The sequence below is a fragment of the Vitis vinifera genome, chromosome 6, assembly GCF_030704535.1.
Source record: "Vitis vinifera cultivar Pinot Noir 40024 chromosome 6, ASM3070453v1".
Classification (NCBI taxonomy): Eukaryota; Viridiplantae; Streptophyta; class Magnoliopsida; order Vitales; family Vitaceae; genus Vitis; species Vitis vinifera.
In genome coordinates, this window is record NC_081810.1 from 19567970 (window position 1) to 19640058 (window position 72089).

The 72089-nt window shown below is 36.6% G+C and overlaps 3 protein-coding genes across 6 annotated transcripts; 2 read left to right on the forward strand and 1 right to left on the reverse strand.

Moving 5' to 3' along the window:
- The first annotated feature begins 5037 nt into the window (after positions 1-5037).
- LOC100267161 (nonsense-mediated mRNA decay factor SMG7) lies at positions 5038-13567 on the forward strand. Of its 3 annotated transcripts, none has more exons than XM_010653215.3 (8): positions 5038-5335; positions 7153-7257; positions 7387-7992; positions 8098-8220; positions 10088-10320; positions 10408-12377; positions 12463-12637; positions 12978-13567. In XM_010653215.3, exons 2-6 carry the CDS (start codon positions 7189-7191, stop codon positions 12353-12355), a joined length of 2979 nt encoding a protein of 992 aa, XP_010651517.1. In that variant the 5' UTR covers positions 5038-5335; positions 7153-7188; the 3' UTR covers positions 12356-12377; positions 12463-12637; positions 12978-13567. The 3 variants fall into 3 exon arrangements, with proteins under 3 accessions (XP_010651517.1, XP_010651518.1, XP_002276189.1); XM_010653216.3 differs by having other exon boundaries at positions 12478-12637; XM_002276153.5 differs by having other exon boundaries at positions 12496-12637.
- Positions 13568-28311: 14744 nt separating this feature from the next.
- On the forward strand, positions 28312-32006 carry LOC100244850 (non-specific phospholipase C2). Its single transcript, XM_002276127.5, has 3 exons — positions 28312-29580; positions 31187-31366; positions 31514-32006. The coding sequence occupies exons 1-3, from the start codon at positions 28500-28502 to the stop codon at positions 31801-31803; spliced, it is 1551 nt and encodes a 516-aa protein (XP_002276163.1). The 5' UTR covers positions 28312-28499; the 3' UTR covers positions 31804-32006.
- Positions 32007-32898: 892 nt separating this feature from the next.
- On the reverse strand, positions 32899-40768 carry LOC100250010 (hydroxyproline O-arabinosyltransferase PLENTY). 2 transcript variants are annotated; one of them, XM_002280221.5, is made up of 9 exons: positions 40677-40768; positions 39711-40326; positions 38495-38562; positions 38198-38399; positions 37833-37930; positions 37647-37716; positions 37474-37545; positions 37140-37253; positions 32899-33351 (listed from the first exon to the last, which is right to left on the reverse strand). In XM_002280221.5, exons 2-9 carry the CDS (start codon positions 40125-40127, stop codon positions 33289-33291), a joined length of 1104 nt encoding a protein of 367 aa, XP_002280257.1. In that variant the 5' UTR covers positions 40128-40326; positions 40677-40768; the 3' UTR covers positions 32899-33288. The 2 variants fall into 2 exon arrangements, with proteins under 2 accessions (XP_002280257.1, XP_010651516.1); XM_010653214.3 differs by having other exon boundaries at positions 40442-40742.
- Positions 40769-72089: the final 31321 nt, after the last annotated feature.

Consider the following 72089-nt stretch of genomic DNA (forward strand, 5'->3'; position numbering starts at 1 on the left):
TGGAGGATCATAGTTGTAGACCCCCATTTGGGGCATGTTCTTTTCTCTCATTTTTTGCAGCTCACTTGCCAGTTGGAGGGCTCTTACAAAGCCAAGTGCTGCCTCCTGGTTGGTTGCTATGGAATCAGCTTAGTGGAGTTGATGGACGAATGGGAAAGCAACACGAATAGGAGGATATGCTGGGGATCTGCAGGTCGTTATTGGGTAACAGGCGAGCTACAGGTGGGTGGTGCTTTTGGTTGCTGTTTTCTGGCAGAGAGGAGGACGGCTAGAGGGGGGAGTTTTCCTTGCCTGTTTTCAGAGAGTCTTGAGCTTGAGAGGGGGAGGATTGGTTTAGCTTCAGGGGTTTTCATGAGGCTTCAGGGAGAGGATTCGTGGAGCTAGGAGCAGCTAACTGTGAGAGGTAGTGGGGCTTTTTTTCTTGGAGGAGCTTCAGAGAGAGAAAACGAGGGAAAGATTTTTGAGGGAACTTCAGAGAGGGTTTTGGAGGGAGAAAAGGAAGAAAAGGAACCAGGAGGATAGGGATTTGAGGAGGCTGCTGGTGAGAGAGTTACGGAGAGGTAAGCTTACCGGTTTAGTCGACATTGGAGGAGGACTTGAGGCGTTTACAGCTGAACAGAGCTTTACCGGAAAAGGGTTCTCGCAGGTATGAATGCAGCTGATTTCTTGTTTGGTTTGGATTCTTATTACTCCTCTGCATTTCTTGTTGATATCTGGATGTTTGTTGGTTTGTTTGGGGTGGATAATGAAGGCCACTTATTGCTTGTTGAAATATAATCCTGCAGTCATGTTTACCAACATTAATTTTAGTATTGCTTTGCTTCTATTGTGAAAATGTTCATAGTTGCATTTTGAGATGGTCTTTCTCACCTAATCAGAAAGCTCACTGATGACCCATGAAGTGAAGCCTCTGAAAATCACTCTTACTCGTCTTCTTTTGTGTTCTATTCTCTCTGGATTCTTCTTTTTTGTGGCCACTATTTGTTTCTATGCCTTGCTCAATGCAATGGCTGCAAAAGGGTATATCCAGGTCTGGCTGCGCACTCCCACAGAGATCTATTATGGTTGAAAGGAACGTATTGGGCTTTGAGGGTTATTTTGCAGAGGTTGTTTTGGTTGAAGAAGCAAACAAGCAGAAGACATCCAGAGAGGAGACTTGTTTGAGCCGAGAAGGAAGAAGAACACTAGACATGAAAAATTGCGGGCAGTTGGATAAGAGATCAGTTGGAAAATGTCCGGACGCATGGAGCTCCAAGATGCTTGGCACATTCTTTCTGGAGACTTAGGATGACACAGTGGAGTCAGAGCTAGTGCATGTTTTGTTCCCATGCTCGCATACAATTGTTTCATCTCCTCAGATTTATGATAAGTCTGCGCACACAAAAGCACTTTCAATAGTTTATGCTTGCACTTCCATGTTGGGTGTGATGATTGGTGTATATAAGGCAGAAACCAGTAATTTGATGATGTCAGTGCTTAAATCATGGATGGATTAGTCCTCTACCATCTTAGAGCATCCGATGTAATCTGAAGATTCCGATGATTGGAGCATCAGAATGGAGGTTTTTAAAGTGTTTGAATCAGCTCGTCCAGAATTTCTCAAGTCTCATAGAAACAGAGTTTAAGGTTGTAGTGGGACCATTGTGGCAGACATTTGTGTTATCATTAAGAGTGTATGAACTGTCACTAGTTGGAGGTGCAGATGATCCTTATGAGGAAGGTATTACTCTGAGGATAAAGGTGTAGGTATCCCTGAAGAAGCTCAATCTCGTGTTTTCACTCCCCTCATGCAGTTGGGTCCATCCATTTCTAGAATACATGGGTGCACAGGTATCGGGTTAAGCATAAGCAAGTGTTTGAGGCTCAAGATGTAAATGGAGTTCGATCACAGCCGTGGTTGCTTGGATCGATGGGGGAGCATAGTCTGATGCTGCATGGAGTTACTGGGTATGCTGAACCTGGTAGGATCATGGCTGTTGTGGGTCCATCTGGCTTCGGAAAGTCTACTCTTTTGGATTCATTAGTAGGTAGACTCTCAAGAAATGTCATCATGGTAGGAAGTGTTCGTATTAAAGGGTAAAGGAGGTTGCATGGTGGTATTGCTTACGTGACCCAACATGATGTACTTATGGAAATTGTGGCAGTCAAAGAAAACCTGACTTACTCAACCCATCTGAGATTCCCTACTATCATGACTAAAGAAAAGGTCAATGGCATTGTAGAGGAGACAATCCTGGAAATGGGACTTCAAAATTGTGCTAATGGTTTTTTTGGCTAGCCATGAGTTTATACAAAGGCTACTGGTAAGCTAGCACTACTTCAACATGCAACAGAAGGGGAGCCCTCCATACGTGCTGCTTCTGAGTCCAAGAATAATGAAAAGATAGAAGCAGAGGAAGCTAAAATTTCAGAGGGTAGTCAAGCTGAATTTGATGAGGCAATTGACATCACGTTATGAGATGATGAAACTCCAGATTTGAACCAACTAGAAGAGCACTCAATGGAAGCAAGAAACCGATGATTTAGCCACGGCTGAATTGCAGAAGGAGCAAGTTTCAGAGACCGAGAAGCCCACGTCCTGAGATTTTGGTTCCCCACTTAGGGTGGAAGGATGATACTCTCTTGGCCATTGGTTGGGGAACATCTGTGAAGATTGCTTCAATAAGAGCAAACTGGTCCAATTGAACCAGTGGGACTCACAGGAATGTTTCCAAGTCCAGTATGAACCAGGTGGATATTGTGGCATCACTTCAAACCAGCTATTTCACTTCAGAAGTTGCTCCTTTTGGTGATTCTTTGGTTGTTCTAGCCTATATTCTTGGAGAAGAAGATGGAGAGAAGGAATTTAGCTGCCCTCGAACGCAAGCCGCCGGCGGCGAAACGCCTCCACCATCACCACCTCACTGCCAACTCAGTCCAGCTAGGTATCAAACTCGGCTGCGGCATCCACTTCATTGCCGACTCAGTCCAGCTGGGTACCAAATTCAGCTGCAATGTCTATTCCTCAATGCCTTGCGTGGCGTCGTCGATGGGCTTCATCACATTACCTACTACATTGAGTAGAACCAAGCTCAGTTGGCGGTAATTGCACAGGAAGTTGATCCAATTGAGTTTGCTGTTTGGCTACTAGTTTTGTGCCAGAAAATGGAGGTCTTTTACGCAATTGTTAAGGGCAATGTCTCATCTGGTGCAGTTCCAAAGCATGATCAATCGTGGCAGGAGATGCTGTTGCCTACAGGAGGCCCTCATTTCCCTGTTGTTCAGCCTCTCCCTTCACAACCCTGTTCTTCTCCTTAACATTGAGGCACCAAGCCATGATGATGCTGAAAAACTTGGACTTGCTGTTCCTGCTGCTGTCAAAGAGTTTCCTACTCTAGATTCATCCGTCTTAGGCAGCTTGTCGAATTTGGTAGAGATTGCAGACGGATGTTCACCCTTTGCCTCCTGAAGGGACCTTATTCCATTAACCATTTCAAGTATAAAATCAAATGGAAACAAGAGAGGACTACTTCTCCACAATCTCAAGGTACCCAGAAGAGAATTTCTGGCTCGTCCGTGAACAGTACATCAGCTGAATCAGTTTTGGAGATTCTTCGCCAATCAAGGAAACAAGTAAAAGGCAGACCTTCAAAAAAAAGGAAGGAGGCCAGGTGTTGACACAAAGAAGAGGTGTGCCTAAGAAGGATCAGGGAATACCAGACAAACAGTATGTAGCAGACTTGAAGTCAGCGCGGCCTCCATCAAATTTTCTGAAAAGATCTCTAACCCCATCTTCTTCCACTTATGTATGGACTGGACGTCCATCTTTTGCATGGCCAACTTAGGGCCACGTGTCATCCTCCCTAATTCCTTCCTTTTGACTTTAAAAATAAATTTCCTAAATCCCATTTTCAAATAGCTTTAACTTTTCAAATTTTCCCATCCTTAGCATTTTTCTTAGGTTCCAAAAATCCGTTTTTTTTTTAATAAAATGAATTGTCATTTTCTCTTTGGCAAGCCTTTTCATCTTTTCCATACTTCTCTTGATTTTAAAATGTTTTGAAATAAGTGTGGATCAAATCCCGTAATTCTAAATAATAGATATTCATGGGATTAATTCATACAAAAATGAATTGGGCTTTGGTGGGGGCCCTACATCAAATAATCTTCTTTAAAATAAAAATGAATTTGAATGAGATATCATGCATGCTATTGGTGTTTCTTTATCTGGTTTGATGATATGAGTGATATACCTTATGCTCATTACTATGCACTAATCACATTTTGTGATAGCTCGTTGCCGTTTGCTGATCAGGTACGCATCCACTTTCACTTTCGGTTATCTTCTATTGCATATTCTGATACTCATATGTGCATAATTGATTCGAGTATCCCTTGATTTTCTCATTGATTACCATGTTAGCTTCATCTCATTAGTAGAGACCCGACTTTAGGGACTTAGAGGGGTGCTACGGTCCATGCCGTACCTTCCCAATAAGTAACCTGACCCCCGAGCCCATTTTTGGTTTTTCACAGACCACCTTTTCCAAATAAGGAGTCACACTTAGGGTTTTTCTTTCTTATTTTGTTTACCCTTTAAAAATAAAACAAAAATAAGTGGCGATTCCAAGTCATTTTCAAATAATCAATAAAAATCATTTTTTTCAAATAATAAATCGAGCTCGCCATCGAGTGGGAAACGCATTGAGCCGAAATGCGGGGTCCACAATAGTATAATAATTATTTCATAACTTACTAATTTTATTTTATTTCAAATTTAGTATTAAAATAAAATTTTAATGGACTATTTAATTACATTAAAAAAATTGGATAATAATATAATTCTTTTCAAGGAAAATAAAATAATATAATATAATATATGATAAATATGATAGGCATCGTGGTTCTCAAGGCTGCAAAGGCATGTGAGCGTGGAGGGGCGCACCTTTAATCACGTGAGGAGCGCATGGAAGTTACTGGAATGGACATCGTGGCCCCACATCACCCCCGTTCCCCAATTGGACCGTGTTGGCCACTCAAAAGGAAAGCGCGTGGGACACAAGCACAGGGTTTGTTTGTTTGTTTAAAAAATAAAAAGATGATAAAACGCTGCGTTTCAGTCGCCGGCTGGTCATGGCTCATGACCCAGAAAACACATTGAATTCTATTCTAATTTCTAAATTCTAATTCTACCAAACCCCACTCTTTTTCTTCTCTCTTCTCTTTCTCCTCAATCCGCTCAATATCTCCATGGACCTTCACGCACCCACATCAACAAACCCTACAACTCCTCTTTCTCCTCATCAATTTCGTGTTTCACTTGGCGTTTTTAGCATCAGCTGATATCCGAATTAAGGTAGATCTGATTCCAGGATTTTCTTTCGATTTTTTTTTTTGTTTTTTCTTAAATAGCCGATTGATCTGGTTGGGTCGACGATTAGGGTTTATTTTGTTGACTCACGGATCTACTAGTGTTCTCTTTTTGTCGAGTTTGTTCTTGAAAACCCTTTTTGATTTTTATCTGTGATTGTGTATAAAGATGGGATGATTTTTGTAAATTGGAAAGGTAAAAGGTAAGAGCATGCGTGTGTGATTTTGTATTGCTGATAGAATATATTGGTATTTTTTGTCCTCTTTATGTAAAAAAGTTTCGGGCATCTTAAAAAATTTCTAGGGTTTTTGAGTTTTGGTCTTGGTGTGCATGAAATGGAGTGTTTTCCGATTTTTGAATTTTTTTTTTTTGAATTAATTTGGGAAGCTTGTCGTGCAAGTCATGTTTGAAGTGCATTTAAAAAGAAGATTGACTTAGGGTAAGGTTGGGGCAACCCATGTTTTGTGGAATCGAGGGTTCTTTTGAATTTGATATGAGCAATTTTAAGATTCTTGGATCGGTGGAGACAAGGTTTTTGGTCTTTTGGGTCTACAAGTTCCTGTAATTGATGATTGGGTATCTTTTCTGAGGCCGAAAAACATGATCTTTTTAACTTTGGGTTGATTAGGTTTTAGATTGATCTTTTGTTTTCAGGTTATCCAAATAGGTTGGATGTTTTTTTTCCCTTTAATTTGGAATATAATTTTTTATTTTTTATTTTTTATTTTTATACCATGTTTGGATTCTAATTCCAGCCAAAAGGTTGGGGAGTTCAGATTATTTGATTGTATTTTATATTATTTTGCATGATATGATTTCTAGAATTCAAAACAATCAATTCATTTAGGGTTTTAGTTGTTAGTTTGCGCAATTTCTTGCTGCTTGTTTTTCATTTTTTTTTTTAATGATGTGTGTTCTAATGCTTTCTGGTATTAAAATTAGTCAATATTTATTCAGAGGATTATTAAAATTTGAGGCTAATGGGGGGAGACATCTTTGCTATTAACCCATTAGATCAAATGAATGTTAAGCTTCCTATGCAGATTATCGCTAATTTGGAAGTTGGCAACCTCAGCAGTGATTACTCATGATAACACAGTTATTGTGTGTATCGAATTGGTTTACAATAATGTGGATTAGGCAGGATTTTGATTAACAATTGATTGTTAAGGAGCAGGTCAATGTGAAAACTACTTGGTGTAAATATACCTGATTGTGCCTAGGTCTGGGACACTGCAGAATACGGAAAGTTAGAAAAGTCTTACATGGAAGCTGCTGTTTAAAGAGAATTGAATTCCTCATAACATATGATGTCGATCTTTTATTTGGCTTAGTATTTTTAGCTGCCAAAGAAGTCAGTTATCGTGTGGGCCACTGCATATTTTAATATAAGTTTGTGAATTGTTCCCTCATATTTTCTGAAATTAATTATCATTGCTTCAACAATAGAAAAGGTATCCATGGGAACATTTTGTGGCTCTTGGTTTAAGGATGTGGTAGAAGGATCTAGTCATGCAAGCACTGTTTGCTGGTGGGGTGGCTGAAATGTCCATGTGATTCAGTACTGGTGAACAGAGAGAGAGATAAATAATTTCTTGACTTTTTCTGGTTGTATTGAATGGACTCTTGTGTATGATTGATTTTTCTGGAACGAAGTAGCTTGCAGTTTATCTTTTTGCTTCAGTTTCTTAGAAGTTCTCTCTTTTATCCCCTGCCCACCCTGCCTCTGTAATTTCTTTTACTGAATTAAAAGATTTTTATCGAGTCACTGAGTTGTTGATATTCATACAAAATTTCTGCAGATTTTGAAGTGGTTTTCATCACATATTTGATGGCTGATGATTGTACAAATGGATAAAATGTCTGCTCCTTCATCACGGGAGCTTGCTCAACGTCTTTATGACAAGGTATCTAATTTTTTCTTGCAAAGTTTGAGCACCTTTGCATTCCTCTTTCTTCTGTTTATGTACACAAATCCCATGGACGCCTGTCTAAAAATTTTGGTCCATGGTATGTTGACATTGACCTTTCTGCAGAATATTGAGTTGGAGAATAGACGTCGGAAGTCGGCCCAGGCAAGAATTCCCTCAGATCCTAATGCCTGGCAACTAATGCGAGAGAATTATGAAGCCATAATTCTCGAGGATCATGCTTTTTCTGAACAGCATAATATTGAATATGCTCTCTGGCAGTTGCATTACCGGCGGATTGAGGAACTAAGGGCGCACTTCAGTGCTGCTTTAGCTTCTTCAGGCTCAGCCACATCTCAGAGTGCAAAAGGCCCACTGCGTCCTGATCGAGTTGCAAAAATACGTCTGCAATTTAAAAACTTCCTTTCTGAAGCAACTGGATTTTACCATGAACTAATTTTAAAAATCAGAGCTAAGTATGGGCTTCCTCTGGGAAATTTCTCTGAGGATTCAGAGAATCAAATTGTTATGGAGAAAGATGTAAAGAAATCTACGGAGATGAAGAAAGGGTTGATATCATGTCATCGTTGTTTGATATACCTGGGTGATCTTGCTCGTTACAAAGGACTATATGGAGAGGGTGACTCCAAAACTCGTGATTATGCAGCAGCTTCCAGTTACTATCTGCAAGCTGCATCTCTCTGGCCGTCAAGTGGGAACCCTCATCATCAGGTTTTACTTTCAAATTCTGCTCTTAGGGACCTCATTTATACTCATTTTCCTCTACATCCTTTTCTCCTTGGTTTGGTTTATTTCACTATTTTTTTTTTCTTTCAGCTGGCAATATTGGCTTCCTATTCTGGTGATGAGTTGGTGGCTGTGTACCGGTACTTTCGGAGTTTGGCTGTAGATAGTCCCTTTTCAACTGCAAGGGATAACTTGATTGTTGCATTTGAGAAGGTATTGCTTCATCTGTGTTTCTCTGTGTGCTATGCTGTTTTTGTTAAAATATTTGGGCTGTTTACTTTTATGTTCTGGAAAGATTAATGAATCCATATTCGTCCTATCCTATTAAAATTTTGTTTTATGCGTTTCTCTTCCATCTTCTATGGACTAAGCAGTCTGCCAAAAGCAGCAACAGTCATATGTTCTTCTTAAATAAGGTTCTGATTTATTGCACAAATTGATTTTGCTTGTTTATGGTAGTTTTTTACTTTTCCTTTTCTTTTTTCCCTGAACATGTTTGATTCTCTCTGTATCCTGCCCTGTGTGTGCATGTGTGAATGTGTGAATGTGTCAAACACATGTCATGTGCGTAATGTGAAGCATGCATGTCTCTGCATGTCACATGTGTATGTGTCGCATGTGTGATTGTATGGGTGTGCATGCTTTGTTGATCTGCGTTGAATAGTCTAACACCTTAATAATATCTGGATGACAACTTATTTTATTTTAGTAGAAAATTCATGTACCATCTAGATGGTAAATTAGACCACCGTGTACAATTTGTTGGGGTTGATTTTGATTCTCTCTCTTGATCAAACTAACCTTCAGAGGAGCCCCCAAATGCCACACTTCCCTTTCATGGGTGGAGCATAAAACCATCCAGAAATGAAGCTTTACTGAAGGTTTTAATAGAAAAGCAACTATTTTTAGCCAATGTAGGTGATTGCACTGCATCATTCCAACACCTCTATACCAACCTTCCATGGTCCTCTCATTCCCGTAAGTAGCAATACTGACTTCCAGTAACAACTTTCCACACCATAATCTCATCCCAGTTGATTGGACTTTTCAGAGACTAGATTACGTAGACTAGGAATTGCAATAGCATGCTGATTCTGAAGTTTGACTCATGGCACTCAAAGCTTGGCCCTTATTAGGACAGATTGTGGTAATGGTGGTGGTCAAAAGAGTTGTATGGTATATATTGTAGAAGAGCATTGTAAGAATATGAATGGATGGTTATTATTTCAAACTTAATGAAGGGGATAAATGGTATTTTAAGATTTAGCGAGGGAATCTTCCCCTAGCAGTTATCTCCTTGAAGCTTGGCTGAAGTGGCAAGGCTTAGGAGGGAGTTTCTAGGCTCAATTTCGTGGGTTGGGTTAGATTTGCAGCCAATCTGATTCAAACCTAAATTAATAAACACTTAGCCTGAAATACAACCTGATCTCTAACCAAGGTGCTCAACTCAAATCTAATCCAATCTCTTTTTTTTCCAAGTTGGGGTTAAGTTCAGATTAGGCTTTTGAGTTCATCAGTTTAGACTTGGGTTGGGTAGGTTGTTCAGTTTGTATGGTGAAATTCAGATTACATTAGTTGAACCCATCTATAATGACTTTTTTTTAACTGAATTCTTTTATATATTGATACTAAAATTAAGATAATAAATGAAACTTCATTTTGAGATAATAACAGGAAAGAAAAATAGATCTAATCTTAGAAAAATGAAATAATGCATAAAATAATTAAATTTGACAATTTTTTCCTTTAAAGTTATTTGCAATCATATAGAATGAATATGATTATTCATTCTATAATGTATCAAATCTAGTTAAGTTTAGGCTTGGGTTGCTTAAACCCTTGGTTCAATCCCAACCTAAATCAAGTTTAGGTTGAGAAAACTCAACCCAAGCTCAATCCAAGTATTAACAATATTTGTGCAAACCCACCTAAGCATCTGGTCGGATTTTGGTTTGGTTGGTCCAACCCATCAAAGTTGCTCCTCCTGAGTTTATGTAACAGGAGAGAAATGAGGAAAAAGAAAAAACAAAAAAGAGGAAAAGCTTCACCTATTGTTTACCTACTCTGCTTTTTGTAACAGAATCGTCAGAATTTCTCTCAGCTGCTTGGGGATGCTAAAGCTTCTGCTGTTAAGGAGTCACCTGTGCGGATGACTGCCAAAGGTAGAGGGAAAGGGGAGGCAAAACTTCCATCAAAAGATTCCAACATGGAAACCAGTATTGTCAAGGGGACAGCATCCAGTATCCATGAGACATATAAGACCTTCTGCATTCGATTTGTTCGTCTAAATGGAATCCTTTTCACCCGTACAAGGTATTTTGTCCTGAACACTACTGATTCATTGTTACCATCAATCAAGCTTTATGAAGTAACCACTTATATATGACTTCCTTTTCCCAGTTTGGAAACATTTGCAGAGGTTCTCTCCTTGGTCAGCAGTTCTCTGAATGAGCTTCTTTCTTCTGGACTGGAAGAAGAGATGAATTTTGGTAAAGATGCTGTAGAGAATGGTCTTGTCATTGTTAGGCTAATCTCCATTCTCATATTCACGGTTCACAATGTGAATAGGGAGACTGAAGGTCAGACTTATGCAGAAATCTTACAGCGTACGGTTCTGCTCCAAAATGCATTTACTGCAGTTTTTGAGTTTATGGGTCACATACTAAAGAGATGTGTGCAGATCTGTGATTCTTCATCAAGCTACCTTTTACCTGGCATTCTGGTTTTTGTGGAGTGGTTGGCCTGTTGTCCGGATGTTGCAGTGGGCAATGATGTCGAAGAGAAACAAGGAACTGTTAGATTGGTGTTTTGGAACCATTGTATATCCTTTCTGAATAAGCTGTTGTTGGATGGGCTGGTGTCCATAGATGATGATGAAGATGAGACTTGTTTTTCTAACATGAGCAGGTATGAAGAAGGGGAAACTGAAAACCGACTTGCATTGTGGGAGGATTTTGAGCTGAGAGGATTCTTACCCCTTGTTCCTGCACAAACCATTTTGGATTTTTCAAGGAAGCATTCATATGGAAGTGATGGCAATAAAGAGAGAAAAGCACGTGTTAAAAGGATTCTTGCAGCAGGAAAGGCCCTAGCGAACGTGGTTAAGGTTGATCAGAAAACAGTCTGTTTTGATTCGAAGGTAAAGAAGTTTGTCATTGGTGTTGAGCCTCAAGTATCAGATGATTTGACATTTTCCCCATATTTAGGCATGCCAAAATCTAATGGTGTGGCACTAGAATTTCCGGCAGACAAAACAATGAATTTGGGAATTATGCAGCCAAAGGCACCAAATGTGGAAGGGGAAGAAGAGGATGAGGTGATTGTTTTCAAGCCAACAGTGAATGAGAAGCGAACTGATGTGATTGGTCTAACCCAGAGCCCTCACCAAGGCCTGGAGCCTGACCAAAATGCTTCTGCACGTGAATTGCAATTTTATGGTGGTTCTGTTTCTGCCCCTCTCAACAATCTTCACCAGCTTACTGCTTTAGATGCAAGTTCACAGCCACTTGTATCTGTTGCTAATATTGTTCCCCAGCATCTGCAACAACTTCTGCCACGTGCTTCAAATTGGTTTGTGGAAGAGGGAGCTTCTGTTGCGAATGGTTTGAGAAGTTTGAGTTTTTTGGAGAATGGACACCAAATGAAACCTGGGATACAAGAAGATGCAATTGTTTCTTATCCTGCTTCACTTCCCCTTCCTATCCAACCATATGCCAATCTTGATGCTCATGGCATGTTTTATGGTCGGACAAAACCCCTAGAATCAATCATACCATCCAAGATTGGCTCTATTGCATCTGCTGGACTTAATGCTGATTGTTTGATTGTAAAGACATCATCAGATTTACCTGCAAGTTCGAGGAAAACCCCAGTGAGCCGACCTGCTAGGCACCTTGGACCTCCACCTGGTTTTAGCTCAGTTCCTTCTAAACAAGTAAATGAGCCCACATCTGGCTCAGATTCAATGACTGAGAATCCACTAATGGATGACTATAGCTGGTTGGATGAATATCAGTTACCATCATCAATGAAAGGCAAAGGGCTTAACAGTTCCATCAATTATCCACCTAATGCAAGCCCTCAACTTGTTAGTAACAGCAATACCTTGGCAGGGACGATTACTTTTCCCTTCCCTGGAAAACAAGTTCCAACAGCACAGATCCAAGTGGAAAAACAGAAAGCATGGCAAGATCTCCAACCTCGTGAGCATCTAAAACTACACCATGAACAGCAGCTGCAGCAACCACAACAACAACAGCAACAACTCCTGAAAGAATATCAGCAATTTACTCCACTGCCAGATCAATATCAGGGACAGTCTGTGTGGCCAGGTCGTTATTTCGTGTGAGATCATTTTGAGAGCACAGATGGTAAGATCATGGTTTTTTTTTGCATTGCATCTGAATTTATAATTGGTATTATGTGTTTCTAATTGATTATTAACTCTTCTTGGAGGTTCCTCTGATCTAGCATTTGTCTGTTCTTGAGGTCCTTGAGCATGGTTCTCGTGATCGTCCTGCATTTTGTTGGTACCAAATTTGGAACTCCAACGTTGCAGCCTTGTCAATGTTGTTAAGTCTTTGTTGGAGGATGGTGTGTTGGCATCTTGCAGGCGTGTGCTACTAAAAAAGTGAGTATCCACTCTTAAAAGTTTTTCTAGATTATTTAAGAATCCAATAACCAGCACCTCTTGTTCAACCCTGTGCCTTCTTTTTCTCCTACTAGTGTATGTGCTGGCACATTCTAGGCGGTAGTCTATGCTTCTATAATAGTGTTATTTACAACCAGAAAGGATGGATATATCAAGTATTAAGTTATTTGATCCTAGACATTCTGTAAAATCTTACAATGATTTGCTCAATTATTGAGGTTTATGGCCTATAAAAAAATTGAGTTATTTTATATAAACATCTACGACAAACTAGTTATGAATATAGAAGCAGGAACTAAGATTCTCTTCTTTTATACAGATTGCACCGAGCTCCCCAGCCCAGAGGAAGAGAAATTGTGAAACAACTTTATGATGTGAAGTTCAGAGTAAATCCCTTGTCTGGTCACTTGGGATGGAGATATACCGTGTTAGTAAAGATCATCCACAGTTCTTGAGGCTTGTGTTTCAAGAAGTTTGAGTGGAATACAGATGGTGTACTCACTAGTCTACTAAACTATGAAAACATTCTAGATGTCAGATGTGATGTTATCGATATCGTCATTGCTGTTACCATCATCAACTGGCTGATGATACACATATCATGCTACCTAACCAGTTTTCTGTTGGAGGCTTTGGAGCTCAAGTCAGGAAGTTGCTGGGTAGGAGCCTGGGTATCAGAAGCTAAATTAATTCTAGGATCATAATGAAGCATAAAAGAGCAGTATATTAAGTTGAATTGTTATGTCTATGGTTTTGTGTCTGGATTAAGACTCTGTCTATGATACTATTATATGCCTTGCTAAGTATGATGGATGATAAAATGCAAAAACTGGTTTTTCTGTGTTGAGAACCGACTCGGAACCTCCTTCAATGAAATAATGTCTATGGGTTGTACCCTCTGTTGAAATATGTATTCTATGTGAAATTGAGGTTGGGGAACTGCTTCCTTCATGCCCACTGCCTCATTACCTACTGTGATTGTGATTGTTATTTTGGTTTGGTAAACTCTTGCTGCCTCTTTCTTATTATTTTTCTTTTGTTTTGTTTTATAGAATCCCCTGCTGTAGGGCCAAAATCATAGGCCAAATTCATGTTCATTACAAACATATGATAGTTCATTTCATTCTATGAGGCGGGAATGGCTGTTGGCATTAATTTTCAATAAATACTTTTTCTATATCTTGCATATAATTCACTTTACAAAACTTGCCCATCTAGAAATGAAGAGTAGCTAGTAGAGTTTAACGATGTTGAATAAAAATGATGGGAGTCTTCGGACTGCATGGTTACCATTCGGATAGAGAAGGGAGGAAAAGGAAAGCGGAGGAGAGTGAAAAGAATGAAAGGGAAATGGAGGATATTAGGATTACCTCATGAATTGGTGTTTGTAATATAAGAAGATAGTGTTATCAACCCATCAAGATTACCTCTCTAATCTTTAAGTTACAAATCCTCTTACTATATAATCAATTGACATATTCTAGCTCATAAGAAGCAGGTGTCAATTTCCACTTAAAGAATCACTGCGGTTATAGATATCATGATCACATGTCTTTTGATTCATCGAAGGGAATGTGTCGTCTCAACCCCATGAGATATAGTGCTTCTATTGAAAATACCTATTGCTACCAACCTCCAACAACAGTAATCTAATTTGATGTGTAATCATACACACTAATGCATTCATAGTGGGAATTTCATCCTGACAACCAAAACAAGTCATCCATCTAATTAGGAGGTAACACATTATAGTTTCTAGTGGATTGTCTAAATCCATGAATTAATTGTAAACTTCTTACATCTTGCAAAGAACTCATCACTTGTATTTTCTATACAACTTCTAGTACATCGAAGTCATATACAATACAAGTGTTATGAGTTTAAATGACCAAATTAATATCAATGCAAAAACGGATAGCAAATGGAATATCAAGTCTAACTATGTTAAATTATATCTTACTTTTAAATATTCTATCCTAGTAGTTTCAACTATAGAGAAGGTTGAATGAAGGAGAGTGTACTTGACTCTGACATCTGCTGCAAGGATAAATGTGCTAGTTGTGGGAGATATTACCCTAGTTTTAGAGAATAATAGTCATCTAGAACTCAAAGATTGTCTTTATGTGCCTAAGCCTAGAAAAAACTTGATTTCGATTTCTAGATTAAATAAATGAAATTATTCAATTTATTTGAATAAAAGTGTTTTTTATTAGAAAAAATGATTTATTTATTTGCTCAAGTCCATCGCTTGACAATCTCTTTTATATTACTCTTGCTTATATTTTGCCTTATGTTGAAAGTCATCATTTCTTACTGAAGAGGAAAATATATAACACTAATTAGACATACTTATGACATCTACACCTAGATCATATTAATATAAATATGATCCAAAGACTGATTAAGTTTGTAACAATGCACTCACTAGTTTTAGAAGACCTTCTAGTCTATGAATCTTGTATAAAATGTAAAATAATGAAGAGACTCTTTATTATTAAAAGGGTTATTTATTAATAAAGGGGTTAGAGTCAAAGAATGTCTAAAATTAGTGCATACTACTGTGTGTAGGCTTTTTAATTATTAAGGATTACTCTAGGTATGGTTATATTTACCTTATGCATATGAAATATAATATTTTGGATAAATTCAAGGAATTTAAGACAAAATTGGAAAACTAGTTAGGTAAATGGCTCAAGGTACTTCGATCTAATCAAGGTAGAGTGTACATGTCATGTGAGTTTGATTATTTCCTAAAAGAGGAGTGTCCCCTAGAACTCTATAATATAAGGGAATAGCATAAAGAAGAAATCGAACTCTTATGGACATGTTGAGATGCATGATGAGTTTTTCAACACTCCCTACATCCTTTTGGAATATGCTTTGGAAACTATAAGGTATCTTCTTAACCTAGTTCCATCTAAATTGGTACCCTTGACTCCTATGGAGTTGTGGATAGGTTGTAAACTTGATTTACACCATGTTTACATATGATGGCATCTAACATATGTGATGAAGCCAAAGGTATATAAGTTGGAACTAAGGTTAGGAGTTTACAAGTTTGTTAGGTATCCAAAAGGAATTAAGGGTTGTTACTTTTATAATCAAGTCAACCAAAAAGTATTTGCCAATATAATGCCAAATTTTTGGAAGATTACTATATGATATATAATAAGTCTAGGAGTGAGGTTGATTTGAGTGCACCAAATGGGACTTCCACATTAGCACATAAAATTATAGGTCCAATACCAATTATTCTCATTTCTAGTGCACTAGTACCTCATTGTAGTAGGAGGTTTATTATACAACCAAATTGAGACATGTATTTGGGAGAATCTTTCAAGGGTATTCTAGAGGAACATGAGATTAATCCCATATATTATGATGAAGTAATGAACAATGTAGATGCACATCTTTGATAAAAAGCTATAGATGCAAAGTTTGAATCTATGTATTCTAATTAAGTATGGCAACTTGTAGAAGCACCTAAAGGGATAAAATCCATAGGATGCAAATGGGTCTACAAGAGGAAGAGAGAAGTAGATGGAAAGATTAAGACTTATAAGGCTAGACCTGTAGTAAAAGGTTTTTTAGGATAGAACCCTTAAAAGCATGACATGATGTAATAAATTTGGAATACATTATTCATATAATGATATTCTAGGCTCACTTTTATCTATATTTAATTCATGAATTATATTTTATAAGCATTTTGGCCTAGCATCTCTTATATTATATATGACTTGGGAGCATTAGGAGTTGCATGGAAGATCCAAGTCATGGGTTTTTTGCAAGTAGATAAATTATTCATAGCTAATACGTGGACTTATGCAATCCATTTGAGATTGTAGTGTACCATTTCCTAATTGGAGGGATGATTGGTCTTAGCTATTAGGATGAAGATCCTATCGTGAGTACATTAGTGTGTACGATCACATTAAACATGACTTATAATGAGTCATGATATAAAACTATCAAGTAGTCATGACTTTACTAAACTATTATATTGTATTTTCTCTCAGCCTTGAGAAAATATTGAGATTTTGTAGAAGTTAGTGATGACTTTAACTTATGAGTGAGATTGTAAGCTAATCATATATTCCTTATGGATTGGATCATTGCTTGTGGAAGTCGATAACAATAGGTATTCTTAATAAAAACACTATGATATCTCACGAACTTTAAGATAGTGTGTCCCCTTGGGTGATCCTAAGAACATGTGATCATGAAATCTATGGGCTCACAGTAATTCCCTTATTGGAATTTGTCATTTGCTCTTAGTGAGTTAGAGTATGTCATTTGATCACATAATAAGAAGATTTGTAACTTAAGGATGGTAAAAGTAGTCTTAAAAGGTTAGTTACTTTCACTTTATTAGACTACGAACGATCAGTTCATGGGGAGATTGTATATAATGGATAGTGAAAGGAAAAACCCGAATCTTTTTGTTTTCTAAGCCCAAATCAAGTTAGGAACATGGAAAACTATCCTAGGATTTTTAAAATCCCATGCATAGTGGAAAATTTGCATTTTTAAACATAAAATGAACTTAAAAAGTGCTAACAAGAAACATACCTCAAATTCAGATGTTCACGAATCAAATCTGCGTTGTGAAGATGAAGAACAAATTGAAAGAAGTCTCGTAAACTTAAAGTCTTTAGCCCGATGACTCGAACCTTGACCTTGACACAATTTCGATAAGGATGGAAGAGAGGGTGGAGGTTATAACTCTTTTTCTAGACGTGGAAGATGACTCACTAGAAAAGCTATGGAAACCCTAACCCATAATGGGGCATTTATAAGGTTTTCCACTAAGCTTCAGTGACTTGAGCCCACTAAGGGCTTAAGTCACTTAATCTAGCCCAAAACAGGTTATAATTGATTAATTAGCCCAATCTAGAGACCTTGTTCACTTACCCCTATTCAACCTTGCATAATTACCAAAACGTCCTTATGCAAAAAAATGAACCTAGAGCCAATCTGACCCTTATAACTCATGTCAACAAAGTATATGAGCTTATAGCGGAGACCATCGGGACTCATAAGAGTACTGACTCATTTAGAATCTTATTCTGAAGTTGATTCAACATCCTACTATAGAGAATCAATTGAATTCTAGTATCCTATGTAAATAATAACAAAACACCATGTGCTCGAGTCCATGACCTGCTATCTATTGCGTTTAGTCTCTCCATGAATGGGTATCCATAGTCTAACAAGGTAAAAGTTACCAACCTTTTAAGACTACCTTTACTATCGTTGAGTTACAAATCCTCTTAAACTGACATATCTTAGCTCTCAAAGAGCTAATGTCAAGTTCCACTTAAGGAACTACTATGACTATAGTTTTCATGAATATACCTCCATAGGATTACCCAAGAGGATACACTATCTCAATCCCATGACATATCATGGTGCTTATATTGAGAATACTTATTGCTACTAGCTTCCATCAATAGTGACTCAATTCATAAGAATATATGATCAACTTACGATCTTACTCATAAGTTAAAACTACTGCTAACTTTAACATAAACTCAATATTTTCTTAAGGTTAAGAGATAACACAATGAAACAACTTGGTAAAGCCATGACTACTTGATAGCCTTGAGTCATGACTCATCATAACCAGTTCAATGTGTAACTATGCACACTAGTGTACTCACCATGGGAAACCTATCTCAATAGTTAAGACCAATTATCCTTCCAGTTAAGAGGTGATACACTATACCTTCTAATGGGTTGCCTAAGCTTATGAATTGACAATCAATAAATCATTTATTTGGAAGGAACCCATGGCTTGGATCTTTCATGAACTACTAATGCAAAATATGGAGGCATGAGTGCTTACAAGATATAATGCATGGAAATAAGACAGATAAAAGTGAAATGGAACTATATTAAACAAATAAAATCCAAGAATTTATTCCATCATGTCATGTTTTTAAGGGCTTTATTCTAACACATAGTATGTCATGGACCCAGACACTTGGTATCTCATTGTAATATACATAGATGTTGGAGTGCAGTTGACTTTGTATAATGAGATGTTAATCTAACTTCAGAATTAGATTTTGAGGGAATCAATACTGTCCTATGTTCTAGTGGTCCCTACTTGAACTCATATTCCTTGATAACACAATTTATGAGGGTTGGATGAGTTTTTAGTTTACTTATATGCATAAAGGCGTTTTGGTAATTACTCAAGGTTGCATATGGATAAGTAAGCGACATCTCTAATTAAGTTAATTGATTAATTGGAACCCTATTGGGTTAATTAATCAATTAACAACCTTTTTAGGTTAGATTAAGTGACCTAAGCCTATGGTGGATTCAAGTCAATTAAGCTAGGGAGGAAGCCTATAAATACCGATTTAGGGGTTAAGTTTTTAACTTTTGCTACTTTCCTTCTGTAGTTCAAAGAGAGAATCCTAGCCTCCAGTCCTAAAAACTTCAACATCTCAATGCCTAGACTCAAGAAAGAGTCATAAGGTAGAAGCTTACTGCGTTTATGAGATCTACTACAACTTTGGAGTATTCTACATCGACTAGAATCAATCCGAGAACATCCAAATTGTAGGTATGTAACATTTTTGTCTAGATTTATGATTTTTTTAGTATTTTTTTTTATTGTTTTTGAATACCAAGTTTTTCGTTGCAATAGACCTAGAAAAGCCTAATATAGATTTTCATGCACCCCAATGATCAAGGGCACGAAAACAGAGTAATTCGGGGTTCTCCAACAAGGTTATGGCCAGAAGCTTGGTTTTGACTATAAGGAGACCTTCTCATTGGCAGTCATGCTCAATTCCATTAGAATACTTCCATCCATTACAACATATCTTGACTATGAGATATGACAAATGGATGTTAATATTACATTCTTAAATGGTAATCTTAACGAGAGCATCTACATGATGGAACCAAATGTAATCATTGCAAAAAACCAAGAGCATATGATATGCAAGTTGCATAAATCTATTTATAGATTAAGATAAACATCTTGCTCATGAAATAAATGTTTTTACTGGAAACCTTGGATTTCTCCATTTCCTTACCCTGAATCGTATAAATGCATACAAAACTATCATAGGCCTCTAGATCTTATGCAATGGAAGCAAAAAATCAAAATTTTAACATTCTAGGATAAAAAAGAAAGCCCTTAGAGAACTTTACTTATGATTTGAATGTTTCCAAATCAATTCCTCTATGTGAAGATGAAGAACAATGAATCTGGAAGTCTCGTCCACCCAAGGTCTTCTGCTCGATGACTCGAATCACAATCTTGACACTTCAAAGTGTGAGCTTTGGAAGAGAGGATCTCTTGACTCTCACTTTCTCTCTCTTTCTAGAGGTGGAGGAAAAAGTCATTAGGAAACCCTAACCCATAAAAAAAAAAAAAAGTATTTATAGGGTTGCTCATGGGGCTTAAGTGACTTATGCCCATTGGTCTTAAGTCAATTAAGCCCATCAAGGTTTGGGTCACTTAATCTAGCCTAAAATGAGTCCTAATTGATTAATTAACCATGTAGGGTCATCTAATTGATCAATTAGGCCAATCTAGAGACCTTGTTCATTATCTTTTGTGCAACTTTACGTAATTACCAAAACATCCTTATGCACAAGAATGAACCTAAAGCCAATCCAACATTCACAAACCGTACCATCATGGTATATAAGCTTAGAGCGGGGACCATTAGGACTCATAGGAGTACAAGCTCCCTCATAATCCATTTCTAAAGTTGATTCAACATTCCACTGAAAAGAATCAACCGCAATTCAATACCTTATGTAATTAACAATGAGACGAAGCTTGAGTTTGTGACCTACTATCCATTACATGTAGAGTCCCCATGAAATAGTGTCTTTAATATAATAAAGTAGTACTATTACCTATCAAGATTACCTCTTAAATCATTGAGTTACAAATCTCATGTATTATGCAATCAATTAATATACTTTAACTCCAAGGAGCATATGTCAAATTCCACTAAAGAAATTACTGTGACCACATATTTCATAATCACATGTCCTTTAGATCACCCGAGAGGACAAACTGTCTCAATCACATGAGATATCATGGTGCCTCTATTGAGAATACCTATTGTCACCAACCTTCATCATCAGTAACCCAATCCATAAGGATATATGGCCATTTTAGGGTCTCATCCGTAAGTCAAAGTCTCTTGTTGATTTTGACACAAGCTTAATATCCTCTCAAGCTTAAGAGTTCATACAGTATAGTAACTTGGTAAATCATGATAATTAATAGCTTTGCGTTAGTGTGCATTACATACATTAGTGCACTCACCATGGAAAACCCATCCTGATGCCCAACACAAGTCATCCCTCCAATTCGGAGGTGATGCACTACAGTCTCTACTAGATTGCCCAAATCCATGAACCAATTGTAGACAACTTATCTACTTACAAAGAACTTGTGACTTGTATCTTATGTGCAACCGCTAATACACATAGGTCATGTACAATGTAAGATATATGAGTTGAATACTCAAATCAATGTCAATATACCAAAATGATAACAAGATGATAGTTAAGTCTAACTTTGTTACATTATGTCTTGATTTTAAGGGCTCGATCCCAACAATTTTAATCAAGTAGTTAAGACCTTTGACTTTGATCAAAATGAGGGTGAACCTTGTAGGTACAAGAAAACATGGTGGCCTTTATGATCTTATACGTTAATGACATTCTACTTATTAGTAATAATGTAAGACTATTGTCATCAATCAAGATTTGGTTGTTTACTCAATTTCAAATGAAGAATTTAGGAGAAGCGTAATATATTCTTAGGATTTAGGTCCTATGAGAGCTTAAGAATAGGAAATTGATATTGTCTGAAGCCACCTACATTGATAAGCTTTTGGTAAAGTATATAATGCAAGAGTCCAAGAAGGGTTTATTACCCTTAAGGCATGGAATTCCTCTTTCTCATGATCAATGCCCTAAGATACATGAGAAGAAATAGGGGTAAAATCATAATTTATAAAAAAAATTAATTAATTAATTAAATTAACTTAATAAGGGTAGAAAAATCTTTTTGCTTTTAAAACCCTAGGAATAAATTAGATTTTTTTTCTTATCTTTTGTATTCAGAAAATCTTTTTACACGAATATTATAGAGATCAGATAGTATTTGGTAACTTGGGGCGGAGGAATTGGAAGTTTAAGGTTGACGATTTATTTTCCAAGTAAGATTTTAACCTTTAGATTATTATTTTAAATTCGTTAATTAGTTTTGAATCATTAAAAATTTGTTGGAAGATTTCAATCTCAATTAGGGTTAGTTTATTTGATTTTTAGATCACAATATTGAAAATTTATGAATATAGGTTGTCTTATTGATGAAAATAAGGGAATTCTGAATATTCAAATGAATAATAATAAAAAAAAAAAAAAATCATAGACTGGGATTTTTGAAAAAAGAAAATATATGGATTATAGGATGCAAAGAAAGAAAATTAAAAATAACATATAAATAATAAATAAAATAAGAGTTGCACCATTTTTTGGAACTGTGAAGAAGAAAAAAAAAAAACAAAAATAGTGTACATGTGTGTCATAGTGTACTATAAGGTTATAGAAAAAAAAATGTGTGTAGACAAATTGAGAAGAGGTTAAATGTTGGGAAACAAAGAAAAAAAAATGTTATAATAATAATAATAATAATAATAATAATAATAATAAATGGTGGAGATGGGAAAAAAAAAAAAGGAAAGGAACGCATATGCACTTGATGGAAAGAAGGCTTTGTAATTAATAATAATAATAATAATAATAATAGTTTTTTGTACAAGTTTTAATTTAATTTAATTACATCAAGAAATAAATACTTAAAGTAAGATTAGGAAGGAATATGAATTTTATAAAAATTTGGAAACTCACTAAATTAATTTATTATTTTTTAGGAAGTTGAAAATAATATTATTAATAATAATGTTGACGTAGGAAATTGAAAATTGATTAGAGTGACTAAAACTAAATAAAATATTTTTAGGATTGACAAATTTATATGTTTAGATAAATAATTGATAATAAGTATTGTGTATGATATTATGTTAGGTGAGGAGTAAACTCTTCAAGCTAAATTCTCCAAGGTTTTTAAGTGCTTCTTTAATGTAAAGGAAATTAATGCAGATTTTGTAAAAGGAAATAATTTTTTTTTATATTGTATTTTGAAATATGTAAAAATGTTATTTTTATTTCTATCAATGGATCAAATATATGTTTTGTATGAAAACTTATGTTTAAGTATTTTCTTTGTTTTTGAAAAAAGAGAATTGTGAAGATATGACATTTTGTTTGTAAGTTTGAATTAATGAAATGAAGTGTTTGACTCTGGTTTCTATAGCCTTAGTAAATGGGTTATAATTATTGACATATCTAACCCTAATCAACGAGTTATAATAGTTGACATTGTATAACTCTAGTCAACGGGTTATAATAGTTGACCTTATGACCTTAGTCAATGGGTTATAATTATTGACCTTTGGTTTTGTTCACCTTAAATGAAACAAATTTGAAATTAGTTATTTATTTATGAAGTCTCACCTAATTGAGTATCATTTTTTATTTGATAACCAGAGTAAAGATATTTTGAATATATTTGATTTGGTTTTAATGTGAAATTGTTTTGAAATGGATATGAGAAAGTTTTGTTGAAAAGTTTTGAATGTATTAGCTTGTTTGACTCAAAAGTTTTTATGAAAATAATTACATGTTATATCTCCGGTCTATAATTATAATTGAAAAGGTTTGATTCATGAAATTATATTGATGTTCCTTATTAAGCTTTAAACTCATGCCCCTTCATTGATAATTTTTCAAGTACTCTCAGTTCAAGCGAGGAATGATGGCTAGGTTGGGGAATTTTTCTTTGTTAGGATTTTGGTTCAAACTTTATTTTGAACATTATTTAGATGTTAAAATTTAATTCCCGTTTAAATTATTTGAGTTTAGAGTTATTTGGACAACAACACTTTGGTTGATGTGTTAGTTTTTAAAGTTGATATCTGGAGATTTTAGAATTCATTTATTTTCCTACTCTGAATAGGAATTTAGTAATTGATAATTTCCAGTTACAAGATGCATGTTTGTATCATTTCCATTTTGACTCTTCGGGCTTGAGGTGTGAAATGACTATCATGCCCTTGGAGTAGGTTTTGGGGCGTGACATTTATGCATCAACAATGGGTAGCCTTATGTATGTGATAGTATTTACTAGATCAGATATTTGCTTCATAGTAGGTATGGTGAGTAGATATCAGTCTAACCTAGGGCCAAAACATTAAACAATTGTCAAACATATATTCAAGTATCTAAGAAGAGTGAGAGATTATATGCTTGTGTTCCACAATGACGAGTTAGTACCTAAACGGTACACAAATTTAGACTTTCAGTCAAATAAAGATTCTTGTTGGCCTACCTCCAATTTGGTATTTACTTTTGGTGATGTGGCTATTATTTTCAAAAGTATGAAGCAATCTTGTATTATTGACTCCACTATGAAATTGAGTATGTTGTAGTTTCTATTGACTTCATTATAGAAGTCGAGTTTGTTGCAACTTCTGAGGTAATAAAGGAAGTTATTTAGCTTAGGAAGTTCCTCATGGGACTTATGTTTGTACTCTTGGCTATACAACCTGTGACACTATTTTGTGACAATAATGGGATAGTAACACAATCTAAATAACCAAGAAACTACTAAAAGGGTAAGCACATTGAGAGAAAGTACCACTTGATTAGTGAAATAGTATAGTGGAGTGATATAATGGTTGAGAAGATACCTTATGTAGTGAACTTGATGGATCACTTCAACAAGACATTGATAGGGGAAGTCTTTGAAGTCACAAGGATAATATAAGTGTCAGATGTGTATGTAGTTTGCTTTAGTAACATAATGCTTTAAAGACTAATGAGAGATTGTAAGGATAGAACCCTTAAAAGGATAACATGATGTAAATTTACTATTTATTTTTAATTATATTCTAGTTGCACTTTTATCTATCCTTGTTTCATGCATGATTTTTTATGAGCATTTTGGTCTACATTTTTTGCATGGTATAAAACTTGGTTGCATTAGGAGTTGCATGGAAGATCCAAGTTATGAGTTCCTTGCAAGTAGATGATTTCTTTATAATTAGTTTGTGGACTTAGGCAATCCATTTGAGGTTGTAGTGCACTACCTCCTAATTAGAAGAATAACTGGTCTTGACCATCATGATGAGATTCCCATGGTGAGTGCACTACATTGGACTATAGTGAGTTATGATGTAAAGCTATTGAGTTATCATGACTTTACAAAACTACAATGTTGTATTATCTCTCAACCTTGAAAGAATATTAAGTTTGTGTCAAAGTTAACAATGACTTTGACCTACGGATGAGATCCTACGGTAATCATGTATTCTCCATGGATTAGGTCATTTTTTTATGGAAGTCGATAGCAACAAGTATTCTCAATAAAGACACATGATATATCATAGGATTGAGATAATGGGCTTAAGAAAACTATGGTCATAATAGTTTCTTTAATGGAAGTTTACATAAGCACTTTGTGAGTTAGAATATGTCAGTTGATCACACAATAAGAGGATTTGTAACTCAAGGATAGTAAAGGTAATGAGAAGTTGATAGTTTTCACATTGTTAGATTATAGATACTAATTTATAGGGAGACCGTATACAATGAATAATAGGTTATAGACTCGAACACTTAGTGTCTGGTTGTAATATATATAGGGTACTAGAGTATAATTGACTCTCTATAGTGTGATATTGAGTCAACTTCATATTTAAATTTTGAAGGAGTCAGTATTGTCCTATGGGTCCTAGTATTTTGTGTTCAAACTTATATACACTAATGACATGATTTATGAGGGTTAGATTAACTCTTGGTTCATCTATATATATTATGGCGTTTTGGTAATTATGTAAGGTTGCATAAGAATTAGTGGATGACATCTCTAGAATAGGTTAATTGATATATTGGAGTGTTAATAAGTTAATTAATCAATTAGGACCTTTTTAGGTTAGATTAAATGACTTAAGCACCAATATATGGCATTAGGTTTAATCAAGTTATGCTTGTATTAAAAATTCTCTAATTGAGAGTACTTATAAATAGTCTCAATTGAGGGTCTTTTCATGAAATTCGGAAGCCTAAGGCTATATTTGGTTCCCAAAAAATTTGAAGGAAAATGTAAGGGAAAGAAAATATGAAGAAAAAGTGAAGGAAAATAAAAAATAGATTCAAAGTCGATAAATTATTTTCATATTTTTCTTTAAACTCATTTTACTTATTTTCTTCAATTATATAAAGATTAAATGATTTTAAAATGCATAAATTTCTAACTAATCTTAATTATATGTGATATTTTTTGTAACATTTAATTTCCTTGATATTTTTTTTCCTTAGTACTTTCCAGGAACCAAACATATAGGCTCTGTTTGGTTCCCGGAAAATGCTAAGGAAAGGAAAAAAAATGTAAAGGAAAATAGTTTTCTTTAGTTTGGATGACATGGAAAATGAGATGGAAAAAAAATATAAAGGAAAATATGAAAGAAAATACTGTAATATTTTCCCTGTTATTTTCCTTAAAAAAATAAGGAGGAAAATAAGGGAAAAAGAGAAGGGCAAAGGGGGGGAAAATTTTATCAATTCTGCTCAGCCTCCTCTCCTTTAGGACTTCAAAGCACCTTGCTACTGTTAAAGGCCAGAAAGAATTTTATACAATCTAGCAATTTTTTTTTTTTTTTAAGAAAAAACCAAGGCAATTTTTGGAAATTATTTTTGAAACTTGAATTATTCTTAACCAGTTTTTTTTTTAAAATCTTTTTTACTATACTTTAAATATAATTTTTATATGTAATATTTTACCTTTTTCTATTATTTATCATTATTTTTAAGGTAATTTTTTTAAAAATAAGTGAAAGTAATTCAAATATATTATTTAAAAATATAAAATTTTGTGATTTTAAGAAAATCATTTTATGTTTTTAAAAATATAAAATTATTTTATATTTTCTAATTATTAAACTTATTTTTTTGATCTTTTATTTTAGAAAACATGAAACTGTTTTAAAAAATAATTCATAAACATAATTCGAAACTATATCTATCATTATTTCATAATATTGAATAAAAATAAAAATAAATAAGACCTAGCTAAAAAATGATGAAATTTAGGTATAAAGTAATAAAATACAAAATTATGAAAACCGACTACACACATTAGACTTAATAATTGGTATGTGTTCTTGGAACTCACCCAAAAAGTATCATTTTGGTGCTCTACTAAGACCCTTCTTTTCAATAAAGGTACATCAAATTAACCCTTTTTTTTTCTTTTCTTTTTTTTAATATATATATGTATATATATTGTGCGTGTAGCATGCAACATATAATAATCCTTTCTCCATGTAAAAATATATGAACATATTTTATTTTTAAATTTTGATTCCGAAAATCCTTTTGAATTTTTTTAAGAGCTTTTTATTAGCTATAAATGTTCCCTTGAAAATAAAAAATAGTTATTACTCGTATATTTTATTTGTATTACATGAGGAAAATTTTATACATAAATCTTATAATTATTAATAAAAAAAATAATAGCAGAGACCTTTTATAAGCAATGTTTTATGTCGAAAAATTCATGTTTTTCAATAGTTTTTTTATTGGATTAATTTATTTTATTATTCAACAAATTGATAACCATTTAAGACAATTGTTGATTTTATTTTCCTTCCATTTTTTCTTACATTTTTTTTTTGTGGTTAACCAAACAAAAGAAAATGAATTTTTTTTTTTTTTCCCTTAAATTTTCCATGGATAACCAAACAAATGAAAAAAATTATATTCATTTCCTTACCTTTTTCTTTCCTTCCATTTTTCCTCCCAATTTTCTTTCTCTCGCATTTTCCGGGAACCAAACAGAGCCATAAAGGATTGATCCTTCTATCCTCGATACTTTACAAATCTTGTTAAGTCAAATTATAGTTCAAATTACTTGATTTTTCCCATGTTTTCAATTATTAACCTTTTTCTTTTAATCAATCGAATGAAAGAGTTTCCTTAAAAAAAGTTTCATTCATCTTCAAAATCTTTCCATTTCCCTTGTACCCTAATGTCACCTCCCTAAGGTAAGTGTCACCAAGATTTTAAAGCTATAACATACTCCCTATACTTGGGAACCACATTTTGATACATACTTTTGGAATAATCAATATGTTATTGAATTGGGTGCAACCGATTTGGCCAAGGTCTTAAGAAATGGGGAAGGATATTTGATTGGTTGATGTTTTTATCTTCTTTCATAGACTTATAAAGACAATTGACTTGTAAAGAATTCTTAAACTTGTTAAAGATCAAGCAGAACTTTGTCTCTCTTCCGTCCCCAAAGTAGAAAAAAAACTCCTCTATTTAAAGATGGAAGTTTTTTTATTTGATTTTTAAAACTATTTTTAAATTTGTCTCTCAACACATTAAAAAAAAAAAAAAGTCAATTCTTCCAAATTAGTATTTACAATTTTTTTAGTTTTGAAAATCAGATCGAATGAGTGGAGGAGTGGAGTGGATGAGTGGATGAGTGGGAATCTGTGGGATAGCCCTTGAAAGTCTGAAACTACCCGCATTCGAGGGTCACGAGGTAACAGTATCCAAATTCACGAGATCCCTTCCAACTGTCTACCTCCATGCAAATCCAAACCTGAAAACGACACCGTATCAGACCTACCCCACCTCCTCCTTGTCCCCAAAAACCAGCGGCGCCACCACTACCACTTCCCTCCAACACAACACTTCAGATCACCATCTCTCCCAAGAAATGTCCATCACCAAGCACAGCTCTTCAATGGAGATCCTCATCTTCTTTATACACCTACTCCTCTGCACCACCGTGACTCCTTTATCGAGCCCCATCAAGACCATCGTCGTGCTGGTAATGGAGAACCGCTCCTTCGACCATATGCTCGGTTGGATGAAACAAATCAACCCTCAAATCAACGGCGTCGATGGTTCTGAATATAACCCCATCTCTCCATCCGACCCAACCTCCCCTCTCGTCTTCTTCACCAACACCTCCCACTACGTGGACGCCGATCCACCCCACTCCTTCCAGGCCATTCGCGAGCAAATATTCGGTTCCGACAACGCCTCCGCCGACCATCCACCAATGAACGGCTTCGCCCAACAAGCCACCACCACCTCCGCCGCCCCCCAAACCGTCATGTCCGGCTTCGACCCCTCCATGGTCGCCGTCTACAAAACCCTCGTCTCGGAGTTCGCCGTCTTCGACAGGTGGTTCGCCTCCGTTCCGGCGTCCACCCAGCCCAACCGCCTCTTCGTCCACTCCGCCACCTCCGCCGGCGCCACCGGCAACATCCCGACAATGCTGGCCAAGGGCTACCCCCAGCGAACCATCTTCGACAATCTGGACGCCGCAGGAGTTCCATTCGGAATATACTACCAGAATATTCCGGCGACACTGTTCTACCAGAGCTTGAGGAAGCTCAAGTATCTCGACAAATTCCATTTCTATGGTTTGTCCTTTGAGAGGCACGCGCGGGAGGGGAAGCTGCCAGGGTATACTGTGATAGAGCAGCGGTACATGGACACTAAGGTGGAGCCGGGGAACGACGACCATCCGTCGCACGATGTGTATGAGGGACAGATGTTTGTGAAGGAGGTGTACGAGACACTAAGGGCGAGCCCGCAGTGGAACGAGACTCTGTTGGTGATCACCTACGACGAGCATGGCGGATTTTATGATCACGTGCCGACACCGGTCCGAGGGGTGCCGAGCCCGGACGGGATAGCGGGGCCAGAGCCGTTTCTTTTTGGGTTCGACCGTTTGGGTGTTAGGGTCCCAACCATCATGGTCTCACCATGGATTGACAAGGGCACTGGTGAGTCACACCCTCACAACCTTCATCATTTCTTTTAATCTATAATAATTTTGTATAATTTCATTAATTAATTTTAACACTTCTTTTTAAAAAATGTTTAGTGATTGTTTTCAAAATCTAAAAGCATACCAAAAAAGAAAAAAAAAATGCAAGTAATAATAATAAATTGGTGTTTTGTGTCTTTTGTTTTAATTATTTTGAAAATTTGTTTTAAGAAAATATAATCAAATAAATATTTGTTTTCTTATCAAGTTGCTAGTTTAATGGCTACTATTTACATGCAAATTATAAATTATGTTGACTATTGTAATAAAATGATAAGGACATGGTAATTATTTTGGAAAACTGTTCTGAAAAAATAGTTTTTAAAAACAGTTTTTTAATGTTTTTGTAAAACATAAATCTATTTGAAAACTTAAAATGTTTTTAACCTATTTTTAAATATATTTTAAAAATAATTTTATATCTAATATTTTATTTTTAATTATTTTACTTATAATTATTTTTTAAAACATCTCTCAAAAAACAAGTGAAAACAATAAAAAACAACTAAGAGATGTTATCGAAAATATCCATTCTTTCTATTTTTATTCCCAAAAATGCTTTTATGAGTTTTTGTTTTGGAAACTAAACTGTTACCAAATAGATCCTAAATGAACTATTCTAGATTTACTTTGGCTTATTATGACGTGTAGATAAAATATTATATAATAATAATAATAATAATAATAATAATAATAAGAGTAGAAGAATGTAGTTGAGAATGATTATATATGTAATATTAAATTATTATTTAACAATTTAACATTTTGATATTAATTAAATATTTAATAAATGTCTTTTACATCGAAGAATGAAAGAATGCTTTTTATGATTTATCACAATAATTAATTCATACAACGTCACTTTGTAAGTTATGATGTGAAAAATAAGCTTCCCCTCCTTTGCTTTTAAAAAGTGAGATGGGCTGAAAATGGTGCATGGGATTCTGGTCTTTTGTCTAACAGTGATATCATATCTTAGACGATGACACAGCAAAGTGGAGCCAATGGCTCTTCCTTTACGGCCACCAGCAGTCTAAAGTTAGAGGCAACAAACCATATGGGTTTGTTGGAATGTGGTTGGGGGTGTTTCCTTGTGTTGCAAATTTGTCAAAAATATTGGTCGAACTTCTGTAGAGATGTTTTCTTAGTTAGAACGCTACATGGGGTTCCACCTCTATAGGATCAATTTCGGTTTAATGATTTCCTCAAGGCCGAAAAGAAAGATGGACCACTTCCAAAATGTCATACCAAGACAATCAAAAGAAAAGGTAAGAGTAGTCACCAGACTCACCACAAAGAGCAAACCTTATCACAAAATGATGATATTCCTCAAAAGTATCTGCAAATTGCTTCACATTGAAAGCCAAGCTGATCCATCAACCCATAGGAAAAATCTAAGGCTTCAATTTGGTGAGTACTGAAATCCCAATCTTCACCGTTGAAAGTGAAGGTGCAAGGTACAAATAATGAGACTACGACATGAATAAATGAAAGTTCAATAATAATGTAGTCAAACCCAAACTCGTATTATGTATCTTGAACTTATTACGATGGTGATGCAGTTGTTCATGGGCCTAATGGATCACCATTCCCGACATCGGAGTATGAGCATTCATCCATTCCGGCAACTGTGAAGAAGATCTTCAACCTGAGCTCTCCTTTCCTAACCAAGAGGGACGAATGGGCTGGCACCTTTGAAGGGATTGTCCAGACCCGGACCCAACCCAGAACTGATTGTCCAGGTTAGTCACTCTAGACACAACGAACCCAAAATTTGGCCTAGTGTCAGGAACCCCTCTAATTCACTTTTGTCATGTCTGTTGCTTATCTAAACCTGTTTGTTTTGATCTAATTTTTGTTTTATAAATGTCTAATGCAAATTTCAATAGAGCAACTTCCAAAACCGATGAGAATGAGGAAGGGAGAGGCAAATGAGAGTGCGAAGCTTAGTGAATTCCAGGAAGAGCTACTGCAGCTTGCAGCAGTGCTGAAAGGAGACAACATCCTGACAAGTTACCCAGAAAAGATTGGAAAGCAAATGAATGTGAAGCAAGGGAAGAAGTATATGGAAGACGCAGTGAAACAGTTCCTCGAGGCAGGGCTTTCTGCTAAGAGAATGGGTGTTAATGAAGAACAAATTGTCAAAATGAGGCCATCCCTCACCACAAGATCACCATAACCCTCAACCAAGAACCCATAACAAGATACTATGTGAGAAAGATGCCAAAATATATGAAATTGGAACTGTTGTTTTATGTCCATATAAATGAGGAAGAGAGGGTGTAGAAAGGCAAAAAAGATGAAATAAGTAGAGGCAGTACAATCATTGTATTATTTGACTGTTAATCATGTAGGTTTGTTAATAAATTTAATTCATCACAATATACCCTGCTAAGTACAGTGGAGGTTTGGACTCAATAGGGGAGAGGGGCAGTAATGGCATGAACAGTCTGGGTCCTTAGCTAATCTTATTTTTCATAATATATTCAAAGCCTAATCTTAGTGCAGTAAAAAATTCCATTGGTATCTCTTGGGTTTGGAGAAAATTGGGCTTCATAAGAGAGTAGTTATAAGATTTCTAAATCAAGGTAAAATAGGAGCTGGAGATTATCTCTTGTGAAAACCCAGAAGACAGCTTGTCAAGTGGAACCATATCTCAGAAACTAGAAGCCCCATATTCAACTTTACCCAGATTTATCCGATTATGTGGCTTGAAGATGGTTGGTTACATCATCTGCAGGGACAAGTCTTATGCCCCAAGGAATACCTAGTCAGAAAAAATAGTAGAATAATTTTACCAGGACAGCTTGTGCCGTATCTCATAGAATGCTTTGAGAAGTCCTTTGGTTAGATTTTATGAAACCTATAAAACAAGGCCTCAACTTGGTTCCAAGACCAACATTGGGCAATCCAGGTACAAGCTCCAAAATGAAACCATCACATTTATATGGGTGACAAGACAACACACCCTTCAGTTCGAGGTGTCTTGAAGGTGGTTACTGTATTCTCTTGACACTCAATGCCTACGTCTTAAACAGAACACACCCCTCAGTCGGACCTATCTTTAGGGTGAGTATTGTAGTCTTAGCTCTCGATGCCTACTCCATCACAATCCCAGACGAGGCAAAGAAGGCAGAAAAAAAAAAGGGGAAAAGGAAAAACATAACAATAATGATTAGGTGGGCTTAGCCAGGTGCCCATCCAACAGGAATTGGAAGTGTTACAGCATCTAATTGGGGAAAAATAAATAATAGTAATGACAATAATAATTAAAAAAAAAAAAACCCACTGGCAGGAAATGCCATGAAAGGTATACATGTCCGAATATGTATATAATTCAAAAGGGTATCATGACTACAAAGAGTTTTCAGTTTAGAGGAGGCACTGAACAATTTGATAAGCAAAAACTTGAACTATAAACTCAATCCAAGGAATGTAACAAATATTTATACAAAAAAATTTAGTGGTCTCCAGGGTTTAAATTTAGAAATGTGAATAACAAAATATGTGTTATTTGACATATCAAGACATTTCTTTTATCTATGCAGACCGTTCCTTTCTGTTACCTGTAATTTGTATCCATGGATTTGTCCTCGGGGCCACTGATATCAGTAACCAAAATTAGGATCCACGCTTGTTGTCTTCCTTTGATCAAAGCCACTATTTACTCCACATCCCACCCAGGAATATTAGCAGTAGCCTCATTCACCATTTGTACAAGTCTTACCTAATAACAGAATTAATGAAGGAATTATTAATAGGTAGAGAGAGTGAGAGAGGGAGAGAGGCAATAGGCATAATGAAAGATAGAGAACAAAGAATCACAGAAACCTAGTAGCAGGCATAATGAATATGGCCAAGTTAAAAGAGATAAGAAATACTTATCAATACTCAAGATAGGCTTTCTTTTTCATTTTCATTTTTTAAAAAAGAACGGCTACCAATTCTTTTGGCCTGATCGCTAAGGAGTGCTCATAAATCACCAATGAAAGCAGAGAAACCACAAGTGAAATACATGCTAAGGTGTAATGCCATTTGGAACAACCTCAGTTGTGAAGGCCAACATTTAAGCAAAAAAAAAAAAATTGACATTTTAATTGGAAAGTTTGTATAGCATATAGGATTAGGAATAAATACCCTATTACTAAAGGACTTCATGTTCCTTGATGCTTAAATATGCCATAGACAATACCACCATCCAAACACTGACTTTAGACAATGTTACTATCCAAACACTAACTAGACATCAGCTAGCTGTGCCCCCATGCCTGCATTAGGGCATAGAGAGGCAACTGTTGAGGTGATCTGATACAGTATGATCCCAGGACTGCACAATTAGACGTGGGTTTAGCAAGTTCTGCATAACAACAAATGTATTGATCCTACAATTCACTGAATATAATTTAATGTAGATATTATTTGTTTCATTTTGACAAAAAGAATTTTATTTCATTGCTAGGCATTTTATTTGATTTAATATAATTTCTATTCAGTCTATCCTACCATTCTGAGGCCCCCCACCCAAAATCATTACACTTCATTCAATTGTTTTCTAACTGAATGACTTTCATATTGGATTGAGACAAGTACTAGTTTCAAATTGTCAACTCAGTTATTTCAAGAAAAACATCTTCGCTAGATTTCTTGTCAACAGAAGAACATTGTCCTTTTCTTTTCTTGTCCTTCTTTATAGTTTCCCATTTTTTTTTTTTCCTTTTGTTCTTTTTTCGCATCAGAATATCCCTTAAGACACATCTTTGCAAACAAGAGGTGTGTTTGGTGCAGATATCTTGTGGTCACAGAAAGGCCTCTAGACCCCAGAATGAGTGTCTTCAAATGGAATTTGAGAGAAACTGTCCCTTAAAGGGGTAAGGTCCATTTTGCTCAAGAACAAACCCACCTTGCAATGATTCCTTCACACTCAAGCTCTGACCATCATTCAATAAAGCTTTGGTGGATTCTATGAATCCCTAGTTGGGGTAACAAATCAAAACCCACCCTCCTCAGAGAATGGAAGCAGCTCTAACAGTTGTCAAAGGCATTATTGCCACTTGGGCTGCCATTTTAGCAGTAGCAGGTCCTTGTAAGGAGTTGTCACCAAACACTATCAGACTAAAAGCAATTCTTGATTCTAAAGCACTTAATCTGCATTCAGACACATCATTTGTTCTTCATATGCAGTATTATGAAGCAGTTCCTACAAGTCATAGGCCCATAAAGCTATTCCCATAAAAGGAAGCTAAACCAAATCTGCACAAAACCTTGATGGAAGAACCCCATCTCCCATTCTTAGGATGGTGGATTTTCACTAAAGGATAAATATGTGAGTTCTTTGTGAACTTAGTTCAAGTAATGAACTTAGTTCAAGTAGTCAACTTTGTCCTAAAACTGTAACAAAGTCATATTTCTCCACCAATTACAGCCTTAGATTCACGTGACACATAAAACTGCATAGAAAGTAAGGGTTAAGAACCCAACTCTATGGAATAATGGTGCTTAACAAGCAATGAGACAAACATTCAAACAAGTTATTGTGGAGCACCTTGTGGCTCAGAAAGCTAAATTGCTCTCCCTGTGTAGAAGGCATGTATGTGACTACTGACATCTCATACAATGACCTTAGAGAAGGGAAAAAGAAAAAGCTGAAAGAAAAAATAAAAATAACTAATAGACACCGTGGGTGTTGTCTACCAGATTAACATGGATACTAGGCTTTTAACGCTACACAAGGGCCTCTAGTGATCCTTTCCCTTGGCACATTATTTGGAAGTCTTGGGCTCCAATGAGAGTGAATTTTTTTGCTTGGGAAGCGTCTTGGAATAGAGTTTTGACTACCAACCAGCTGAAAAGAAGGGAATGGAACATGCCAAATAGATGTTTCTTGTGCAAAGAAGAAGAAGAAACAAATGACCACCTTTTTCTGTTTTGTACCAAGGCTGATATGTTGTGGAATCTGATCTTCTCCCTTTTTGGTGTGCATTGGGTTTTGCATTTCACTGTGAGGGGGAAATTTCTTGGGTGGAATGGTGCTTTAGTGGGTAAAGAAAGGGCGAAGGCGTGGAGGGCTGCCCCTTTATGCCTTTTGTGGACCTTATGGAAGGAAAGGAATGGGAGAGCATTCAACAATGTTGAACGGGCAGACCAAGCCATCAAATATTCTTTTTTGTATACTTTTGTGAATTGGGCTAGGGTGTATATAGAGGATCATACTGTGTCTTTGATTGATTTTATAGATTGGTTGTTCCTTAAGGGGTGGGCCCTTTTGTCTTTGTGATGCCTAGTTTTTGGACGTTTAGTGTATACTTCGTGTGTACTGTTTTCGCCGTTTCTAGGTGTTTCTAATACATGCTCTTATTTACCTATCAAAAAAAAAAAAAAAAGGGAAAAGAGGAGCATCCCCCATAGATGCCCCACATTACGTAACAAGAATGATCCTCATGATGTATCAGCCCAATTGCACATCATGTAGCAATTGATCACTTGGGGTAGGTCCAAGGTTACTCATTTTGGGACCAAGTAAAAGGACATTTTTTTAAAAACAATGCCCATAATCTTTTCTAAAGCAGCAGCAGAACTAGAAAATCACCAAAAAGGTTTCTAATTTATTCATAAACAAATAAAATTCAACCCTCTAATTTACAATCCATACAGAAGGATGCCAAGAATGAGATGAACTGAGAACTGGTATTACAGTATTAAAACTGACAAACTATTTTAACACTCTAGACCAGTTTAATACTAGATAAACTAGTATACAATATTAGTCAGATAATGGTAATAGAGAAAACAAAATTTGTTGAATGGGTAATATTCATTAGAGCCATACTATGAAGCTAATAATCCTATTCATCTGACAAGTTGTAACTAGGTATCTCATGACTAACAAGTTTAGAGCAACAAGAAGATCTGAGTTACATAACAACTTCAGCGTATATTTGAGGCAGCCTTATTTATAAATAATAATAGTAATAAATAAATAAAAAGTGTAGATAGTTTTTATGGCTGTTTCAAAAACCAAATATAGCAACTGATCAAAACCATGGCCCAGATTACTTATAGGCTTCTTTTGGATAGCTTGTTCCTTTTGGCTTAAGCTAGAAGCTGAAGCCATAAGTTTTATTGGGGCAGTTTTGAAGTAATAAAAGTCCTTTAAACATAAAGCAACTTCTCACATAAGCAAAGAAGGGCTTCCATGAGAAGCAACATTCTCCTTACTTCTTAATTAAGCTCTTTTTAAGCCCAAAGCACTTTAATAGAAGTAGTCAAACAAATTCAGAAACTCTTATTGGACTTAAAAGAAGAACTTTTAACTTTTTCTGAAATCAATCCAAACAGGAACACAAACTTTTAAGCATGTGTAGAGAAGTGCACACTTGAAAAATCCTTTTGTTTTTGTGCATGGGTTTGATTTAATTCTGAGCTGAGTGCACTGCCAGATGTTATTTGAAACAGCTGGATTTGTTTTATGGTTTACTCAACAGGCCCTTGAGGAATGAAGATTAGGCATAGACATACCACACTTTCAGGAACACCAGGAGGAGGTAGGGTGAGATTCTTTGGTGGAGGGCCACTAAGAAATGATCTCTTGTCAAAACGCCATTCTCCAATCTTTCCATATGTCAGCTCTCCCTGAAGGGTTACCAACTTGAAATAAATTACTCAAGAAATAAATAATGATCAAGAATTTAACTTAAACAAAAAGAAAGTTTGGCAAGACAGCACTAGTAAATTGATGCAGGCAAAACAAGCAAGGCATAAATCAGTAAAGCAAGTGCACTACCATTTCAATAATAAAATAGTAATGTAAACCAGTGAACAGCAGTTGAGAGAGAGAGAGAGAATCTTTTACCTTCAAATTGTAGTCACATCCATATGTATAATGGATAATAAACTTCTTCCCAACTTCCAAATCCCATGGAGGCTGAAAACTTACAAGATGCATGTTAGTGATCCATGTGATATTCTATAAACATTAAGAAGAAATGGTGATATGCAGATTGAGTCATCAGGACACATGCAAACCTGTAGCATGAAGTCTTTACGAAGGATATGCTGCACACCATGCAATGCAGATGCTACAGCATATGCATACCTTTGTTTCAAAGAAAAAATGGAAACACATCAAAATTCATATCAGAAAACCAAAGAACAGTCACCATCAACTGACAGAACCTGACAGAAGATGAAATATTTTAAGGTACTACTCACATTTCTAGCACCCATCCAAAAGCTTTATCTGTCTCTGGATCATCTTTCATTCTCAAAGAAATATTCATCCATGTAGGTGCAATTTCCTCCAGTTGGGACTGAAACAGATAAGTCAGTTAATAAGACATCAATAGAGAAATATCGTGACATAGAAAAAGAAAAATGGTCAGCCCCAAATAACAACAGTTATAGTGAAGATGATGATTGTTACAGGAATTATTACCATGTGCTAATATGCATAGCACCCTTTTAAGTCTAGATCTGGTTGAAGCATGTTTTAAATAAAATGGATATAAAATGTACACAAAATGAATGATTGATCATTCGCAACAAGATTTAAGTAATTTAGAAATAAGAGCTTTGACCTTTTCAATAATTACAGGAGAATTTCCAATTGGATCAACATCAGTGACAGGACCCTTCTCCTTGGGATAAAACTTCCTTATAATTTTCTCATTGTCAGCCGGTTTGATGTAGAAAAATGGGAACCCTGCTGGATGGCCTCCATGTGCCAAGTTAGGTAAAGGATTTACAAATATGTGGTCAGGCTCTGCCATTAGAATGTATCTGCAATTGTTAAGATGCACTTTGTCTTTTAAGTTTCTGTAAAGGAATAGAACAATAGAGTTCTGGGCTGTTCAAAAGAAAAGTAATAAACTCACTCTTCCTCAATCGTAGCTTTTTCCAGCCATTGCACAAATGCCCATGGTCTATTTAAGACAATGTATCCCTGGGTACAACATTTGAATACAATGAGAATAAGGATACATATTGATTTTAGAAGTTATCATCTAATGAAATCCAATGTCTAAACAAATTTAAAAAGGAAAAACAAAAAAAAAAAAAAAAACAACAACAACAAGAAGCTAGAGATCATAAACAAGTAACTAAGATGTATGATGATTCCATCGAGTTGAGAGATGCTAAAGATATTTTTGAGGCCCCATGAACCATGTGTTCTTGTGGAAGTGCAATGACTTTAGATGTGTATATATGTTATACTTTGTCATGATAGTTACAAGTGACATTTTGTATTTTGGATTATAGATTTGATAGGAATGCTTGCATTTTTATCTACCACATTTTTACATTTTACACCTCCTTCCATGCTATTTGGAAAAAAGTTTCAACTTCAGCGTCAATGTATCTCCACCAGTATCTCCTTAATTTTGAACATCAATATTATTGCTCATCCAGTTGACCTTAAGATGTTGAGATTAACAATTGTTGAATCAAGTTGATATTATAATCATCCTAGATGTTTTTATCAGTGAGCATAGGTAAGTGCATAAATTACTAACATGATATGTACTAAGGCTTGATAATGTTTGGTTAGTGTGGAAGTTAAATTGAAAATGAAAATTTTTGTATTCCTCGTGAAAGTTCCATTGTTCTGTGAAATTTGATGAAACTATTTGAAGATAGATTCAGGAACTTGGGTTCCAGGAGTCTTGCTCTCTCACAGCAACCTTCAGGCTATTGACATAAAAGTAAAACATCAAATCATAAGAATGTTACTGCATTTCTCCACTATCCAACAATCTCCTCCTAACTAAATGATGACATTGCCATACATTGTTTGTACAGTAAACAAAATTTGTTCCTACAAGTATCTTGTCTTGTCTTGTCCTCCAATCATAAATTTACCCAAACAATCATGTAACCATTTCCTGGATCTACCTTTCAATTTACCCAAATATAACATATGGATGAGCTTCAAGAACAACATAAAAAATAAACAAATGAACATGAAATCAAACACAGCCCAGTTAGTAATAAAAAATGCCTTTCAGATAAAATTTAAAAAGAAACTACTTTATAAACAGAGGTGAAAATAAAAATAAAGAAAAGAAACCAGGAAAGTGAAAGATTTATTACCCGATCCAGCCCATCAGGAAGGGGATAAACCACAAAAGTCGGAATCTCATCCATCAAACTATCAGGACTTCCTGAATGCAATACCCGGGTGAACCCTCCCATTTCTGATCCAGGCATGTCTTTCACTTTCTTATACCAATAGTACATAATCCGACACTGCCATTGACTATAGGGAGCATCAGTTGCCGTAAGGGCGACATGGAAATACAAATTACGATTCCCCACTTTCTTTGTCTCCTTAGTCATCCTAGTAATGGGATCAAAGACATCGAAATCATCTGTCATCCAATTCCCCAAACCACTCCCTCTGTTGTGCATTATCATAGTTAATAAATTATAGGTAGCAAAGAAAAACCCTAGTGCTAGAAGCACCAAAAGCAGTAGCGATGCACGACCCATGCTTTTCCTCACAATCATCCTAGACTAATATCGAAACATAAAATCTCAACCACCCCAATTCAACCGAAACCGCCCAATTCTCCTATATACACACTGCACCAGCTCCAACCCAATTCACCAATTTAGTACACAGCATTGCAGCATATAAACAAACACTAGCATTACATAAATTTCAAGTCATTTCAGCACAGACCCAGAAACGTTTTCAAGCAACAACCTGCATTGCAAGCACAAGAAGATCAGAACAATGAGTGTAAGCGGCAGTCGTAAAGAGGAAAACAGAACGAGAATAATGAGAGAAAACGGTAGTCGTAAAGATGGAAGAAAAAAACCTCAATTTTCAGAACATATGATCAAAATATTAAGAACCCAATCATGCATAAATGTATCAAACAGGCACCATACAGATCTGGAATTAAACACAAAAATCAAATGGGCACACACTGGACGAAAAGGAGAGAAAATGGAGGAATGGATTAAATGCATGGAGTGTATGTATCGGCATTGGGGGAAGGAAACTCGAGGGGAAAACGAAAAGGGTTGATGAAGAAATGAAAAGGGCATTACCAAAAACGATACAGGGAGTTTGAGAGAGACGAGATTCTGGATTTTGATTTTCAACGCTGTCTGGAAAGTCTGCCAGACAGTCCTGACTTATATCGAAGAATGGCACTTTGATAGACTATGATGTTGTGTCCAAGGAAGTCATCTAATTTTTGTCCACCGTATGCAGCCTCACGCCACGTGGAACAGAATCGGTTTAAAATTTGGGCGCTTCCTTTGCAAATTTATTTGACTAATATCATTTGTTTGTCTTACTTCCACCCAAGATGAAAATATTAAAAAAATTGTGAAATATTGGTGGGTAGATTTTTATTTAAAAATATTTATAATTATATTTACAAATTTATATTTATATTTCATTTAATTATTATATAAAATGTATTAAAAAAAATTCATTAAAAAGATTGTTATAATGACTTTTAGGACTTTAAAAAAAATTTAAATTGAGATAATTAAAATTTATTTATTTAATAAAATTTTATTTTTAATATTTCATCTTTGATATGGATATAAAATTAATATTTTAGGTTTAGGGGAGACAAAGTGGAATTTAGCTTGGTGGAGAACCTCTCCCATTTCTTCTTGTATTTTATTTTTAATACTGAATTATTTTGAAATTAAACTAAATTAATATAATAAATTTTAGACAATATTTATAAATTTTAAATATGAAATAAATAAATAGAAACACGTGATACTTTCTTTTTATCTTCATTTGCAATGGAATAAAAATGCCAAGTCTTCAATGGATATAAGATTTTCCCTAAATTTGAAGGGATTATGTATTTAAGATTGTGTTTAATTACTAAAAGGTTTGAAAAAAAATTTAAAAAAAATATTTTTTAGCAGGAAAATCATCATATAGGTGGGTGGGGATGATAATAGGCTTAAATGTTATAAATTTCTTTCAATTAAAACCTATTGAAATTCAATGCATTTAAAACATTTCGCGAGACATTAGTTGTAATCATTAACACTTAATTTTTAAACCAAAATTTTGGGTTTTAAGCTTTACAAATTGTTATATATGATGATGGTATAATTTGCTATTTAAAAAAAATGATAAGTTTATTAAATATACCCAATTGATGTGATAATACAAAATATTTATGATGTTAATACAAAATAATAAATTAGATTAATAATGCATAATTTATTATATTATTCTTATAAAAAATCTAACATTCAATTGGACTTATCATTTGCAAGTTTGTGCAAATAAATAATAAAATTATCTTTATCTTTGACTTTTTTAAGTAATAGTTTATTTGACAATAATTTTAGGAAGTGTTTTTAGCCTAAAATATGTTTTTGAAAAAAAAAAAGTGTTTAATAAAATTTAGAAAACAATTTTAAAAATTTGAAAAATCATTTGCAATATTGAAAAATTACTAATAGTGTTTTCTTGAGAAACACTTGAAATGTGATTCTTCTAAAAACATTTCTGGAGAAAACATTTTGAATAAAAATACAATTAAATGCACTCTAAAACTTTGTTGAATAGTTGGTTCATTGTTCAAAAGGGAAAAGTAATTTTTTGGGAAACAAGATATATACTATTGATTAATTGCATTTATTATCATGATAATATTATTTATGGATAATATAGAAAACCACATTCAAATGGTAAAATTCCGCGTATGATAAATTTTATTCTACATAAGAATTATTAAGATAAACGACATTTCTCAATCATTATCATTCTCAACTCACCCTTTTTTATGTTTCTCCCTCTAGAAAACCACATTCAAAGGGTAAAATTATCATATGATAAATTTGATTTTTCCTAGGAATATTATTGAGATAGTCACCCCTTCTCGATCATTATCGTTCCTCGTCCACCTTTTTTTATAATTCTCCCTTTTACTTTTTCTTTTTCTTAAAAAAAATTAATATATTTTTTTCTTCTTCTCTTACTATGTTCTTAGGACCAAATATAGTGAAAAAAATTAAAACTTTTTTTACGTTATATGCACCTAAAGTTAGTAATTTTATACTTCAGTATAAGATATTACTCCCTGATTAAATTCCTATGAGCCAAATACAACCAAGCTAATACCTTGTGGTTTTATTGTATTAGTTAAAAATGTAACAAACTTGTCTTGGAAAGGATAATTTTTACTAGTATTATAAAATATTAATATTTCATTATAAAAGTTAAAATGGTTTTTCTAACTAGAAATATGTTTTATATTAAACTTCTTTTTAAATCATAAAATCTTTGATTTGTCATTGTGGACATAAAAAAAAAATAGTGGATTAAATTACCACTAATTCGTCTTCAAAATGAATAAAAAAATTAATAATAATACATATCCTCTTATGGATAAGTTTCCCTAATCTCCAACTATAAAAAGAATAATAATAATAATAATAATAATAATAATAATAATAAATTATTATTATTATTATTATTACTATTATTATCTTGTTGGTAAAACCTCTCTGGGAGAAGAAAAAATTGTTAAAATTAAGAAACTAAATCCCTTGAATTAAACAACTAAAATTTGAGAATTTGAAATTCAAATTCTCTATCTTCACCTATAAATAGAGGTGTCTTCTTTCAAGAAGGAGAAAAGAAATTCAGAAATCAGAAAAATCAAGAAAGGAAAATCTTAGGGAGAAAATCCAATGGTGATTTTGTATGGGAAAAGAAGTTTCACAACAAAAGAAAAAGTTTCATCAAATCTCTATGCAAGTTTAGTAAACGACAAAAGAACTGCTACACGCGTTTTTCACCATTTAACAAGTTCATTTGAGAATAAGCCACTTGTGGCCCTTGGTTGATATTCGAAATCAAGAAAATGTCATCGTTGTTCTTCAAGTTGTGGTCAAAGTGAAAGAATCGGAGAGAAAATATTTTTTGTAAAGAATATTATATTTGAGATTGTACCCACAATATTTTTAATTTCAATAAATATTTTGTTCGCATTATTTTTATTGGTTTTCTTACATCGCTAGACCATTTATGAAATTTGTGCATACAAATTTCTGGTACACCTGGTGGGACATCTCTATCTCTCATCTTTTTTGTTAGAAGATTAATCTCTACTATGTCAATGACACCTAAAAGAACTCAAGTTGTGCATGTCAACAAGGGCAATGACAAGATCATCATTGCACAATCGACACACGACAACGCTACGGCCCTATGACTCTTAGCAAAGCAAAATTGACATTTTCACTCTCAACAAAACAAACAAGTGAGTCTGCTTATTTGCTAAAACCGGTAAGAATGCGTGATGAATACCAACCACTCATCACTTTGGTCTCTCTAGGGGTAAAGAGTCATAGTCCTCGTAGTAGGGGAAAACTTCCTTCAACACTAAAGGACTTTGGGGATAAATCTCCTTGCTCTGTTACCGATGCCAACTCTAGCACCGACTCACGCTTCAGATTGCTAATTGGAATGTCAAATGAGGAAAACTACTCCAATTATTCTGACTCTTTTATTTCTCCCTTCTTGATGACTATGTTGTTAGAGACAGTGCAAGTTGAGAGACAAACGACAGAATCTGCCTCAATGACATCATTATCTGTCTAACAACTTCAGGATATGATAACTAACACCATTAGAGTGCAGTATGATGGACCCTCATAGAGTACGCTCATGTACTCTAAACCTTACACTAAGAGGATTGATAACCTACGTATGTCTGTGGGTTATTAACCTCCAAAGTTTCAATCATTTGATGGGAAGGGAAATCTAAAACAACATGTTGCCCATTTCGTTGAAACTTGTAACAATGTAGGTATAGATGGTGACTTATTAGTTAAACAATTCGTTCATTCTCTTCGAGGGAATGCTTTCGATTGGTACATAGACCTTACACCTGAGTGTATCGATAGTTGGGACCAAATGGAACATAAATTCCTCAACTGTTTCTATAGCACCCAACGAACTGTAAGCATGATGGAACTTAATAATACTAAGCAATGAAAAGACGAGTCGGTTGTAGACTATATCAACCGTTGGCGTTCCTTAAGTCTTGATTGCAAAGATAGATTATTTGAGGTATCAGTTGTGGATATGTGCATACAAGAAATGCATTGGGGTCTCATATACATTCTCCAAGGGATACAATCTCATACGTTTGAAGAGTTAGCTACTCAAGCACATGACATGAAACTCAACATAGCCAATCATGGTTCTAAGATGGACCTTACTGTTGATCAGCAAAGAGAGAGGACATGATGGGAAAAAGAGTGACAAGACTTCAAAAAAAACCCATCCAGGATTCAATGACAATAAATATAACTCCCGTCAAAATCTCAACAAAAGATAAAAAAAAAAAAAAAGTAAAAAATGTTGGACCAACCTAGGAAAATGAGATACATCGGTTCACCTTGAAGGAATTAGAGGATAAGAAATATCATTTTTCTGACTCTGATGTGCCTCACATGTTGGAAGACTTGCTCCAGAAAAATGTTATTGAGTTACTTAAGTGCAAGCGTTCAGAAGAAACGGGTCATTTTAATGATCCAAACTATTGTCATTACCATCGAATCGTCAGTCATCATAGAAGAAATTTTTCATTTTAAAATATCTCATAATGAAACTTGCAAAACAAGGAAGAATTCGTTTGGATTTAAAAGAAGTAGTAGAGTCAAATCATGCTATGGTCACATTTGGGTCATTTGATCCTGTTCCATTACATGTTCCACTTAAGAAACTTGGGGCATTTTCCAGTACTATTCAATGTGAGTCACCGAAACCAAAGTAAACACAAGTGTCATGTCAGGATAGCCTTCTTTGGCTTTACTCTAATAATAAATCAATGTCATATGACGAAGAAGGTTGGACATTAGTGACATGAAGAAGACATCGCAAGAAGCAAGTGTCTCATTCATACCCTAACCTTACTAAGATGGGACAACATAAGTGGAATACTCATCAACATCTAAAGAAGAAAGAAAAAAAGAATCCTGAAAGAAAACAAACGATGGTACAAATAGAAAAACTTTTGGTCTAGAAACTCATCACCCCTATCACCCTAGGGGGATACTTCTTCCTAGGGTTCTTTGATAAAATGGTGACAGTATCAACTCATATAGTCTCTTGCAATGAGACTTCCAAAGAAGAGGGGTTAAGTGAAGATGATGAAAGCATTCTTGGTGTTGAGAATGAAAAACCAAGGAAGAAGAAGGATTAGTAGCAAGCCTACAACACCTACTCTCACTGTTTAGTAGCTACAAAACACTACAACTTCCTAATGAGATATAAAATGTGTTGATTCAAGTACTTAAGAATCCAACACTCTATGCCACCAAAATAAAGAGAGCAAAAAGACTTGAGGATGAAAACCACAATTGCACCAAATGTTGTGTAGCCATCACTTTTATTGGCAAAGACCTTTAGTTAGGGTCAAAACCACATAATCGACCCCTATTTGTTACCAGGTACATACGGGAACAAAATATCACTCGCATCTTAATTGATAGAGGATCAACAGTAAATATCATGCCTAAAGCAACAATGAAACAACTCGAGATTGCTACGAAAGAACTAACTCGGAGTCGCCTAATGATCCAAGTCCTTAACCAAGGAGGATAACAAGCTATTGGTATGATTCGCCTGGAGCTTGTTACGGTTGAGTTGAGTTCGAACACATTGTTTCATGTAATCGATTCAAAAACATCTTACAACGTATTACTTGGGCGACTATGGTTTCATGAGAATGAGGTAATTCCTTCGACATTACACCAATGTTTCAAATTCTATGGAAGAGGGGTAAAGAAAGTAGAAGCTAATACTAAGCCATTTACAAAAGTTGAGTCTTATTTTGCTGATGCTAAATTTTACACAAAAAATAATGTTACACAAAAACTCCTTCCTACAATCATTCCCTCCACTAGGAAGGTTAAACTTAAGGGAAAAGTTGAACAGTGTAAGTCGACATTAGCAGGGGAAATCTCACTGTAGACCCTCAATTTTGTCCCTTTAGCACATGTCTTTAAATCCACTTCCAGTGCTCCACGGTAGTTCCTTGGTGGCCCATAGCTACTCATACCACTTACCCTTTTTTGAGTCACCTCGGAGATTTTGGTTGAGGGATTATTTGATCCTTTATTGTGACCCTTGGCAGCCCTAACTTAGACTTAGGCTTTTCTTGTTTTTTTTAGGATAGCTTTTAAGCACACTTAGTCCACTTTGTTTGCCCTAACACACTAGGACACACCCTAGGTCACCTTTAGATGTTTTTGCATGGTTTGCATGGTTGCATGACTCATATTCTTTTGGGTGGTTACATAGCTCGTATGGCTTGCATGTGGTTGATTTTTTTTATTTTTTATTTTTTGTTTTTAATTATTTTTATTTTTATTTTTATTTTGTATTTTTTGTTTATCTATTTTATTTTTTAGATGTGTGATTTAAATTTCTTTTGATTTTCAATTTCATGATATTTATTGATTTTAATCTTTATTCTATTTTGTCTTTATTTTATTCTTATTTCTATTTGTATCTTTATTTATTTATTTATTTATTTTTTTGGGCATGAGGAAACGGGCCGCCATTTATTTGGAAGGAAAACCAACAGAATTTTGAAAAGAGAGGAGATTGTGTTTTTAGAAGGATAGCACGTATATTATTTCCATGAGGGAATCGGTTACAAAAGGGAAGAAAATATGAAAGGAAAGTGGGATTTTCCTCCAGCAGATTTGGGGGGTTCTTTGAGGGAGGCTGATATATATATGTGAGAGAGGAAAAGATAGCAGGAGGAGATTATTTTTGGCGGCAGCACATATTAGAGGATTCTTCGGATTGCTTTGGGTGGGAGGAACGGGGACTGATGTACACGAGTTTCTAAAGGATTTGGGAGGAGAATCAGATCTAGAAGAAAGGAATTGAGTCAAAGCTGCCGGGTATGCTTCTTGCTACTTTTTTTTATTCCCGTTTACATTCAATACTCCATGATCCTCTGACCATTTTGAATATTCAATCTTTGCTGATTGGTGTGGACGTTAAGGGCCACAAATTGCTTTATTGAGATTGGTAGATCTTTTGTGTGTCCTATTTTGGTTCTGATTATGTTTCTTTTACATGTCGTTGATGTTTTCTAAAATTCATGAATTTGAGCATGCTCTGTTTTCTTTCAAATCCCATTCTGCATCGTCCCTCCAGTTTTTTTAGCCCACGGTTTAATGTTTGAAGTGGGGCTATTTATGTTTACTGATCAATATCTTCTGTTCTTTTTTCGTCTGAGTTTTACTTCGTTTTTATTTCACTCTATTTCTCCTCTATCCCTTTTCTTGCATGCTGCCCAAATCCTTCTCATTACCTTTGGGTGTACATTGAGGAATGACGGAAGTGTTAATACGAGGTGAAGTATGCAACAATCTCACTCAAATATTGGATAGTGGATTCCGAGGTTCTTCTAGTGAACTACAGAAATCTGGAACACGCATCATGAAAATTTGGATCCAGCACACACCACCGACCTTGGAAAAATGGGAGAAATTCTGGAAGTTTAATGTTTGTTTCTGTTAGAAAATGGGAGTTCATACTGCAACCGATGATCCACATGGAGGCAGCCTTGTTGCCATTCTCTGCTGATCTTATCATTATATGGAGAAGGATCACCGACTTTGGATTAGTTAATTCTTTAATGAACTGGTATTGTAAATTCAATTCCCTGGTTCATGTACCCAGATTGTTTGATAAATCTCCTCACCCAAAATCCCCCAAAAAGAGGTTTTCCCAGCAACATAGGTTCCTTTAACATGGACTCCGTTGCCCAAAATTCTCGATAAAGCAAGATGTCAATCAAACTGTCCCAGATGGTTCATATGAATAAGCAGTTTGCTTCTGTTACGGCTCTTCAGACAGCGGATGAAGACAACTCTGCTAACTCAATTAGCTTTGTGCTGTTTGTCATTAAAACATTGACTGAAGTGCAAAAGAACCTTATTGATCCCTACATCTTGGTTCGCATCCTTCAACGCTTGGCATGAGATATGGGAACGTCAGCTAGTTCTCATATGAGACAGGGTCAACGAACAGATCCAGATTCTGCAGTCACTCCTTCTCGTCAAGAAGAATTTAGTCTCATTCTTGAAGATATCAGGTCAAGCTTGGACATGACATGGAAGCAGGGATCTTCGCCAAGGTTCACGCTGAGAGAATAATTCCATCACTAAGACTCAGAATCCCATCTAGACCTCTCGTCAGAAGTTCTCCTTCTGTTTGATTTCGCTTACCATTATAATCATCTGTAGTGTTGGATTTCATTCGAACTCTTCAGACAAGTCTCTGCATTCAGCCCATGGAGATGACAACCAGAATTCCAAAGCAGCAACAATTAGACTAGTACCCAGATTCAATTGTCACATATATTTTTGAAGGGCATCTCCCAAAAGTTTCAGCTGACAAAGGATTTCAATGGAGTAGGGAGGATACCTTAGTCACATCGTCTGCACAATTAAAGAAAGGTCCAATCCAGTTTTCATACAATTCAGAATCTGATGCTTACAGGAATACGTTCTCTTCATCTTCTACAAAATTTGGACTCAGCAGCTTGGATGAAGCCGCACTTTCTATTGGTGATTCAGTAGACCAGATTGTTGAGGTCCTCAATTCTTTTAGGACTTGGTGCAACGATATACATGGGAGTATTGGACACGGTAAATCTTGCAGCCGAAACCTTCGAAGCCAAAGCCACTATGTTAGACGATGCCCATCCAACCGTTCTAAAGATTTGGATGCCTATTGAAGGAGTTTGCTTGATCAGAAAAGTATTATGAAGCAGGCATTATATTTCAGAATGGAGGGTTTAGGAATTATTTTGCATAAGATTCAGAATACGGTCATAATTATTAATGAGAAAGATGAATTTTGAAAGACTTCAACTTGCTCTCCACTCCAATTCGTATATTTTGGAAAGGATGGAGTTCTCCATGGGCCCTACAGATACTATAATGAAGATGCATCCAGAATGTAGACCTCATTGGATCCATACAACTCCTTCATTGATGCTGGTAACACAACACACAGAGCCTGCACTCAAGCTTCCCTAGTCCCTCCTCAACCTCAGTGGGTCAATACATCTGAAACTGATGCCAAATGAATTCCCGTTGAAGGGAATTATGGATAACTACAAATGATTTTAAGAGTCAGCTTCATCAGTACAAGCCCCAGAAGCAGTTTGCTAGAAGTGTACTCAAACTCCATGAGCAGACCCATAAGTTGCAGCTGTGTCTTTGATTGAATCAGTAGGCTGTTTTCCCTCAAGATTCGAACCAGATAAAGGCAATTGGAGTTAGGATTGGTTGCACTTTAACTTCTTCATGGCTTATACATTTGGAATTGCAGATGATATGCATTCCGCCACTGACTATATATCGTTGTGCAAATGCTCATATTGAGGGTATCGCTACAAAATACTCCGAAACTGTCAAAACGAAAGTTATTCAAGAAAAGATGTCAAACTGACCCGAGGGTTTATTGGAGATCTCAGAGATGAGGGGAGTCAATTGCTGGAAAATATGTTTTGTACAGCTGAAAACTGGTTTCCTCATTCAATTCTGAAGGACAAGGAGCAAGTGAATTGCTTGAAGGGTTCAAATAAGATGCCCATCGTTTAGAGAAGTCGTCAGAATCAATTTCCTCAAGATCTCTAGAAGCTGTTAAAGAAAACAAAAACCTGTACCAGATTCTGAGTCGAAGGTAACAACAAGCAGCATTGAGGTTGGATCAGTGGAAACTGCACAGGAGGTGAATGTTTCTGTCAGTTATTGCATAGAAATTGTTAGGACAGTACTTTTGAGATTCTTATGGGGAGCAACAAAACTAAAGACTGCTGAGGAACAGTGAGTTCAGTGGAGACATCAAATCGATCTCATACTATCGAATATCAGCTTCCTGGTAAGGATAACGTATTGGTCTGTCAACGCGTAGAAGGAATCTGAAATTTGGCATCAGAAATGAAGCAGCACGCTTGGATAAACCCGACACCGGCAGTGGCTACATGCAGAAATTCAGGCTTTATGAGACTTGCTCGAACTTCTGTATAATAGAAAGAGACATGGTTTAATCGGGGACCAAGAGATACCAGGTTTTCGAAATGGCTTGGTTCAGATTCTGCAGCTGTCAGTAGAGACATTCTGACCAGAATTATGTATTCCAAACATTTGGGCACGCGGATATGGCCTTCGGAAAATGAGAAGCACAGTTTTAAATGGAATGAGACTGTTTTGGGAAAAGGAAAACCTTTGAGCAATCAGACCTGAAACGTTCAGTGAGGGTTGGGAAGACAGGTTTTAAAGAAATGGCAGCTTACCTTCTTGACTATGATCCTTTTGTCAATAAGCCATCCATTGGTCCTGTAAAGGTTGCACACTTAATTTTCAATGTCGATGATAGGGTGAGTGGAAATATGAATCAAAATGGGAAGCTGTCATAATTGATGAATGTCAACGCCCCAGAATTTCATCACATTTTGCAGAATATAAGATACTTGTGGCTGATTTAAGGCTTCTTCTTTATGATGGTTAGATAAAGGAAAGCACGTTGGAGTTTATGAATCTCCTACCATTTCTTGACCCTGGCAATAACGTGAACAGCGACAATGTTTCGAAAATTGACTACAAAGATCGTGTTAGTAAATTAGAGGAGAGGCATTATCATCCGAAGAAACTGTCAATGAGCGCATGGATAAAATCAGTGCAAAGGTTAGTTTCAAACCAGAATCAATGGAGCTTCTTTCAGTTGAAGAAGACGGTGGATTAAATGATGAATATTCATACTTAGCTGTTGGATTTGATGGCTTATTGAATACGCCAGAAAGTTTATGTGCTGGACAGCGGCCTCCTTCATGCTCATATCAGGCTCCCATTTCAGCAATTCAATGTCCAGAGCCAACTCCACTTTGATGCCCAATTTTTCAAACTCGCACAATGCATAACAGGCTATGCCAGAATTAGGAAGAGTGTCTTTGATGCTTTAGACAATGATCCATCAGAATGGGCAAAGAAGATATTGAAACACTCTTGGGTTTTCTTGATGAACGTGAAACTCAGAATTGCAAAGTGCTGGTTCAGAATCTGAATCTAGTTGATCATGGAGGTTCTAAGTACAAGAATGGTCAGTACAACGGTTTGTTTCCTTAAGACAAACAAGGGTACTAATTTCAACCTTCGGAAGCATTTGGAAAGAACGAGAATTATCAAGAAATGGCATAGGAGGAGGACGTGACTAAGTTCTCTGGGACACTTAGAGATGTAATTCAGAATTTCAATCTTGCTGCAATTTATGATGCCAAAGTCTCCAACCGTTCCGCCAGCTTACAGAAAACTCCAATACCTGATCTGAACGTTGATGAAACACATATTGCTTTTGTGAAGCTCTCAAGAGAAAATTCAGTATGAAATACTTCAAATGTCAAGCTCGAAGATGGTCAAGTGCGTTGATGCAGTGGAAAATGCAGATATGATGGGCAACAGAATATGTAATACTCTGGATAAACAGAGCAATACAGTTGTAGATAAAATGTTTCAGGAGATTTGTGAAAGTTGAGAAAAGACATCTGAGTTCATAGAAGAAGTCAAGTGTTTGGAGTGCTTTGCTCAAAAGCTGGTATCTGAAAATTTGTCTCTTCAAACTGGGTTGTTGAGGAAGAATAATGTTTTGAAAGGATTGTTCTTTGATCCGAGCCTACTACAGGAGTCTGCATCTAATAGTAAAGATCGGAGAGATGAAATTGAAGAATTGGCAGCCTCTTTGGAATCCTTAGAACAAGAACTTGCAGTAAGATCGGTGGTACAAAAGCCTATGTATCTAGTCCCCATGTATACTAACAGGAAATGTCAAAGAGAGCATCCTCTTTGGGAACCGACATGACAGTTTTAAGTATGATGATAACTAAGGATTTTGAGTTTTTCCCCTGCGGTGACCTCACGGAAATAGGTAAAAGAGGAATAAATATGAATGGAGGCCAGAAGCAAAGGTTTCAAATAGCCCGAACAGTTTGCGAGGATACTGACATATATTTTGCTTGGTGACCCATTCAGTAACTGCTTCAATTTGAGCCCATGGATCCAACAGAGACACGGATGGGGAAAGCTAATTACACCAGGGTTCTTACTTCTCAAGAGCTACCCAAGTTTGTTGGAACTCTTCATCCCTTACCGGAAGTCACCAAAACTTTGAACAATAGAGAGCCCTAGAAAGTGCCAAGAGAGAGAGCAGAATGTATTTGGGGATTCAACACCACCAAGACAGTCTCAAATCTAGTTCACAAGCTCCACTCCATCATAGCAACCTTGCTACAAGCATCTTCTCCCCTACTTGCCTTTTTGATTGGGAATTTACTGTTTTAAATTGAATTTCAAAACCATTGTTCAACTAAACATTCTCAACTTTGAAAAATCTATCTTTAGATCCTTCTCTAGGCAATAAAATCCAAATTTCAACACCCTTTTGCTGCCATTTTCCTTCCGGTAAGCGTCTTCACTATTTTATTTGATTTTCAACCAATTTTCTTGATTTTTCTCGATTTTTTTTAAGCATGAATAAATTTTATGATTCCAAACAATGGAATTTATAGAATCAACTCATGCAAAATTAATTAGGGCTTTGGAGGGGGGCCCGACATTCATGATATTTCCTCAAATATTTTTTGTTTGATATTTGATTAATTGTGCTTTCTCTTTGAGATACGTGAGATTATTATGCACCTATCATTAAGCAATCTTGTTTCCCATAGAGGCATTTTAGCTTGCTACCCAGGTACGCTCCTTCACACCTATTTTTGAGAATTCTATGGACACGTATGCTATTAGTGACTACATCCATGCATGATGTGATTCTTGGGTGTTTAAATATATATTAGATTTGCCCGGATAAGACATATGTTGTGTGATAGATTTCTACGCTAACTCTTATGTTTTATGATAGCACTTGAGAAGCTGTTCAGGTACGCACTTCGACTCTCTCTTATGGTTTGTTTTCTTGTTAGGCATGCAATATTTGAAATCACCTAGCCTACTTAGGTATCCATAATTAACTGACTAATGGCCACACTTCCCTTAATTTTGTCAGTAGAGACCTTTATAGGGCTTAGAGGGGTGCTATCTCCTAGAGGTACCTTCCCAATAAGTAACCTGATCCCCGGACTTAGACTCGGGTTTCTCAAAGACATGCTTTTTCCAAAACCATGGAGTCATTTTTTTAGGGTTTTATTTCTTGTTTTATTTTCCCTTCACAAATAAAAATAAAATAAGTGGCGACTCCAACTTTTCTTTCAAAAATCAATTTTTCACAAATAAAAAGCGAGTCTCGCCGATCGAGTGGGGACGCACGTGAAAAATGCGGGTCCACAAATTGGCGACTCCACTGGGGATTTTGAGGATCAAGCTTGAACACTCGTTAAGGAAAATGTGGCGTTTAATTGGTCGATTAGAGGATACCCCATTTTTTCTAGGCAAGGTGATTCGATTTGCTTGCTTGGGTGGTTTGCTATCTTAACATGTTTGATTGCCTCGTATGATCACTTGATTGTTTTGCTCACTTTAGCATGATTCACTCTCACATATGTTAGATAGGACTTTGTTTGTTTGATATTTATTTGTTTTGCATGACTGTTTGATGTAATCACTTAACTGTTTGCTCACTTTAGCATGATTCACTCTCACATATGTTAGATAGGACTTTGTTTGTTTGATATTTATCTGCTTAGCATGACTGTTTGTTGTGTTTGCCTTGGATGATCACTTGATTGTTTTGCTCACTTTAGCATGATTCACTCTCACATATGCTAAATAGGACTTTGATTGTTTGATATTTATCTGCTTCATATGACTGCTTGTTGCATGACAACCCTTGCTCTTGCATGTTCGTATGATTGCTTGTCTTCATTCACTATCTCACTTTAGACCTTAGGTTTTTCGGATGCACCCACATCCTTCATTGTGCACTTTAGATTATCCTTGAGTGTTGAGAGATGGGAGAGCCTTCACCATTAAGAAACCCCCTGGGAACGCGAGGAAGTGCATGTGTGGAGGTGATGACCACCTTGCATGGAAGCACCCCGTCTTCTTGGAGGCGTGCAGAGGGTTGCGTACCGCCGGAGGGTACGATCGTTTCTGCTAGGGATCCTTTGACCCGCCCATTTTATCTTATAGAGCCACCTTAACCTTGTAGGTTAGCCTAGACCCAATTAAGATTTCATTCCTACACGTGGGTGCATCTGTGGACCTTCAGAGCTGCCTTGGTCACAATTGGAATTGGTTATCCCTTCCTTAGTCTCCTTTTGGTGTAATCAGAAGAGGGTATCAGATTGAGTATATTTGGGCTTTGCTTCTACGCCTTTGATTCATACAGAGTCACCTTCGAGTTACACCTTATTCAGTGTTTCCATATTTGTAGGAGGGTTTACCGTGACCGATCTGGATTCACCTTTGTGGATTAGAGTTGGAGGTAGATTGAGCAGAGTATCAGACCAGTCAGATCAGAGATCAGATCAGAGGGATATGGACTCACAGGTAGTTACCGTTGACCAGTTTGCCGCAGCCATGGCTTCTATCCAGGAGGCTATAGCTAACCTTGGTCAGAGGATAGATGGACAGCAGACCCAGCAGGTCCCAGTTCAGGAGAGTACCCAGTTCGATACCATAGTACCGCCACCACCTCTGCCTAGTCAGTTAGTACCACAGGCTATACCTTTCACTCTGCATAGTCAGATCGAGGTTGCCCCGCCTCCTATCACATCGCCTATCTCGGCTTCAGAGGACCCACATGCTCGTATGGATAAACTTGAGCAGAAGTTGAGACAGATGAGGACTTCAGAGGGAGCTATTACTTGGGAGGATTTTGATGGAGCACCAGTGGCCAGTCTACCGGCCAAATTCAGGATGCCTGAGATTGAGAGATACACAGGCATAGGATGCCCTCGCATCCATTTGAGACTCTATAGTACTGTTATGAGGGCCCATGGACTGGATGATGCCCAGATGGTTATGCTCTTTCCTATGTCATTGAGTGGTGCTGCACAGCGTTGGTTCGCTTCATTGGAGGTATCACGCCGTAGGACTTGGGATGACTTAGCCCAGGAGTTTTTGAGACAGTTTGCATTTAACACTGTCATTGATGTTTCGAGGAGAGAGTTGGAGGCTTTGAGACAGAGGCCGGAGGAGTCAGTCACTTCATTTATCTCCCGCTGGAGGGAGAAGATTTCACAGATTATAGACCGTCCTTCAGAGAGAGATCAGATTAGCATGATCATGAGGAGCTTGCAGCCTAGATTTGCTAGACACTTGATGGGATTTCCCCATACGGATTTTGGATCTTTGGTACAGGCTTTGTACGGTATAGAGGAGGGCATTGCTAGAGGATTATGGTCTGAGTCTTCCCCTACTGATTCTAAGGGGAAGAGGCCTTTAGGAGGACAGAGATCAGGAGATGTTGGTGCTATCAGTTCAGCAGGGATGAGACCTTCTAGACACTATCAGACAGTTGGGCAGACTCCTGGGTACTACTATCCACCTTCACCTCATGCGCATTACAGACCACTCGCTCCTTCCAGACCCATGACTCCTACCTATCTACATCCAGTCTCACAGCCTGTTTTCGCTGCACACGTCGTAGAGAGGCCTCCTGCCCCATATATTCGACCCCGAGCTCCACAGACCACTACTTATGTGCAGAGGCCACCACGTCAGTTTGCTCAGTTGGGTATGCCTTTGAGTCGAGCTTTTTAGAAGCTCACAGAGGGTGGATTACTGATTCCATTAGCATCCAGGCCTTTACCCCAACCCATACCACCTCGCTTCAGGATGGACTTACATTGTTCCTACCATCAGGGACCAGGGCATGACACGGACCATTGCACTGCTTTGAGACATGCTATTCAGGACTTGATAGACCAGGGTTTGGTCAACTTGGGGCAGCCAAGTGTGACTATGAACCCTCTTCCTGCTCATTCTACACACGCAGTGCATCCATCTTTAGGAGATATTCGTCACATGGACCTTATAGAGGATGACAGTATACACATGTTGAGTTGGGATGATGGATTACCTGAGCCGATTGTTCTGCATGACAGCTATGAGATTGATGGGGTTTCATTGGTCCCTCAGGCTCCTGCACCATTCAGTTTGATCCCGGACGAGGCACTATTCCAGTTGACTCATCCTACACCCTTAGTTATCGGATGTCAGGATACTTTTGTCCATTCACTTTATGGTCAGAGGATGATGATTCAGCAGGGAGAGAGATACAGATTGTGACTCGCAGTGGGAGGATAGCTCAGCCACCACCACCAGCAGTTAGACCATTTGAGGGTACAACCTCTCATGAGGAGGTTAGGAGAGAGGATGATGAGGTTTTGAGGCAGCTACAGAGCACTCAGGCTCGCATTTCCATCTGGAGTTTATTAGCATCATCCAGTACTCATAGAGATGCTTTGATTCGAGCCTTGAGTCAGATCAGAGTAGAGACTACCACCACTCTAGAGGGATTGATTCATATGATGACGGCTGGCAGGGCCACTTGCATTGTATTTTCAGATGATGACTTGCCACCTGATGGTTTAGACCACGTGCGCCCTCTATATATCACAGTTGGATGTTCAGGCCGTAGAGTCCCGTCTGTCCTACTGGACAACGGCTCAGCCCTGAATGTTTGCCCTTTAGCCACTGCTATAGCCCTTGGTTTCGCACCTTTAGATTTTGGTCCTTCTACTCAGACAGTCAGAGCATATGATAGCACCAAGAGGGAGGTTATGGGTACCTTGATGATCGATTTGCAGATTGGTCCAGCCACATTTTCCACTTTGTTCCAGGTTTTGAGGATTCCTGCATCCTTTAACCTGCTACTAGGCCGACCATGGATTCATGTAGCTGGAGTTATTCCTTCTTCCCTTCATCAGAAGGTGAAGTTTATTCATGATGGGCAGGTCATCACAGTGCGTTCTACTAGGGATATATTTGCGTCTTCTGAGCCAGTACTTCAGATCAGTCACAGTGAGGACGACCTACTTCTGACTGGGTTTACTTTTGATGAGATACAGACTCTCGAGATTGAGGATTTTTGTAGAGACTTTGTGGCTATGTCATTTGATCAGCACAGTAGCACAATGGTCCTTGATATGATGAGGGGTATGACCTTTCTACCTGGCATGGGGTTAGGACGACGTCAGCAGGGACCGAGCGAGTTCATAGCTGCCATTGACCATGATACGACATTTGGACTTGGATTCATCCCTACTGAGGCCGATTACCGTCACATGGCGCGGCTGCGCAAGGAGAGGGTGAGAGCCCGTTTATCCCACACACCATTTGATTATCCTATTCGACCCTATAGGATGAGTTTGGCTGACTACTTTGTCAGAGGATCAGAGACTCGACCTCGTCTAGAGGAGATTGATAGTGTGGTTCATACAGATAGAGAAACCGAGCTTCAGCATCTATTTCACCAGCTACAGTTGAGTGATGGGGCTCCCGACACTTCTTTCCCTGTGGCGATTACTCCTACGTCTCCAGATCGAGCTAACATGTTGTCTCTATGCTTTCCAGATGAGATCATGAGTGATGGGGTGATTCTTGATCCTACTGAGGTGATTGATGGAGTTGTTCCCCATGATGAGTACCGTGATGAGATGGACATGATGACCGTGAGCCAGATTGCCGGCATTGTTCAGCTTCAGCCTGTTTCAGCATTTGATATGTTTGGGGTATCTACCATTGAGGTTTTTGAGGGGACTCAGACTCTTCCTGTTCCAAAGCTTCCAGAGGATGATAGTAGTTTGTTTGAGGGCATTGTTAGCCCAGTTGAGGGAGCGTCCGACCTTGTGGACCCACCTCTTTCTTTTGATGTTTTATCGGGATTTGTCTCCCGCTCTGACGATGTTTCTGTTGCTTCATTTATGGATTTGAGCATTTTTGAGTATTCGCCTGTCTCTTGTGATAGTATCTCTACGTCTGCACCCCACTCACCCATTACACAGATATTTGATATAGATGATGAGATTGCACAGCCCAATTCGGATAGGGACTCTTTTGATCATGACTCTGGTCCCATAGATGAGAGAGTTTCACCTGCTGCAGGGGACGTTGAGACTGTTGATTTTGGCACAGAGGATCAGCCTAGAGAGCTGAAGATTGGTTCACCCCTATCTACAGATGAGAGAGATAGACTCATCCATTTACTCAGGTCATACTTGGATGTCTTTGCATGGTCTTATGAGGACATGCCAGGTCTTGATCCCTCTATAGTCCAGCACCATTTACCTACCCTACCACATGCTAAACCAGTTAAGCAAAAATTGAGACGGTTGCATCCACGTTGGAGTCTACAGGTAAAAGAGGAGATTCAGAAACAACTCAGTGTTGGGTTCATATCAGTAGTTGAGTATCCAGAGTGGTTGGCTAATGTCGTCCCTGTTCCTAAAAAGGATGGCAAAGTTAGGGTTTGTGTTGACTTCAGAGATCTCAATAAAGCCAGCCCTAAAGATGACTTTCCCCTTCCACACATTGATTTGTTGGTTGATGGCACCGCAGGCCATTCGATGTTGTCTTTCATGGATGGGTTTTCAGGGTATAATCAGATTTTGATGGCTCCAGAGGATATGGAGAAGACAACCTTTATTACTGAGTGGGGTACCTACTGTTACAGAGTTATGCCATTTGGGTTGAAGAACGTAGGAGCCACTTATCAGAGAGCCGCTACCACTTTGTTTCATGACATGATGCATAGGGATGTCGAGGTTTACGTGGATGATATGATTGTGAAATCCCGAGGTAGAGCAGATCACCTAGATGCTTTAGAGAGATTCTTTGAGAGGATCCGGAAGTTTAGATTGAGGTTGAATCCCAAGAAGTGTACCTTTGGAGTGACTTCTGGGAAGTTATTGGGACATATAGTCAGTGAGCGGGGCATAGAGGTCGACCCAGATAAAATCAAAGCCATACTTGACATGCCTGCACCAAAGACTGAGAAAGAGATTAGAGGTTTTCTGGGCAGATTACAGTACATTAGTCGGTTCATAGCCAGATTGACAGACATATGTGAGCCTATCTTTCGTCTTTTGAGGAAGAACCAGCCAACAGTTTGGAATGATGACTGTCAGTTTGCATTTGAGAAGATCAAGGAGTATTTGCTTTCTCCTCCTGTTTTAGTGCCTCCTACGCCAGGACGTCCACTTCTTCTATATTTGTCAGTTTCAGACATGACATTGGGATGTATGTTAGCTCAGATTGATGACTTAGGAAAGGAGCGAGCTATTTACTACCTAAGTAAGAGGATGTTGGAGTATGAGATGAAATATGTTATGATTGAGCGCCTATGCTTAGCACTAGTTTGGGCTACCAGGAGATTGAGGCATTACATGACGGAGTACTCAGTACATTTGATATCCCGCCTGGACCCGTTGAGATACTTGTTTGATAGACCTGCATTGACTGGTAGATTGATGAGATGGCTTGTACTTTTGACAGAGTTCGATATTCAGTATGTTTCTCAGAAGTCTATTAAGGGAAGTATTGTTGCCGATCACTTAGCCTCACTACCGACATCTGAGGACAGACCAGTTGATGATGATTTTCCAGATGAGGAGTTTGTTGCTATGACCAGCTTATCGGGATGGTGCATGTACTTCGATGGTGCAGCCAATCAGTCAGGGTATGGGATTGGTGTTCTATTGGTATCCCCTCAGGGCGATCACATTCCGAGGTCCGTTCGTTTGGCATTCTCTGATCGACATCCTGCCACGAATAACATAGTTGAGTATGAGGCTTGTATCCTTAGTTTAGAGACTGCATTGGAGCTTAACATTAGACAGATGGAGGTGTTTGGTGACTCCAATCTGGTACTCAGGCAGATTCAGGGGGATTGGAAGACTAGGGACGTGAAGCTTAGGCCATATCATGCTTATTTAGAGTTGTTGGTTGCGAGATTTGACGACTTGAGATATGTTCATCTGCCTAGAGCGCAGAACCGATTTGCTGACGCCTTAGCTACTTTAGCTTCCTCCGTGGACATTCCGATTGATGTAGTCATACGTCCATTACTGATTGAGTCCAGGTCTGCACCCGCCTATTGTTGTCTGATTGGAGAGACAGAAGTCCAGGATGACCTACCTTGGTATCATGACATTTATCAGTTCCTTAGATCTGGCACATACCCTGAGGTAGCCACTACCAAGGATCGGAGAGCACTGAGGCATTTGGCTACTAGATTTGTGATTTGCGGAGATACCTTGTACAGACGATCAGCTGATGGTATGCTTCTGTTGTGTTTAGATCGAGCCTCTGCAGATCGAGTGATGAGAGAGGTTCATTCAGGAGTTTGTGGTCCGCATATGGGAGGACACATGCTAGCTTGTAAGATTATGAGGACGGGTTACTTCTGGTTGACTATGGAGACAGATTGTTGTCAGTTTGTCCAGAAATGCCCAGAGTGTCAGATTCATGGTGATCTCATACATGCACCACCATCAGAGTTACACGCCTTGACTTCGCCATGGCCATTTTCAGTATGGGGTATTGATATTATTGGGAAGGTTTCACCAAAATCTTCCAGTGGTCATGAGTTCATCCTAGTTGCCATAGACTATTTCACCAAGTGGGTGGAAGCCGCATCATATGCGAGGTTGACATCTGCTAGGGTTGCCAGTTTTATCAGATCACACATCATTTGCCGCTATGGGGTTCCTCATGAGTTGATTTCCGACAGAGGGGCGCACTTCCGAGCTGAGGTAGACACTTTGTTGCAGGAGTATGGCATCCGACATCATAGATCTTCAGCATATAGGCCACAGACTAATGGGGCAGTAGAGGCTGCAAACAAGAATATTAAGAGGATTTTGAGGAAGATGGTTGAGACCTCTCGAGATTGGTCAGAAAAGCTTCCTTTTGCATTGTGGGCATACCGCACCTCTTTTCGCACTTCTACAGGAGCTACGCCTTACTCCCTAGTGTATGGTATGGAGGCTGTTTTGCCAGTCGAGACAGAGATGGGCTCATTGAGAGTAGCCCTTGAGCAGCAGATTTCTGAGACAGAGTGGGCTCAGGCTTGATTTGATCAGCTTAACCTTTTAGATGAGAGGAGATTGAGAGCAGCAGATCATGTTCAGGCCTATCAGAGAAAGATGGCTCGTGCCTTCAAGAAACGAGTCAAGCCTAGACCATTGCAAAAAGGGGACTTAGTTTTGAGGATTCTCAGAGGTTTGATTGGAGACCCTAGAGGAAAGTTTAGACCTAGTTGGAGTGGGCCTTATGTTATCCGGGAGTTGACTCCAGAAGGGGCTGCATGGTTGACAGACTTAGATGGAAACCAATTTTCAGAGCCTACCAATGTGGATCAGCTGAAGAAGTATTATGTTTGAGACCGTGGTCGTAGGATGGGTGGCCACCATTTCGGTTAGCCTCATACTTTATTACCTCTATATATTAGACCGTTGCTAGCCCATTGAGCTTCGCATGGTATGTTATAGCCTTATTTCTTTCTTATAGCTTTGATTACCATTTCTATACCCGGGTTGGGGCCCTTTGATGTATATGTATGCTTTGCTAGGAAAGTCTCATGAGCTTTAGACTTATAGGTCTATCTTCTCATTTTGTTACCATCCTCTTATCACCCTATTTGTTCTATTTTATTATCACTACATATTCATTCTCTTTCTTGTCCCTATCATTATTTGCTTCATCTTATCTATTCTCTTCCTTGGGTTGATGATTCTTCACGTCTTAGTGCAAGGAGGGTTGTCATATCACTCTATTCATTCCATCATTTGACATTGATTCAGAGATTTTAGTTTGAGAGGTTATCTCAGGGGTTGGGGTTCATGTATCCATCAGTGGTCAGAGAGAGTTTGTTCATTCCTTATATTTTTCCATTGGAGTTTGATTTATTGATGATCAGAGCATGCGCAAAAAAAAAAAAAAAAAAAAAAACGCAAGGATATGCTCATGTATGGTATCTCATTCCATTGGGTATTTATGCCACCTTTTGAGGTTCATTTATTGGGTATATTTGTCATTATGGGTTTTTGTGAGTTTTTATGAGTTTTTTCAGTCCTTGAGCCACTCCTGTTATGCATTTGGAGTGTCGAGGGTTCATATGAGAGTTCTATGAGATCCTATGCTTCTTAGATCATGATTGATATATTTTAGGTATGAGAGATGAGTGACCTTTTTACTAGGGTCTCCGGATCATTGTCTTATACCCACCATTCCATCATTGGTGATATGACTTTCCTTTATTGTACTAACATGGGTTGATCATCACTCATTCCACTTTCCCATTGTTTTCTTTTGTATCCCATTACCTCTTTCCAGATCTTTGTTCCACCTTTTATTCATTCCTTACATATTGATACTCATTACTGATTTGATACCTTCTTGACATCATTCACATATTTCATTGATGGCTTGACCATTCATCCTTTCTCTCATTTCGTTATCGACATTCCCTTTGGTTACTTCTAAGTCCATGACTCATGAGATTTTTCTATGCATTACATCTTGTGCACGAGGGTACGGGTTTGATCATTGGGTATTTGAGCCTAGTTTCCCTTCATTTCTTTCACCCTATCACCTTGGCCTACGTTACGTCCCGTGTCTTAAGACCACCCTGAGGCCATGAGATCAGACATTATCTTTGACAGTCTTCACTTGGACAGACTTTTGTAGATTGGTTGAAGTATGGTCGTTACTATGTTCTCTTTTATGGAAGATACTTTTGGAAGCATTTGGTCTCTTTCTTGCTTGGCATATTGATGTTTGATGGATTTTTGGGTTTGGAGACAGTTCATTGAGGATATTAGATTCATCCTTTGGTTGTACATCAGATATCCATACTAGGGCATGTTCCCCTTTCATTTGGTTGAGATGAGCCCCTAGTGGAGCACTTTCTTTGAGTCTGGGTATTTTCACCGATCAGAGATCCCTAGTGAGGTATGTTGAGACTATATCAGTTCTAGTGGAGCATCGTTGAGCCCCTAGTGATTCCATTCTTGGAATACTTCTGAGATAGACTAGTGGATTATTACTGAGTTGGAGGCAGTTTTCAGTGCAGTGTATAGACCAGGCATACTGGGGCATATTTCCCCATTTTGAGGTTACCAGATTCCTATCAGATTCAGTCAGGGATTCATCAGAGACATGTTTCTACTTTTGAGATTACCACATTCCTCATCATTTTGGCTATTCATTTGAGATTAGATTTAGAGTGTCTCCCTTGAGGCATTGGTCGATACATCATTCTGACTTCTTAACGGATTATTGTTGAGCTGAGGATAGTTGATTGATGATGTCGGATTCATCCTTTGGTTATGCATCATATATTCACACTAGGGCATATTCCCCCCTTCCTCCGAGATTCTTATCTGTTATTGTATACGGTACGAGGATGGATGATCATTGTTAGTTTGTTTACCTCACGACTTCGACATTAGATTATCCACACTGAGGCATATTCCACTCTCCTTGATGAGATTGTGTTTGGACAGCGATACGAGGATGGATGATCATTGTTAGTTTGTTTGCCTCATGACTTCGACATCCGATATCCATACTGGGGCATATTCCCCTCTCCATTACGAGATTTATTTGGGCAGTGATATGAGGATGGATGACTGGTGTCGGTTGTTTAGCTTATGACTTTGACGTTAGATCTTATACTGGGGCATATTTCCCCCATTTTCTTTGAGTATCCTTGAGATTGAGATAGTGGCCAGCTTGGTTTTAGATTGAGCACTAGCCCAGAGCTTCCGACGATCGACTGTATCAGGGCCTCCCTACATGGATTTGTTGAGATAGAGACGGATCGTATCAGGTTTCACCCGAGGAGTGTGGGTGGATCCTTTAGCCAGATGTTCATGAGACAGATTTGTTTTCGTCATTGTTACCTTGTAGATTGGATTATCCAGATGAGCAGTATTTTACACACTTTGAGGTTTACTTTTAGATGAGCCATGGTATACACTCTTTGAGATTTACCTTTTGAGATTCATCGACAGAGCAGCTTTTCAGACATAGAGGGTTCCTTCAGTTTAGACTTTTCAGAGGTTTGTCGCGATGCATCAGTTTCTGACCTATTGATTTCAGCGGATGATTGATTTACTGGTTGTTTCGGCAGTGTGAGCACCCTGGATACTGGGGCATATTTCCCTTCTTAGTTTCAGTAGTCCGACCCTTGACATTTTGAGTATGTGGCTTTGAGCCAATTTATTTCATGTCCACTTTCGAGTTGGTCTTCTCTATTATTCCCTTCTAGGCCCTGAGCCTCATAGCTTTGAGTTATTCATTCCTTCTAGACCCCGAGTCTTATATCCTTGAGCATCCTTTTTCCCTTAGGCCCTGAGCCCGCTAGCCCTGAGCTATCCTTTTTTAGGCCCTGAGCCTCGTAGCCATGAGTTATTCATTCCTTCTAGGCTTTGAGCCCGCTAGCCCTGAGCTATCATTTCCTATAGACCCAGAGTCTTTCCAGCTCTTAGCTGAGCTTTCATCACTTGGTCGCCCATGAGTGGTTTGACTTGGAGTTTGCGTATCGCATTCTCCTTCTAGCCGATCAGTCATAGAGCCCGGAGCTCATAGCCCTGAGCTATTCATCGACCCAGAGTCATTTTCCATCTTGACCCAGAGTCATTCATAGCACCCCGAGCCCTGAGCTCACGACCCGGAGTCATTTGCATTATTCACATCCCTGAGATGTTTCGTTTTCATCATTCTAGCCACTTGTGAGTGGCCTCGACCCGACATCTTGAGTCGGAAAGTATCCTGATCGGCTATCTATTTAGAGCCCGGAGCTCTCGACCCAGAGTCACTTTCCATTTCGACCCAGAGTCATTGTTTCCTATTTTAGAGCCCGGAGCTCTCGACCCAGAGTCACTTTCCATTTCGACCCAGAGTCATTCTTTCCTATTTTAGAGCTTGGAGCTCTCGACCCAGAGTCACTTTCCATTTCGACCCAGAGTCATTGTTTCCTATTTTAGAGCCCAGAGCTCTCGACCCAGAGTCACTTTCCATTTCGACCCAGAGTCATTATTTCCTATTTTAGAGCCCGGAGCTCTCGACCCAGAGTCACTTTCCATTTCGACCCAGAGTCATTCTTTCCTATTTTAGAGCTCGGAGCTCTCGACCCAGAGTCACTTTCCATTTTGACCCAGAGTCATTCTTTCCTATTTTAGAGCCTGGAGCTCTCGACCTAGAGTCATTTTCCATTACGGCCCAGAGTCATTCCTTTCCATTTAGAGCCCGGAGCTCTCGACCCAGAGTTACTTTCCATTTCGACCTAGAGTCATTATTTTCTATTTTAGAGCTTGGAGCTCTCGACCCAGAGTCATTTTCCATTACGGCCCAGAGTTATTTCTTTTCCATTTAGAGCCTAAGGCTCTCGACCTAGAGTCGTTTTCCATCTTGACCCAGAGTCATTCTTTCCGATTAGAGCCCTGAGCTCATGACCCAGAGTCTTTTATCCTATTTTAGATCCAGAGTCGTTCACCTTGTCCATGATCCAGAGTCATTCATGTCATCTATGACTTTGAATCATCTTTTTCACCTCTTTCCATCTATGTACTACTCGTCACATGCCTTCTCTCTTTATTGTCGTTTTCCCCCACATAGAGTTGTCCCATCCATATCATTGAGACCCCATCTTTTGATCTTACCTCTTCATGTGCTAGGACAAAATCTCTGGTTCTTCTTTAATTCTTCGGTATAGTTCACTTCATTCTGCTCATTACTCGTATTTTTACTCACATTCTCTACACTCGTGATCTATACCGAAGAGGGGCATATTTGTAGACCCTCAATTTTGTCCCTTTAGCACATGTCTTTAAAATTCATTTTCAATGCTCCACAATAGTTCCTTGGTGGCCCATGGCTACTCATACCACTTACCTTTTTCTGAGTCACCTCGGAGATTTTGGTTGAGGGATTATTTGATCCCTTATTGTGACCCTTGGCAGCCCTAACTTAGACTTAGGCTTTTCTTGTTTTTTTAGGATAGCTTTTAGATACACTTGGCCCATTAGGCACTACCCTAGGCCCACTTAGTCTCACCTTAGGCCCGTTTAGGCACACTAGGCCTACGAAGACTTTTATTTTATTTTATTTTATTTTATTTATTTATTTTGTTTTTAATTTAATTTTATGATTATCATTCACTTTTTATTGGTTATCTTCCTCTTTATATTATTTTCCTTAACTTATTTATTTATTTATTATTTTTACCATTTTTTAATTTATTTACTTATTTATCTATACATGCAATTATTTAACTTCAAAAATTTCATGTTTTTGCAAGGAAACTTACCATTGGAGTTTAAGGAAGATGGGACTCTCCTTGGAAGGTTTTGGAGGGGAATTTGAAATTGGGAAGATTGCTTTTGATTGGAGGATTTAAAAAAAGAAGAGAAGAAGAAAGGAAGGAGGAGAATTTTCCTTTTTGGAAACAAATTTAGGTCTTGAGGGGTGATATATATAGGTGAGAAAAGGAAAAGAATAGAGAGATTTTTCTTGGGGGGCAGAGCACACGGAATTTTGGAAAAAAGCAAGGGACTTCGAACGGAGATCGGGCTGTCATTTAATCGTCAAGAGAGGATTTTCTCTTTCACTTCAAAGGCTAGTTTTCTATATAGTACTTTTATTTAGCCTAGATTTTTTTTTTTTTTTTTGGAAATTTTAGTTTTTGATTAATTCTTTGTGTTAAAGTTTATATTATTTTCTTTTTAAATCCCCAATTAGTTTAATTCTAATCTATCTTTTAGTTTAAGTTTGTTAATGATTTTAATTCTTAAGTTTAAATAATCATATTGAATAAAGTTTGTATTTTTAATCCCAATTAGTTTGATTTCAATTCGTTTTTAATTTAAATGCATTAGTTGATCTTAATTCTTTGTTTTAAATAATCACGTTAAATAAAGTTTGTATTTTTAATCCCAATTAATTTGATTTCAATTCGTTTTTTAGTTTAAATGTATTTTGTTGATCTTAATTCTTTAGTTTAAATAATCATATCGAATAAAGTTTGTATTTTTAATCCCAATTAGTTTGATTTTAATTTGTTTTTTAGTTTAAATGTATTTTGTTGATCTTAATTCTTGACTTTAAATAATCACGTTAAATAAAGTTTATGTTTTTAATCTCAATTAGTTTGATTCCAATTCGTTTTTAGTTTAAATACATTTTATTGATCTTAATTCTTAAGTTTAAATAATCATATCGAATAAAGTTTGTATTTTTAATCCCAATTAGTTTGATTTTAACTTGTTTTTTAGTTTAAATGTATTTTGTTGATTTTAATTCTTAAGTTTAAATAATTGTATTGAATAAAGTTTGTATTTTTAATCCCAATTAGTTTGATTTCAATTCATTTTTAATCTAAATGCATTAGTTGATTTTAATTCTTAAGTTTAAATAATTGTATTGAATAAAGTTTGTATTTTTAATCCCAATTAGTTTGATTTCAATTCATTTTTAATTTAAATGCATTAGTTGATCTTAATTCTTTGTTTTAAATAATCACGTTAAATAAAGTTTGTATTTTTAATCCCAATTAATTTGATTTCAATTCGTTTTTTAGTTTAAATGTATTTTGTTGATCTCAATTCTTTAGTTTAAATAATCATATCGAATAAAGTTTGTATTTTTAATCCCAATTAGTTTGATTTTAATTTGTTTTTTAGTTTAAATGTATTTTGTTGATCTTAATTCTTGACTTTAAATAATCACGTTAAATAAAGTTTATGTTTTTAATCTCAATTAGTTTGATTCCAATTCGTTTTTAGTTTAAATACATTTTATTGATCTTAATTCTTAAGTTTAAATAATCATATCGAATAAAGTTTGTATTTTTAATCCCAATTAGTTTGATTTTAACTTGTTTTTTAGTTTAAATGTATTTTGTTGATTTTAATTCTTAAGTTTAAATAATTGTATTGAATAAAGTTTGTATTTTTAATCCCAATTAGTTTGATTTCAATTCATTTTTAATTTAAATGCATTAGTTGATCTTAATTCTTTGTTTTAAATAATCACGTTAAATAAAGCTTGTATTTTTAATCCCAATTAATTTGATTTCAATTCGTTTTTTAGTTTAAATATATTTTGTTGATCTTAATTCTTGACTTTTAATAATCACGTTAAATAAAGTTTGTGTTTTTAATCTCAATTAGTTTGATTTCAATTCGTTTTTAGTTTAAATACATTTTGTTGATCTTAATTCTTAAGTTTAAATAATCATATCGAATAAATTTTGTATTTTTAATCCCAATTAATTTGATTTTAATTTGTTTTTAGTTTAAATGTATTTTGTTGATTTTAATTCTTTACTTTAAATAATCACGTTAAATAAAGTTTGTGTTTTTAATCTCAATTAGTTTGATTTCAATTCGTTTTTAGTTTAAATGCATTAGTTGATCTTAATTCTTAAGTTTAAATAATTATGTTAGATAAAGTTCATGTTTTTAATCCCAAAATAGTTTATTTTTAATTTATTTGTTAGTTTAAATATGTATGTGATTTTAATTTATTAGTTTAAATAATCATGTTAGATAAAGTTTATATTTTTTTAATTCTAAATTAGTTCAATTTTAACCTATCTTTTAGTTTAAGTATATTTGTGATTTTAATTCATTAGTTTAAATAATCTTGTTAGATAAAGTTCATATTTGAAATTCCGATTTAGTTTAGCTTTTATTTATTTTTAATTTGGATGTGTTTGTAATTGTAATTTAGTAGTTTAATTAATCTTATTAAATATAGTTCATGTTTTTAATTACAATTTAATTTAGTTTTAATTTGTTCTTCACTTGTATGTGTTTGTGATTTGAATACATTAGTTTAATTAATCCCGTTAGATAAAGTTTAATCTTGATTTAATTTATTTTTTTAGTCTAGAGGCATTTATGTGTTTAGTTAATCTTATGTTAATTATGGATTGTTATTCTCAATTTATGCGCTTCTTGAATCCTTGTTGCTAATTCTTGATGGATATTTCATTAGCTTATTTGATCTAAATATTAATAATTTATTGCTTTGATAGTTTCCTTTTTGTTCAAAGGCCATTGGAAAATCATGAAGATTGGCCTCTACCATCACCATTATCATTTTTGTTAATTACTAAAAAAATTTTTACTTTGAGGTTTCATTTTTGTTTTGTTGGGTATTTTATTTCTTATATTTTATTTTTTCCAAATTAATTCCTTTTATTTTAAAATAAAATACTTTTCTCAAAAAAATCATTTTAAAAATCTATTTCAAAAACTCATTTAGAGTCCTCAGGATCAAAATCTCTTTTTTTTTATTATTTAAAAATAATATGCAACCATATCTTGTTCGGTTTGCATCCTTCTCGGTTTTCAACAAAAATTTTGGTTTTGAACAAAAACACGAATCAAAGCTTGTGGTCCCAAATAATGGGATGATTCTGGGCTAAATTCGTGTATATCAATTGGGGAATTGGTGAAACCCCTACATAAGAAAATCTTTTCAAAAATTATTTTTGTTGCCATTTTTGTCACTTGTTGAAATTATGTCTATCTTTTTTAGGAATTGTATATAAGATGTGTGTGATAATTAATGTTTTCATATACTTTGATAATTTTTGTTATGCTAATTAGATAACAAGCATGCTAGGGTTTCTTTATTTTATTATTATCTAATCCCTCATGTCTTATGGGAGCGCATTGTAAGTTATTTATGCTATCCAGGTACGCCCCCCCTATCGCCTACTTTCTAAATTTTGTAAACAATCGTGTCACTATGAAGTATGCATATGTTTGATAATCCTTAGGTGTTTAGATGTATGTTTGATTCACTATGATTAAATACATGTTGTGTGTTATACTTCTATACTAACTCTGATGTTTTATGATAGCGCTTGAGAAGCGGTCCGGGTACGCATCCTAACCTTTCTTTTATGGCAATTTGATCTTGTTTAGCATGCAAATTTTTTGAAATCACCTAGCCTACTTAGGTATCCATAATTAACCGATTAATTGCCATATTCCCCTTAACTTAATTAGTAGAGACCTCTTTAGGGCTTAGAGGGGTGCTACCTCCTAGAGGTACCTTCCCAATAAGTAACCTGATCCCCGGACCAAGACTTGGGTTTTCAAAGACACGCTTTTCCAAAAATTATAGAGTCATTTTTTTTAGGGTTTTATTTCTTGTTTTATTTTCCCTTCAAAAATAAAAATAAAATAAGTGGCGACTCCAACTTTTTTTCAAAAAATCAAATTTTCACAAATAAATAAAAAGCGAGTCTCGCCGATCGAGTGGGGACGCACATGAAAAATGCGGGTCCACACTCACAACCAATGATGATTCAAATCGAAATAAAGAGAAATCCTAAAAAAAATTGACACTGGACTTGACGAGTGTCACTACTTCCCCAGCTTTTAGTTATATCCCAAGATCACGCTGAAGTGAGGGTAAACCACATTTCATAAAAGACAAAATCAAAGTACAATCTCGAAGATTGGTAAATGGGGACTTTCAAGTCTTGAAAGAAGATTTGATCATTCCTCTTACAAACTTGCAACTTATCTCTAGGGATGAGACACAAAAAACCATCAAATCCTCAAGAGATCAAACAAAACAAGAATTTTTTCCTGGTAAAAGAATAGATGAGGGGTTCAACCCTAAGGCTTATAAGTTATTAGCCAAGGCAGGGTATGACTTCACTTCATCATCACGATTAGGAGAACTTAGCCCTGAGATTACAGGTGAAAATATGCATGGCCTTAACGAAACTCAAAAAAAGTTGAAACAACAAGGGTATGCAATCAAACCTTCTAGAGCGGGTTTAGGGTTTGTACCTTTTGAGCCTATCAAAATTTCAGCTAAGACTAAGAAAACTAAGGCAAGTACACAACATATCACTACAGAAGACATGGAGGAGAGTAATGGGTCAAATTCTCCTCTTTGAATTTTAGTATTTGATTGGATTGAAACTCCAATTACACGAGCTTTAGTGTTCACTAGTTTTGGCGATTTTAACCAAGTAGAACACAATTTAGCACATATTCCACAAAGGTTAGTACAACAAAGGATTAGAACTCTACCACGAAAGTCATAGCAACGAAATCCCAATAAGAAGCAGTGTATTGAACTAAAGGAGGATGCAAAGATAAAGAGTTTAATCCCATCAAGGATGAAACGCCATTCAACTTGGGAAATCTGTACTAATGGTTCATTAAAAGTGAAACGACTTACCATCATGATCACCAAGTAGTTGGACGAGAGATGCCCTAAAGATGTTGAAGAAAGTTCAACACACACTAGCTACCATGTTACAGTAAAAGTTGACTAATTCAGAATTTTCAAAAGACGAACCAAGGGAGGCTCCTCAAGTATTTGAGGATAGGGGGCAAACCACTATAAATGAGTTAAAAGAGCTCAATTTAAGTACAAATGAGGACTCAAGGCCAATCTATGTAAGTATAAGCTTAAGTCATTTTGAAGAGAAAAGTTATTTTG

Coding starts and splice junctions, on each gene's coding strand:
- LOC100267161 (XM_010653215.3), top strand. CDS start 7,189: ATGATTGTACAAATGGATAAAATGTCTGCTCCTTCATCACGGGAGCTT. Junction 7,258..7,386: donor CTCAACGTCTTTATGACAAG/GTATCTAATTTT, acceptor ACCTTTCTGCAG/AATATTGAGTTGGAGAATAG. Junction 10,321..10,407: donor ATCCTTTTCACCCGTACAAG/GTATTTTGTCCT, acceptor TCCTTTTCCCAG/TTTGGAAACATTTGCAGAGG.
- LOC100244850 (XM_002276127.5), top strand. CDS start 28,500: ATGTCCATCACCAAGCACAGCTCTTCAATGGAGATCCTCATCTTCTTT. Junction 29,581..31,186: donor ATGGATTGACAAGGGCACTG/GTGAGTCACACC, acceptor ATGGTGATGCAG/TTGTTCATGGGCCTAATGGA. Junction 31,367..31,513: donor ACCCAGAACTGATTGTCCAG/GTTAGTCACTCT, acceptor AAATTTCAATAG/AGCAACTTCCAAAACCGATG.
- LOC100250010 (XM_002280221.5), bottom strand. CDS start 40,127: ATGATTGTGAGGAAAAGCATGGGTCGTGCATCGCTACTGCTTTTGGTG. Junction 37,717..37,832: donor TTTGGATGGGTGCTAGAAAT/GTGAGTAGTACC, acceptor TTTGAAACAAAG/GTATGCATATGCTGTAGCAT. Junction 37,254..37,473: donor GATGTGACTACAATTTGAAG/GTAAAAGATTCT, acceptor GTAACCCTTCAG/GGAGAGCTGACATATGGAAA.